Consider the following 72,089-nt stretch of genomic DNA (forward strand, 5'->3'; position numbering starts at 1 on the left):
TATTTGTTTTTTTGTATCCTTGATACCTCAATACTTCAATTCTGTGTTTTCTCCTGTAAACTGCTCTGTGTCTGAGAAAAGCCAATAAATAAATTGTTTAAAAAAAATATGCAAATGGATTCTGTAATGTTGATCTTGTGGTATCTGAATCAGATCTGATAAATTTTTTGAAAAAAAAAACTCACTCAAAATCAACAAGATCAGTATGATCCTTGATGCAAAAAAGGTTATTAGAAAATCTATGCAATGCTCATCCACGTTAAAAAATTGGCTGGGGGAGGGGTTATCAAACACAATTTTCAAATTTCAAAAGGTCTTACCCCACAACACAGTGATGTTGTGACTGCTTGTTTGTACTTTGCAGCCATACTTGGTCATGTTTTGGCTTGAGATCTCAGCTGTTAGCCTCAGTATCACAGATCCATCTCCAGAGGGCAGCGGTCCAGTGACTGTAACCCGAGCGGCCCCCTCTCCAATCAGATGCACTGCTCTCACTGACTTGTCGGTGCTGGTCACATGACATCTCAGCGACACCTTTGCTGTGTTAGGAATTGGCTTGGCGAGAATGCGCACATCTGGAGAGAAACAAGATAATATCGGCATCTGGAAAATAATAAAATACATTTATGTTCACACTGCAGTGTCCCAATCTCACCTGTGTGTTGGTTTATTGATCTCAATTTTACACCCATGAGCATTAGCGGGCATTGAGTCTTGATGAAGTGGCTAAATGCGTGATTCCTCGCTTCCCTGTTGTTCCAGCTATGTTCTAATGGTGCTGCAGTGGGAGACTGGGACATCCATTTCAGGGAGTGAGGGTCAAAGTTCAAGAAGTCCTTCCCATTCACTGCCCATGCGTCAAAAGCAGAGACTGTCCCATTAGCTAACTGGATGCAGCCTCGCCTTCGTTGGACAACATCTAGAAAACAAAGGCAGCTATTTTGATTTCACTTTCACTTTGGAATAATACATTTGTTTTTAGTACATATTAACACACAATCCTTGTTAGAATTTAATCAATAGGGCACAGAAAACTAATAGAATCATTTTGGTACTCTAACATTACTTCAGTACTAAAATTCACTCATAAATTACATATATTGCTGCTGTTAAACATCTGCTTTTTAGCATCATCACAGGGTGAGAAAGTTTCTCATGAATTAAATAAATACTTTGAAAATGTTAATCTTACTTGAATAGTTGTAAAATCACATTTCTCCAAACTCATATTTAAATAGACGTTTTCGTGTAAAAATGCATTATTACTTACACAGTGTGCTGTTAATAAATGCTGGAATCACATGGAGAAATTCTAAGATATCACCATGTGCAGATTTACAGTTTTTAAACAGGTTTTTTGACTCTAGGCTGTGTTTAGGCTCTTCTTCCTCTGTGACGCTGCTACAGTAAGAGATTGTCACTCTATCAAACACAGTCAGCTGCTCAATCGATGGCTGATCTCCAGGCTCTGTGAGTCCTATAGACAAGAACTCAAGAGAGTGGGAATCTGAAAAGAAGAGTTTTGTACAGTTGTATTGATGGCGATGGCAGATCTCGATACCCATTTTTTCCTCTGATAAAATAGAGTGACAAGGCATTCAATTTTGCTTACCATATTCAGCTAGTGACACTAGAAAACTTCGAATGAAAAGTACAATCCACTGCATGTGCATTCTGTAGCGTCTTGTTCAGAATTTTCAAAAAGAGTGAAAAAGTTATCAATCATTTCAGAGAGAGAGAATAAAAAAAAGCAGTGTTTACTGTATGAGCAATTGGACTTAAGTTTCCTTTTGAAATGGGAGTGGCTGAACGAGCTCACCTGACTGTGATCGAAATGCAGATATGTGTCAAGCAGCCTTTTTATACAGGGTACAACCCAAAGCTACTCACAGAAGGCTGTATGGTACTGAGCCAAATACATGACGTTATGTTGTACGGAGAACTATGTTCCCAGGGTCCTATGTTCCCCAGAAACAAAAATATAAATGCAACACTTTTGTTTTTGCTCCCATTTTTCATGAGTTGAAATAAAAGATCTAAGACTTTTTCTATGCACACAAAAGGCTTATTTCTCTCAAATTTTGTTCACAAATTTGTTTAAATCCATGTTAGTGAGCACTTCTCCTTTGCCAAGATAATCCATCCACCTGACAGGTGTGGCATATCAAGACGCTGATTAAACAGCATGATTATTGCACAGGAGTGCCCAAGTGCAGGTGAACACAGGTAAACAGGTTTACCTGTTGCTGTTTACTGTTGAATCAGCAAACAGGTAAACAGGTTTTTTTACTCTAGGCTATGTTTAGGCTCTTCTTCCTCTGTGACGCTGCTACAATAACAGATTGTCACTCTATAAAGACAGTCAGCTGCTCAAACGATGGCCGATCTCCACACCTGTGCCCACAGGTGTGGCCGATCTCCACACCTGTGCCCAAGGTAATCCATCCACCTGACAGCTGTGGCAAACAGGTTTTTTTACTCTAGTCTGTGTTTAGGCTCTTCTTCCTCTGACGCTGCTACAGTAAGAGATTGTCACTCTATCAAACACAGTAAGCTGCTCAAACGATGGCCGATCTCCAGGCTCTGCGAGTCCCATAGACAAGAACTCAAGAGAGTGGGAATCTGAAAAGAAGAGTTTTGTACAGTTGTATTGATGGCAGATATCGATACCCATTTTTTCCTCTGATAAAATAGAGTGACAAGGCATTCAATTTTGCTTACCAGGTGTGGCATATCAAGATGCTGATTAAACAGCATGATTACTGTTTTATCTTGAAAAAAGACATTTATTAGGCACTGAACTATGGATCTCACATGACTAGGGCTACAGATATGCATTTTTTGAAAACCAGTCAGTATCTGGTGTGAGCACCATTTGCCTCATGCAGTGCGACACATCTCCTTCACATAGAGTTGATCAGGTTGTTGATTGTGGCCTGTGGAGTGTTGGTCCACTCCTCTTCAATGGCTGTGCCAAGTTGCTGGATATCGGCAGGAATTGGAACACGCTGTCGTACACGCCGATCCAGAGCGTCCCAAACATGCTCAATGGGTGACATGTCTGGAGAGTATGCAGGCCATGAAGAACTGGGATGTTTTCAGCTTCCATGAACTGTGTCCAGATCCTTGCAACATGGGGCCGTGCATTATCATGCTGCAACATGATGGCGGTGGATGAATGGAATGACAATGGGCCTCAGGATCTCGTCACGGTTTCTCTGTGCATTCAAATTGCCATCAATAAAATGCACCTGTGTTAGTTGTCCGTAGTTTACGCCTGCCCATACCATAACCCCACCGCCACCATGGGGCACTCTGTTCACAACGTTGACATCAGCAAACTGCTCGCCCACATGACGCCATACATGCTGTCTGCCATCTGCCCGGTACAGTGAAAACCAGGATTCATCTGTGAAGAGAACATTTCTCTAAAGTGCCAGACGCCATCGAAGGTGAGCGTTTGCCCACTCAAGTCGGTCAAGACCCTGGTGAGGCAGGTCTGCAGTCAGGTCAAGACCCCGGTGAGGACGACGAGCACGCAGATGAGCTTCCCTGAGACGCTTTCTGACAGTTTGTGCAGAAATTCTTTGGTTTTGCAAACCAACTGTTGCATCAGCTGTCCGGGTGGCTGGTCTCAGACGATCTCGCAGGTGAAGAAGCCGGATGTGGAGGTCCTGGGCTGGCGTGGTTACACGTGGTCTGCGGTTGTGAGGCCGGATGGATGTACTGCTAAATTCTCGGAAACGACATTGGAGACGGCTTATGGGAATGAAATGAACATTCAATTCACGGGCAACAGCTCTGGTGGACATTCCTGCAGTCAGCATGCCAATTGCATGCTCCCTCAAAACTTGCGACATCTGTGGCATTGTGTTGTGTGATTAAAAACTGCACATTTTAGAGTGGCCTTTTATTGTGACCAGCCCAAGGCACACCTGTGCAATAATCATGCTGTTTAATCAGCATATTGATATGCCACACCTGTCAGGTGGATGGATTATCTTGGCAAAGGAGAAGTGCTCACTAACACGGATTTAAACAAATTTGTCAACAAAATTTGAGAGAAATAAGCCTTTTGTGTGCATAGAAAAAGTCTTAGATCTTTTATTTCAACTCATGAAAAATGGGAGCAAAAACAAAAGTGTTGCATTTATATTTTTGTTCAGTATATATGGTACATAATGTCCCAGGGTCCTATGTTCCCCAGTTCTACATATGTGCTCTCCCAGGGTCCTATGTTCCCAGGGTCCTATGTTCCCAAGGTCCTATGTTCCCCAGATTTATATGGCACATAATGGGAACATGACAAAGGGTCCTATGTTCCCCAGTTCTACATACGTGCTCTCCTAGGGTCCTATGTTCCCAGGGTCCTATGTTTAACCCTAACCCTATAGATACGCTCCCATGTTGTACTATTAAATGCAAAGACAGACAGGAAGACACTGTCAAACAGAGAGAGGTTTAGGTGGAAGGGAAAGAAGATGTACGAGTTGTTTACTCTGTGTTTGCCCATGCATGCTTGCACAGTCTTCAGAAAGGCAACCTCTGTACAGAGTCTGTGCAAGCATTTATCTTGATAGTGTTCGTTCCAGACAAAACTGTAAGCCTACACATGGTGGACTTTTTTTTTTTGCAACTCTTTTTATTGGGGTTTTCAGAGTTAGACATACAATTGAAAATAGGAAAAATAATTTTCAATGCAGATATAGAGAAAACATGAAAAAATAATAATAATGATAAAATAAAAATAAAGAAAAAATGGATATACATGAGAACAGATAAATACATTTTTACAGGTGAGTTAATGTACACATATGAGGAAAAAAAGGAGTATTGCAAAATAGTTTGCAATTTGCACTATAATTTTTTCGCAAATTCAGTTCAAATGTAGACAACACAAAAATGTATTATGACAAGATTAATTAGAAAAAATAAAAAGGAAATAATGGAAGTAAAAGAGGAAAATAAAATAAATAACAATAAAAAAAAAGGTGGCGAAAAATTTAATTGGATGTCGGATAGGTCAATTGTGCTTTTGTGACTTGTATTTAAACTAGGCTACTTTGTGGGAAGGGTAAGCGCATTGTTATTGAAGTGGTCTATAAAGGGTTGCCAGATCTGGTAGAATTTATCTTCACACCCTCTCAATGAGAATTTAATTTTTTCCAAGTGCAGGTGCTGCATAACATCTTTCATAAGGGCGGAGTGGGTTGGACTGCCGTCAGTGGATCAGGATCAACAGGTCTTTCCATGATCTGATAGTGATTGAAAAATGTCTTGCCAATATTTTGTTATTCTTGGGCAGTGCCAGAACATATGGGCTAGTGAAGATATGGTGGACTTTTTTGACAAGTCGAAATTTCAACACAGAGCATCTTTTTCTTTCTGCTAAATGTAAGCCTGTATCGTCTTTACATTGTTTCTGCAGAAAGACTAAGAATATCAAATATAAATCAAATTATGATGGTATGAGAGAGAAAACACAGTATCAAGTAGTTTGGATATTACATTCCTAGCCAGCTAACATTAAGACAGAATGCAGTGGTGCATGATCCACACCCATTGTTGAACCAGCAAATAAACAAAACAAGGACGAGTTGGGTGTGTTGAGTTGTTATCTACCATTACGGAAAATGGTGTGCTTACTTCATGGCATACCAGTAGGCTTACATATCTAAAACACATTGGCCTACATACCTACAATAAAAAAAATAACTGGAAAATAATAATACACAATGGGAAACACAAAACACATTTCAGACATATCTTTTTCTAATTACTGCATTTTGCCTAGACTAAGGCTGTCAAGCTCTAAGATGGCACCTGAGTTGAGTTTTTGGAGATTTCCTTTGTTTTTGCCATGGTGAAGTGTTCATTTATATAGTCCTTTATCACAAGCAGGGCTTAACATGCCATCATATACATGTCATATACCATACTACATAATATATAGGCTATACACATACATACTATACACACACATACTATTATACATCATACTACATGGGAGTTCCATTCAAACATCACATGGTGCTTTACCATAGCCTACACAACTCATTGGCTGTGGCCTTCTATTTTCCTACCAAGATTGTGTGAATACTATGAATACATAACTGCTCCTTTCATATTGTTTGCTCTGGGTATTGTAAAATGTCCATTTGTCACATTTGTTGTTGAATATGTACTGATGCTGAATTTTGCTCATTGGTAATTGACTTGTAGATGGCCTGAGGGATGTAATGAGAGCAAATATGGCATTCAACTTATATGTATATTGCCTTTGTAACTGTGATTTGACGTCAAATCCTTTTTGTGATAATCTGCAAATTCTTGCTTCTCTTGATTTTGGCGATAAACGCGTATGGAGATAAACGGTCACTGCTTTGGTGTTTTGCACTGGCCTAAGATCCTGTAATAAATAATCAATGTAGACTGAGACTTCTTATAGACAATTTCTTCAGCATTCCAAACAAACTGCTGCTGTTGCCTTGTAAACAAAGACGGAGCCCTCATAGGTGCAAAGCTTTCATGAACTGGCTATAGGTTGAATGACTACAGTATCGACCTAGAGAGTGTCAAAACAGACATTTATTTATGTGAAAAGTTTTATCACTTTAATATGGAAGCCCATTTCCGCCAGTGTAATGAAAATGGCCCTGTAAGTCATAATGAGAAACGTTCTCAAAATAATGAGAAATTTTCTCAAAATAACGAGTTAGTATCTTTGCGATACTAAGTCATTATTTTGAGATACTAACTCATTTTGAGATACTCATTATTTTGAGATACAAAGTCATTATTTTGAGAAAGTTTATCATTATTTTGAGAAAGTTTATCATTATTTTGAGAAAGTTTATCATTATTTTGAGAAAGTTTATCATTATTTTGAGATACTAAGTCATTATTTTGAGAAAGTTTCTCATTATAATGATGTACAGGATCTTTTTTTTGTTTTTTTTTTGCATCACACGGCGTTTCCGTTATTTTGTCCCCCCCTGTGTGGCTGCATTGTGTCGGACTGGAGGCAGAGGGGGTGAAAGTTCACAAGCATGGCTCTCACATATCAGGTGACAATGTGGAAAAGTTGGACTGCATATGCGGCTTAAAAAAACCCACACACACACACAAACAACGAAAAGAAATCACCATGACAAGTGAGCGGGTGTCAAAGTTTAGCGGGGAGGACGAGGACGACGACAAAGCCTTGGGATATTACGACGAGGACGAAGACGACCTGGAGGCGTTTTCCGACGGAGGTCTGGGCTGTGAGGACGGAGGTAGGCGAACGTTTCTGATACTGTCCCTGCCTCGGAAAGGTCAGAAGCGGCAGAGACCACGGTGGAACGGTCCGGGTTCACTCCGTGTCTTCTGTCTCCGTTGCTGAAATGTTGCTGCTAACTAACAAGCTAGCTTGTCTTCTGTTTTTGCACTCCTGACGCTGCATTTAATTCCAGCTGCCTATGCGCATTGCTGCCGACTTAGAAAAAAAAAAGGTGCATTAGTTTTCTTTCTCGCTAAGCTGGTAGTGGGCGTTACCATAAATTGGAATTATTGATCACATTGACATCGTGAATGCGCTAATGAGCATAAAAGTTACCACTCAGTTTGCTAGTCAAAAACAAAGCTGAGAGAAATTCGAGCTACACTTTTGTTTACCTTCTGCTTTTGTGCTAGGTAATAAAAAGCTAACACCAAACTATCATATTCACATTATATTCAGGCTACATGGTGCCAACTCCTTTTAAAACTCATTCAACAGCAAACTAAGATTTTGGTTACGTTTCTTATTATCTATCTTGAAAATCATTGCTGCTTGACCCATTTAGTATTCACAACTCAATTTTCGACTTATTTTATTCTGGCCATCTAATCAGTGACTGATGATTTACACCTGGGATGCAATTAACTACCTTTTTTTTTTTTTTAAGTGCAGAGGAATAGCAGTAGTAGAAACATTGCAGCATTCCATGCCGTTCAGTCAGTGTCTGTCTGAGACTCTTTCATGTCAGTTCTGGACTGATGGTGGTGGTGTGCAGCAACATGAGTCTGTAACTCAGTGAACACCAGTAGGCATGGGACGATATGAAAATTTCATGTCACGATTATCCTGGCCAAAATAATTGCGATTCACGATATTATCCCGATAATCATCAAAATATGCTTAAAACTCTTAAAATGGCACTAAAACATTCTGGGATCACTTTACCTTACATTTTGTTAAGAAACAAATATTTTTATTGCATCATAGGAAACATATCTTTTTTTTTTGTGAACATCCTTTTTAGTGAAAAACAAACAAGGACAGATTCAAACTCTTGCCAACACCCAGCAGGTAATCACAATGAGAGAAAAAAAAAAATCCATTCATAATAAGAATTATTATTAACCTACCTATCAACCTGATATCCAAGCATTCACATGGTTCAATTAGTTATGTGATGTAAACGCACAGTAAATGAATAACTTGTTTTGAGGATATTCACGCTCATGTGAGGATAGTCACGATTATCCCGATAATGGAAATTCACCAAGATGAAATTATCTTGAGTGATATCGCGATAAAAGATAAAATCTTATATCCTCCCATCCCTAAACACCAGTGAAATTGGAGCTACTCAAGTGTTTTGACTCTGTCCTTTGGAAATTTCATGTACAGGCTTCCCAGTGGGATTTGTGGAATATCATGGAATTTTGAGAAGCATATTCCAGATGGGGAAAGTCATGGAAATTGATAGATTCTCTGGGAAAGTCAGGGAATTTTTACAAATGGGTCACTTTACAGGAGTGTAGCAGAATGTTTTTTCCAACTTTCGCACATTCATTGCATTGAATGGTTTTCAGCCCAACTGGAGTGGAAGCCAGACTGAAAAACAACATCAACAAACGAGGGAGGAAAATAATATTTAGGTTACGGAAGTGCTCCGACTTAGTTATGGAAAGCCATGGAAGAGTGCTGGAATTTTACATCAGGGGAGCCCTAGTGTACATTCTGTAATGATGATCCCCCCCACTGTAGTCTTTGCCTAGAAGCCTGCTGCTCCCCATCCCACCTAATGAACCAGCTGCCAAAGTGCATTGTTGCGCCTTCCCAAATGCCTAAAGAGGCACATAGACTCATGTTTCATCCCATAAACGTCAGCTCACATTTGGACAGATGTGAGGGTGTTCACACACTATGCTGTCCTTGCCAAAATGTGAATCCAATGAGAGAAATTCTATTCAAATGGAAGACAATCAAATATATTTCAGATGATTGGAGACTATTTTTGGTTCCTTTTTTAAATTGAAGTTGAAGTAGGGGCTATGATTTTTATGCAACACATAACTTCCAACCACCAGCGCTGATCACAGCTTGCAATTGAACTCACTTATCATTCAGTAGCAGAAGTTAAACTGAGCACAGTCATCATTGTGAACTCAATGGTATTCGGCTCTGAAATTCTTTGTGTCCAAACCGGAATATAAAATGAGCATACTGCATTGGTAAACAGTGGGAGTCAGCCAGACTGGGAGATACAATGGGAGGTATTGTTGTTATCAGAGAGTGTGTTGACCACTTATTTACTGTTTGTTGACTACTTATTCATCATTTGATAGCTTAGTAAACTATGTGGCCTCTTTCAGTCTTTTAGAATTTGACTTCACATTCCTCAGTGGGGAGCGATCAAGGTCACAGTGCCAGTGTCAAAGGAAGCATGTGATTGGCCAAGCAGTGTGCCAAGCTGGGACACACACCCACACACACACCCATGTGTCTTGCCATGCTTGTGACGACCTTCCATTGACTGCATTCGCCTGGGAGGATAGGAAACCCCTGTACTGTAATATGCTGTTTAGAGCTGCTTGTTCCATTGCATTTCTCAACACTAAAAGTTTTAAATATTAAGTCCCCTAATCTGACTTTAACACTGAACCCAAGTCTTAACCTCCTAATTCTATTCTTAACCCAAAACCCAAGTCCCAACCCTAAACTAGCCCCTGGAAGAAGTGAGGACCGGCAAAATGACCTTACACTGAAGGTCTGAAATTCAAGCTGGTTCGCACAAGGACGGAAATACTGGAACATGCGCGCGCACACACACACACACACACACACACTAGTCCCAGCATGCCAGTAAGAGTGTGATGATGGATGCCATGTGTTACAAGTCATATAGTTATGTGGCTATTTGTCATCAGACCGTTAGGCAAATATGGAGTTACTGGTCTCTCAGTCTCACTGTCAGGGTTACTGTGATTTCATGCCTTACACTGGGTTTTCATTTATTTATATTTTATATTTAAATTTGATCTCCAATCAAGCATACTTTCAGTTCGTGTTATAAACACTTCACTCACAGGGATTGTTTTGAAGATTAGTTTTGTTATTTAGTGAAATGATTTTCCGGGTTTTCCTTTGTTTTGTGCGTTTTTGCACGGGCTTGATTCCCTGTGAAATCTGGTAGAACTACTACTAGTACTACTGAAAAGAAAGCAGCTCCCAGTGATAAGGCTATAGAACACAATGGTTATCGGCACGACTCATTTGACAACAGTATTCTAAGACAGTGGTTCTCAATGTGCGGTCCGGGGACCACCAGGGGTCCTTGAGGGGGTTCCAGGGGGTCCCCTGCAAACTGATGAATTGTTAAATTAATTGTTAACACAATTAGGGAATGTATAAGAATGACTGTTTTGATCATAGTTTCACTGACATCTCTCCACCTACATTGCAAATAGTCATGGGATTCTGGACAAAATCATATCTAACCATAAAATATTTTCAGATTTGGGTCTGAGAGACAAAATCTCATCAAATGGGGGTCTGTGGCCCTAATGTGGACTAAATTAGGGGTCCTTGATATGGAAACGGTTGAGAATCACTGTTCTAAGAGACAGTATGGAAAGGAAAGACAGTATGACGTCCAGTCTATCCTCTGTCCTACCCTCATGGCTTACATCAGATTGATTTTCCTTACTGTACTATTAATTATTTATTTGATTAAGATTTATGCCAGTCTCAAAAAAACGGTAAGTAAAATGGTGGGTTGATGGAGTTTCGGTGGATTTACCTTCCACTGCATCCTTGCCCTTGATCCATTTTTTATGTTTCCCATAGAGCCTACAGTTCCCATAAAAAGTCTCCAACCCAAGTGGACATACTGTTCAGCTTTGATTTTTAAAAATCACTTTGGAGACACATACAGCCTATATACTGCACTGTACCCATATGGGAGTAGGGCATACATTATGTAACACCTCTCTCCCTTTGTTGCCGTCAAGTGTTGGGCTTCAGCGATTCCCTCAGCGGGGAAGTGAAACCCCGCATCCTGCTGATGGGCCTGCGGCGAAGTGGCAAGTCCTCCATCCAGAAGGTGGTTTTCCACAAGATGTCCCCCAACGAGACCCTGTTCCTGGAGAGCACCAACAAGATCTGCCGCGAGGACGTCTCCAACAGCTCCTTCGTCAGCTTCCAGATCTGGGACTTCCCCGGCCAGATCGACTTCTTCGACCCCACCTTCGACTACGAGATGATCTTCAGAGGCACCGGAGCGCTAATCTTTGTCATCGACTCACAGGTGAGGGCACTAGGGCCGCTGTGTAGAATATGGAATCGTCCCTTAATGAACAGCAAGATGTTGCGTTCTTTAATGAGGCAATATGTGATTTTGTTCCACATTTCCCTACTAGAAATTAAAGTGTGAATGAAACCATTTTCATTACTAGAAGGGCACTCGGAGAGCGCAGACCTCCGCCAAGGTTCGTGCTATTATTGCTTGTTCGTGAGTCGGATCCGGATCCGCTCCAGAATTTAATGGGTTCTTCCTTGGCCCATGCTACACCCTTCCACCAAGTTTCATGAAAATCAGGCCAGTAGTTTTTTCCGTAATCCTGCTAACAGACAAACAGACAAACAAACAAACAAACTAGAAGGGCACTCGGAGAGCGCAGACCTCCGCCAAGGCCAATAGTTCAGTCTCCTATGATATGCAAATTTCGAGTCGGGTCCGGATCCGCTTCAAAATTTAATGGGTTCTTCCTTGGCCCATGCTACACCCTTCCACCAAGTTTCATGAAAATCAGGCCAGTAGTTTTTTCCGTAATCCTGCTAACAGACAAACAGACAAACAAACAAACAAACTAGAAGGGCACTCGGAGAGCGCAGACCTCCGCCAAGGCCAATAGTTCAGTCTCCTATGATATGCAAATTTCGAGTCGGGTCCGGATCCGCTTCAAAATTTAATGGGTTCTTCCTTGGCCCATGCTACACCCTTCCACGAAGTTCCATGAAAATCGGGCCAGTAGTTTTTTCCGTAATCCTGCTAACAGACAAACAAACAAACAAACGGCACTGAAAACATAACCTCCTTGGCGGAGGTAATAAAGCGTGACTGCAGAGCAAATTTGATAGCAAAAACTAGAGCCAGGAAGCCGAATATTGGTGGCTTGGCAGTGTGGGAGAGAATGAAAACAAGGTGAACTACAGGAAACTAAACTAAACAGGAAAGTCTAGCTCTTTATAACCACTGTGTCAAAACCATTGGTAGCTAGCTAGTAACTGTAACTAATATTTCTTGACGTTATATCCATGTTCTCTTTTCTACATCTAGATACTGCACTAATGTTTACAAATCGCATCCCCGGATGATTGTATGGTACATGTCATAACTTAAGTGTGCCATAAGTCAGTCCTGCACGAAATCCTACCCGGGAACACATAGAATAAACAAATTGGTCTCATTTTTCTACAGCCATTATACTGTGCTATCAAAATGAATTTGAGAATGCTATATTGAGGTTAATATTCTACACAAAGGTTTAATTATTACATTTGTATTTTACAAGTTAAGACATCTCTCCCAAATGAGTGTCACGTTTGCCTGGATTTTAAATCCAGTGTATGAAATGAGAGTAAATCCTCCTGATGAATATTTATTCACACTAATTATCATATTCATTGGCGCTCGCAGCGCTTGCATGTGGTGAATGTGATAAAGGAAAACATGATACCAGTAGCATATTATTGCTAGTTTTTCTTTTAAATCAAAATGCAGCCCTCATCATAATTACACAGGCAGCATTTTGACAACATTGCTTGCAGGTATTTATAACGACATGTCATCTTATTTTCATGAAATTGTTGCCTCTGATTAATACCTTTCTGCTCTGTGTACATCCTGTCAGCAATGGTGAGAAAAACAAATGCCAGGCAAGTTGTGATAGATTTTGTTGATTGAATCTTAATTAGAATCTTAAATTGCAGCAGATTGTCAGGTCTTGATAGCTCTAATAGGACACATACAGGTATTGTTGTGTCATAAAACCACACATACCAGGGTGTCTAGCTGATTTGAGTAGAGTATTTGATTTAAAAATAATGCTCAGATTTACTCTACCACTGATGAATTCAACCAAGAAGTGTTTAATGAGTTAGTGTCGATGCACACACTCTCTTCAAATGGACTTGAAAGATAAAATATTGATTTTTAGTAGAAAACCTTGGTTTGCCCCCGCCCCCCAATTTAATCTTTTTCTCATCATTTTGATAAAGACCCTTGCTGTGAATTTCACTCAGAAATTCCCTCACTTCACACCAGGAGGGCACAGTGCTGCATCCCTCTGGACCCCTTAAAGGAATAATTCACCCAAAAATGAAAATTCTGTCATCATCTACTCACCTACCCATCTACTCACTCATGCCAAATGAAACACAGGTGAAATTTGTTAGTCCATATAACACACAGGGAGGTTGCCAGCACAACTTCATAGCAGCCTTCTCCGAAACAACTGAAGTCAATGGGGACCAGTTCTTCAGAGCAGAGGTTCTCAATTGTTTTTCAGGCAAGGACCCCTTACAAGATAGAGAATATACCGGGGACCCCCTCATTCTGATTTGTGATTTTGGGCTATATAAATAAAAATTTACTTGACTTGACATGTATGTCCCTTGGAATAATCTGACGTAGCCTATTTTTTACACTTCTATAGTCTTAGTTATGTGAAAGAACAACACAAGAGAAATGTATTAGAAAGATATTACATATGTATTAAAAATATTTGCACCATCTCAACACAGAATATCCATAAAACAATCAATCAATTAGCTGCAAGTAACACTACACCTAAACAAAATATCAAAGGGAAATCAGGAGAAAAGTGATCATTTGAAGTACATTTCAAAAAAAACTTTTTTTTATATCATGATAATTTAAATGAGTCTGAAAACTTTTCACGGACCCCCTGGCAGAGTGCCCTGGACCCCACTTTGAGAACCACTGCTTTAGAGTTCCAAAACAGCCAAACAATCACACTGTGAATAGAAAGACCTATACACCATTATTTATTGCAAATCAATCAGCTGTAGTTAAGATTTGCACTAAATGATGGTGTAAATATACTGTAGGTCTTTTTGGAACTCTGAAGAACTGGTCCCCACTGACTTCAGTTGTTTTGGAGAAGGCTGCTATGGAGTTGTGCTGGCAGCCTCCCTGTGTGTTATATGGACAAACTTCACCTGTGTTTCAACTGGCATGAGGGTGAGTAGATGATGACAGAATTTTCATTTTTGGGTGAACTATTCCTTTAAATGTCTTGAGTTGTTTAAGAAAAGCTCAGTTTCAGTCACAGTTGTCGATTCACACAAAGTGTTGCACTTTGAGTTGGACTTCAAGCTGTTAACATCCAGACTAGTCGGAGCAAATGTTCTCTGGGGTACTGATGTACTGATGGCACATTGACACCAAGCATTTTTGGAGCACTTTATTCAAACTCTGGAGTGTTCCCCCCGCGGTGAGATCAATGTCATTCAAACTCGAGTGGCACCAAATAACCGCACCAAGATGCCTGCAAATCTCGGCCCTTTTCCAAGCAAACTGTGAAGCAGTTTGTTCGGAGGGAGAACGTAATTGAACCAAGTACAAGAAAGGACCCCAAACTCAAATTTGTCTGGGTATAAGGAGACTGATGTTGACTTCTGATAGCCAGCAGTTACTCTTGCTTGAAAAGCCTCGCATAACAACATGAATTGAGGGCAAACCGTAGTGTACTGACGCTCATATTCAGCTATTTCTTCATGTGTTCTTTACTGGTATGAACACCAGAGAACAGAAATTACAGCAAAGAACGCCAAGAAATCCATCATACTTAGCTGAGGTTACTGGGACTAGGACACCACCTCCCACCCACCCACCCACCCACTCCAGCCATGAAAATCTCTAACCTGGTGGAATGACAGGTTACCAAAACTCTGTCCAGTAAATGAGCTACTTTTGAGTCCATGTGAACTTTTCTGGTTCAGACCAAAGAAATCGAACTGTAGATGCGATTGCACCCCAAGTACTGGGATTCTTTTCTCATCCCCCTCTGATGCTAGGATGACTATGTAGAGGCTTTGAGTCGACTGCATCTCACAGTGACCAGAGCCTACAAGGTCAATCCCGACATTAACTTCGAGGTGTTCATCCATAAAGTGGACGGCCTGTCGGACGACCACAAGATCGAGAAGCAGCGGGACATTCACAAACGTGCCAACGATGACCTAGCGGATGCAAGCTTGGAGCGAATACATCTGAGGTGGGTGTTATGTGAGGGTTTTGGTGTTTGGTTTGGTTTCAAGGGGATTTTTTATTGATTAAAGAGATGGTTCAAACCAGAAGGGTTATCAAACGTTTTCATGCCACAGACCGGCGTTAGGTAAAATTCAGTCCCAGGGACCTATATGGGGCAGTTGTAGAACTGTCTACACTTTATGTGGGGAGATAATGTTGAGAGTGGAATCTATGATTACAGTAGTCGTTATTATACAACATCTCTAACTGGGATAATTTCTAGTTAAATTATAGTGAAATATTCCTTATTTTGACTGGGACCCCCTGGTTCCCTGGTTTCCTTAAACGTTTTACAGAAGAGGCAATATTGGGACAATAATGGAACAATTCAGCTTGAAATGTGAATCTTTTAATTGATGTTTGGAGGATGTTTTAATTGATGATTGATGAATGTTTTAACTGATGATTGTAAATTCTCTTCTTGCCCTCCACAGCTTCTACCTAACGAGTATTTATGACCACTCGATATTTGAGGCTTTCAGTAAAGTGGTCCAGAAGCTGATCCCACAGCTGCCTACACTGGAGAACCTGCTCAACATCTTCATATCCGTGAGTAATCCTGCTGCATTAGGTCAACACGCCACCCACAGAACATCTAGAAGGGAGTTAGGTTTGCCGATTGGCTAGTTGGTAAGCCTGGATCTCCCTATTGGCTGGGTTTCTGAAGCTTAAGAAACTCCTTCATTTGGGGTGTCTTGTCTACAACATCCCAGATTCAAATCCCGCCTAGGATCTTTGTCACATATCATCCCCCTCTTTCTCACCCCATCTTTCCTGTCTGTCTCTATTGTAAACTATCCAGTGAAGCAGAAATGCCATAGAAATGATCTTAAACAAAGTGACTCCATCCTTTAGTGAAATCTCTACAGAAGCTGTACACCAGTGTGCTTCTCCATGTTCCCCAAATCCTAATAATAAATTGGACTCTGTATAATGCATATGTATGTCCTTCTGCAATTTGCATAGCAGTCAGTAGGTGGCAATGATATCTAACAAATAGACTGGAAGTGTTGCATCAATCAGACATTGCTTGGAATATTAATGCTAAACAACCATTGGTATGCATGTTACTAGTCTACCCTGCACATGAATTGTCCTTCAAGGACAAAAACAAATTTGTTAAACTGAATTTTCCCACTGACATGCCTGGATTACCGACTGGGCTTGCAGGCCACATGCTTTGGGCCACTGGACCACCAAGGTCCCCGAAAGCCCTGGGTATCCTTTTAGATAAAATTGCAATATCTCAATTTCAATAGGAATAAGTGCCCAAGGACCCACATTTATATGATCGTACTGAACAGCAATCATTGCAAACTTATGCTGGCACCATCTGTCCAGTAATAGGCCCTAAATTTACAGGTGACATCTTATTCCAGTGTCTACGAAATAGTTGTAATTCAGATTATGTTACTGTCAGTGTTGACTATGTAATGACTATGTTGTCACTGACCCGTGCAAATTGACCTCAGCTCCTGTATGACCTTTGGCAAGTTGAACATGGCTCAGTGTTTGTTGCTTGCCATGCAACCTACCTGAAATGATAATATGTTATTGCAGTGTCTGGATGGCAGCACACTCTGCTTTGATGGTCATAATGTCTTTGCTGATAGGCCACTCGTCAACTACTATTAAAATAAACCTTGCCTAATAGAATTTATTATGTAATGTTGCTAACAATTTGTTAATGATGCTTTTAGTTGCCCTTACCCTCCCAACGACATTGTGTCATCTTGACATGATCCCACATGCTGTTGATATTGTCACTGGTGCCTTGTAGTGCAGTTTGATATATCGGTTTGCTGATATATGGGGCCTAGTTTTAGTTTTAGTGTTTAGTTTTCAAGTTTTTTCCACCCTGACAAGTAGGGCTGGGCAATATGGACAAAATGTACATCATGATAATCATAAGAAATTATTTCAATATCAGTATATAACGATATCTGTTAACATGCAAAATCACGTTAAATAATCAAATTGATTTTCATCACATTGAACTGCACAGTAATTTGTATGATAACAATATGATAAAACTCAAATTTCAAATAATATTCCCAAATTTGTCTCTAATCTCATTTTGTGAGAGATTTTAATTAGTATTTACTTTGTTGTTGTGACTTTGTGAGTTGTTTATCATGATAACTGGATATCATTGTTTCACAGATTCTGTTGAAAGGCAATGATTGATAAAATTGAATTATTGCCAGGCCCTACTGACAAGAATACAATTCTGGGAGAAACATTTACTAGTTGTAATTTTTGGAAGTAATTTGTCATGTAAATGGCCACATGATATTGAATATATTTGTGATATATTGAATATATCAAAAATGTTGGCTTCAATCCAAAAAAAATATCCGTATCAGCCATTAAAACCCCATATCAGACGAAACCTACTTTGTAGTCTGCGGCAACCCGAGAAAGAGGTGAGAGGTCGGTTTCACCGTGAAATAAGACAAGCAGTTTGACAATGAACAAAAATGATTTATTAATAAGTCTCTGGGGCAGGGGGAGGGAGAAAGTATAACCGAAATTCTTCCCAGGTCCAGGGTGTTCGTCAATCAAGGTAGATAGTGAGCATCTGTCAGGTCATTCCTTCACTTTTTGACGAAGTGATTTAACGTATAGAGGTGTATTGAGTGCTCACTGTCACTCCAAAGCACATGTCACTGCAGCATATGGACTGGAAAATAGACTCACTGGGTGCGCCCCAAAGAGACCTCACTGTGACCACGCCCAAAATATGCTTCTGAGGCAGTTTACGCTACTGTATTGACTCCTCTACTACGCATTGTGTGTATGTGTTAGTGCTGCATACATCTGACTCTTTTCTGCTAGTGCTTTATACCCACTATTAAATCAAAACGATAGATCTATCTATTGTTCTATCTCTATCATTCTATCTGTCTGTGTGTCTCTTAGTATCTTTATTATCCCTGAAAGTCAAATTGGTTTGTGCCATGTTTGAGATGTTTCCAGATGCATTTTGCCTCTTAAACAACTTATGTAAAAGATGTCAGCTTCCAGGTATTCATACAGGCCTAGCCCAGGTCTTTCATCCAAACGCTTCAGCTGCCAATTTCAGTGATTAATGTACCATAAACCAGAGAGGAGGAACTGAATAGTGGAATCACCTGGTGTACTGTTTGGTTGGATTTTTGGGATGAACATCACTAGACTCTTGGGCCTCCGTAACACATGACTGAAAACCACTGGCCTAGCCTATATAAGCAAGATGTTCCTGTAATTTGTTGTCTAAATCAATGGGAACAATTCCTCTGAAACCTGTCAGTGTTTCTTTGATTAAAAAGACTTCCATTCTACCATTTCTGAGGTCAGAAAGCAAAGACGGTTTCAGTTTCAGTTAAGAAAATAACTGCTAACTGTGACTTAATATACAGTGATTCACTTCCACCATCCAATTAAATATTCATCTCGCATTCTGAGTTTGGGCGTTGAGTGTTAGTTTTAGCCTTCATGTTTTAGGTTTTTAACTCCAGAATTAAAATGAAGTGTTTCTCTGTGTGGTGTTTTGACAAGCCGTGGAATGAGTGATTTGTTCTTGTTAATTGAATAACATGCTCACAAAGAAAACAGGAATATTCATAAGAATTCATAAGAAATCTACTTGCATTGGCAGTATTTTTAGACTATACTAATTATTCACACATTACCCTCTCTTAAGATGTCATTGTTTTTTAATTGTTGACAGGTAGTACATTATTTTATATTTTTCTCTGTCTAATAGTGTTTAATTGAAGTCAAGTTAAGTTTGTTTATTTATGTAACCCTTTATCACAAGCATGTCTCAGAGGACTTTACAGAGACTGTGTCTAGCTAGATCTAACTAAACACAATCAATGGTGAACAAAATTATATAGGACAAGCATAGTGAAAAACCCAAGGTAGGCAAGAGCAGATTATTGAAAGTTTTTTTTCCCTTCAGATGTTATTACCATTAAACTAATCTACTAATCTATTAACCTGGTAATTCGACTATCTTGGTTAGTTGAATAATGTGGTTAAGCTCATACTCTGATTATGAGAAACCAGGTTAAGATGTCTGGTTTACTCCCATATTAAACCTGTTACTGTGGTATGGAAATATCTTACTGCTTTCACTTTTGGTTTTCACCGTCTGTCCAAACTCATATTTGCAAAGCATTAATGATACATTTTGATGGATACATAAAAAAATATAATTGCCTTTTAACGTCAGGTTATTTGTCAGGAGCATCAAGAAGATGACAGATTACTATTGGAATCGTCATTTCTTCCCCCTGTATTAGCAATAAGCTGCTATTGCTCAGTCAAAGAGCGAAGGGGAATATTCTGTTAACTGGTTTATTCATGGCAACAGGGAGACTCAATCACAGGGTATGAAAGGTACATGTAAAACTATTAACCTGAATAAGACCTTAAAGGAAAAATCCACCCTTGGATACTCTCATTATATTTAATCAATCTGTGATGTTCGGTGCATTGCAGGAGTTATTTTGTGATGAAGTTAGCGATTTCTTTCTCAAGAAAGAAATCAACTCCCAGTGACTGGCTGTGAACTTGTTGCATTCAGCTGTGAGTTTTTACATGACCAGAGTAAAGGTAGCTTGATATTGAATATTGGATATTCAGTGGATACTTGTTTTTCCACCTTCAATTACTTAGAAAGCAAACGAGATTTTCCAGTTGAGAAAAAGTGAGAGTTGTGCCCCTACGCAACATGTCTTGTGGCTACTTTGTATTCTGGTCTACTGGGGCTACTGTTGGTGGAGAAATTGGCATCTCTTCCTCTAGTATGATGGATTTCTCCCTGTAGGATTGTTGAACTTCGGTGCAAAATGGCGGCTCTAGAAAGAAGCCCTTGGTCTTTGATTCTGAGCTATTGACATCAAAACCGTGGATGTTTTAGTTGTTTTCTGATATCAAACTCCATTTTAGCTTTAAATGGGCCCAGTAATGCAAGCTACAATGCCAAAAGCTGTTTTTTAAACGGTGTTCAAGTGTTTTAGGGTGGATTCTTCTTTTAACCGGACTATGGACAATAGTCGGCGCACTCCCTGCATGTAAACATAGCCATTGAAAGCTCTTCAAACCCACCAGGACTCAGGTGGGGTTCATATCAAAGGCCTCCACTTAGTTTCCCTCTTTCTTGCCTCTGTCCCTGTTGTCAGAACTCGGGTATCGAGAAGGCCTTCCTATTCGATGTGGTCAGTAAGATCTACATCGCCACAGACAGCAGTCCAGTGGACATGCAGACGTACGAGCTGTGTTGCGACATGATTGACGTGGTCATTGACATCTCCTGCATCTATGGGTAAGATGACGGACACTCACGGCAAATCGCAGTGACACTAGCTATGCTTCCATCCAACTGCCAAACGAATTTTACACAGTGCTATGCAATTGTCAAGATATGCCAGTTCCACATGTCAGATTTTCACCAAAAGTTGCTAATTTCTTCCATGCCTCATTACCAACTTGTTTCACATCAGCACTATATCTGTTCAGTGGCCTTCTAACTACCTTTTTGAAAAATTAGCAGGGTGGTTATGTCTAAACTGGAAATTAGCTCTCCAGTGCCCCCATGTTGTTTGATTGGGCCAATAATGGAGGGTTTGCCTCTTCTTCTGTCTGCTGATTGGCCACAAAGTCCGATGGTGTTAGGTGAATCCGTTCGGAAGTTATATGCCTTTTTATGAGAAGCCACGCCCACTGTCACACCCCCTTTGCCCAATCGGCATGAAAAGTCAATCAGTTGTTCCTTGCCCCATGACCAACATTTCCATAAAGTGTCATGGTGTTTGCGTGAATCCCTTCAGAAGTTACATGGCTTTTTATGAGAAGCCACGAAATTCCAATGTGGGGGAGTTTTTGTTCCGAAACAGAGTGTGGGCCGGAAAGTGAGTTTTGAAAGCTCACAGCACCTAGCCAGCTAATCATTGAGTCATTGGTTTTGATCAACAACCCAATCAACCCCCACAGATATATTATGGTCATTTTGTGCTATGGCTCAATACCCCTTTAATGTTGTTTTGAGTTGTATTTAGTAGCAGAGCTAGCAGTTTTCAATCATAAAATATGACCTGCCCATCCCATTCATGGTAAATCAGACTGGGTAAGGTCAAAATATTGGAATAATGTATGTGAATTCTGTTTTCGGGCTGTTGAAGGGTGGATTTTCAATTTGAGAAAACATTGCATTACAATTGCAATAGCCTCTGTCGTAGTAGGAGATGGTTGACAGGGCCGAAAGCCTTGGTGTAGCAGTTGTACAATGTCATTTATCACAGGGGATGTATGAGAGATTATGCTGAGGACAGACCTGATAAGATGAAACGTTACTCATCTCTGTGGGGAATTTGTGCAATTTCAGCAGCAAAATAATATGATACAGAACATAAATAAGAAAGAAATAAGAATAGAGCAAAATATGGTTACATAAACACACACAACCAATGACTTGAACACTAGAATGTGTTAAGTAGAATGAATGTATGAAAGAATGCACAAAAAGGTATGGATTACAGTATTAATAGGAATATAGGCTATACAGTATGAGAAAATAGAATATGAAGAAAAACATGTGAACTCAGCATATATACAGGATGTGCAAAAATGTGCTCATATTCACTTTAACAAGAAGGCAATGCGTATGTACAGAAAGTGTTAAAGGATAAGGCTGGTGTTTTTTAATGCATTGCTTACCGTCAACAAATCCTATGAAAATAACTAAATCAACAATGCGTTTGCTCTACTCCCGTTACTTTCTGACTTCCCACATACCGTTTTTAGCCGTCAACCCGGAAGTCATTGGCTCCAATTGTAAGCTAAAAACCTTTAAATACAGCTCACAAAGACATAGTTTAAATTTTAAAAATCGCTAACTGTTCCCACGAAAAGTCAGACTGTTGTAGTTATTACCAAATCAAATTCAAATGGGAACAAATTCTTCATTACGCCGGGGACTATTTTCGGTGCTACGGAACTACTTTCCTGAGATTGCGAACATGTTTACAGCCGGCTTATTAAGTTGTTTGAGGAAAACGTCGGCCGGCCCGGTGCATCATGATGATGAAATATTCTGCAGAGTAGCAGCATGGCTCTGTGACGTGTTTTTAATAGTTTCTTTTAATACAATGGAGTTCTATGGCTGCTGGGACATGGCTTCATTGGGCACCGGCTACATGGACAAGACTTGTTGGCAAAAAAAAAAATCATTGCTGATTTTGTTATTTTCATAGGATTTGTTGACGGTAAGAAATGCATTAAACACACCAGCCTTATCCTTTAAGGTGTGTAAATGTGTGTTGGAAAAAATACTATTCACCTTATCAAATATATACAATTTACAGATGTAGATAACCTGTACAGACTGTGATTTTTACAAATGTGCATTACTAGCTGTTCACATTATCAAAAATAGAACTGATTGAACTCATGGTCATGACTCGGAATTGATCACAGCCTTACGATGAGGCAGCAGTTATTCAGGTTTCTGAAGTCACTACCCTTCACAAGGTGAAGTATGCTGGCTGGCTTTATGTCTCAGGAACATAACCAGAGTAAAGTGGCATATGGGATATAATGGGAGTTTGAGCCGAAAGTAAAGCCCAAGGTAAACTCCCTCTAGTGCTGATCCTCCATCTTCGTTGACCTGCACTATATTCTCAGTTCAATTATCACTCCAGCTGGGAATGTAATTAGGCCCTAATCTAGATCTCTATATTTCTCTATAGGATAGGAGTCGACCAAAGCCTGAAAAAAAAAGAATGCGTGAATGCCGGTTTGACCTCTATTAACCCTGAAGGGAAGGGGAGTAATCGATGTTGCTTTTTTCTCCATCTTTGGTGCTAAACGAGTTGAACGGTTCAAACTTTAGTCCCGCCCACAAATGGCACTGATTGGCTTGATCGTTTCTCAGAGCGAGAACAAGCCGTTGACCAGAGCAACACCAGACTCTCTGAATCGCTCAACAAAGTCTAAAGAGTATGTATGTATGTATCCAGAAAGTAACTCGCTCACATATTCGCTCACTCATTCGTGGTTAGCCTGTCTGCCCCTAGTGGCCGTTAGGAGGCATGGCACACAGGATACTGAGAAGCTGTTTAATTTTATCTCCATCGTTGGTGCTAAGCGGTCATTGCTGTGGTGTTTTCATTTTGCTGTGGCATCTATTTTCCACCCAGGGATCAAAAGAGTCAAAAATTGACGCTCAGCAATCCTAAATTCTTGGAATATAGCACTGACTCCCTTTCTCCTTTACCCTGGCCTTCCTCCAGTGTCGCTTTTACTCGCTTGCCGAGCTCATCTCTCTGCAACCCTGTCTGCAGAGGAGAGCAGCATTGGATGAATTAGCCTTGATCAAGCAACAAAAATCTTGCTTTCACCTATCACCTGTCATTTCATTTTTTTTTTTTCCAACATCAAACGCAGCAACAGGGTAACAATGTAGAGAGCTGTGCACAGGGCACACCAGTCGCATTGGTTGGCTTTTATTAGATTTGGCAAGTTGAGAGAGAGAGATCTGTTTTCTAGCTGATGCAATAAAAGAAACTGTCCACAAAAATGTGACGACTGACACAATCAAACTTTCCTTGTCCTATCCTTGTCCTTTTCCACCCCTTACATTTAGTAAATAATGAAAATCTCTAACCCAACTGAATAGTTCACCCAAAAATGAAAATTCTGTCATCATCTACTCACCCTCATGCCAAATGAAACACAGGTGAAATTTGTTAGTCCATATAACACACAGGGAGGTTGCCAGCACAACTTGGTAGCAGCCTTCTCCAAAACAACTGAAGTCAATGGGGACCAGTTCTTTAGAGTTCCAAAACAAAAACAGCCAAACCATCACACTGTGAATAGAAAGACCTATACACCATTATTTGTTGCAAATCAATCAGCTGTAGTTAAGATTTGCACTAAATGATGGTGTAAATATACTGTAGGTCTTTTTGGAACTCTGAAGAACTGGTCCCCACTGACTTCAGTTGTTTTGGAGAAGGCTGCTATGGAGTTGTGCTGCAGCCTCCCTGTGTGTTATATGGACAAACTTCACCTGTGTTTCAACTGGCATGAGGGTGAGGAGATGATGACAGAATTTTCATTTTTGGGTGAACTATTCCTTTAACACTAGCAGCCAATCGAAGAGTGGCAGTGTCTTCAGGCAGCTGGGTGCTGCCTGAAGACCAGGAGGAGGCCAGAATGAAATGACTGGTGACAAACTAGAAAGAGCTAATGAGCTAATAACAGTGTTTGGGAGCAGTCTCGCTACATGTAATTAAACTCGTTCAACAACATTTTGCAGTAGCTTGGTGGTAGCTCAACTAAATTTGAATTTTGAAGTTTTTAGTACTTTATTTTTTTGTCATTTTGAGGCATAATTAGAGTAATAATCTTTGACATTTTCATATAAATAAATGTCCATTTTGCTACACTCTAAACAGCCGGAAAATCCCCTGCCGCACAGGAAGTGATGCGTATTACATTTCCAGTTTGTTTGGAATAAATAGAAGAACTGGGTACTTAGCGTGAGCAGTGATAGTTGAACAGACAAGGAAAAGAGCGCCACGTCCAGAAACTCAAACTTCAACAGAAAATCCAAGGAAAAGGATGACTGGCTTGTAAAAGAATAAAACATATGGGTAAATGTCATAGCGCATTTACAAGCAAATTCAAGAATGCTAATGTAGTCTTCAAATGCCAAATGAAAAACACACTCAGTATATTTTTTTCTTATCTTAGGAAGATTAAGATTGATAATCAAAACATACTGGCAATATTACACAAACCCACAGGTTGTTCTTATTTCTTTTCTCTTCTTCTTGGCCATTTAAAATAGGCTATACTACATCTTAATGAAGACCAAGGATGCATTTGAATCAAGTTGAGAGAGAGAGAGCTATAGACTGTCTAAACCTACTGATATTTTTGCTGGTGCAAATAAAAACTGTATAGGCTAGCACAGATATCAAATTGTGTGTACATTATGAGATAAGAGTGACACAGTGTGGGTTTTATGCTTGTTCGAAATTGTTAGGAGGATTTTGACTTACTTCAGGGTCTTAATTCATGGTGATATAGTTTGCAATAGATCACCGGAGTGGAGTTTGCCACGGATCTGCCCATTGTAGTGGGCCTTTTTAATTAAGTTAGATTGTGTCACCGATTCATTAAACTGTGTCTGTATGATCAAGTGTATTGTTAACAGGGTTCGCACAAAGTCCTTAAAGTGCTTAAAGTCCTTGAATTTAACTTTAAGTACTGGAATACCTAGACACCTGGACAATCTATCTATTATTTGTGATAGTGCTTAAAAAGACCTTTAAATAAATAAATAAAATGTTTGCAATGTTTGACAGAATGCAAGTCAAAACATAGAAAACAAGACAGACATATTCTGGAGTACTTAAAAGCATGTGATGCTCTGATTTAAAGCATTGATGGTTGTTGAAGAGCAGTAAGGTTTAGGGAAATGTTTCTTGCTTTTTGTGTGGAGTCCTTATGAACATAAGAATAGTGCTGGAAAAACTCATTGAAAGTCCTTCAATTTGATTTAATATTGTCCGTAGGAATCCTGTGTTAATGAAGTTACAAGGAGACTGAGAATAAATGGGACATGTTTGTTGTCCTTTGCTGCAAAGAATGTGGTTCTGACAGACAAGGAAAGGTACTGTAGCATGCCCAGAAAGGTGATGGTCAAACTCCTTGACTGATGTTTCTTGAATTTATTCAAACCCATTTCACACCGTAAGAACTGAGTAAAGAAACAGTGAAATATCCCTTTACAATCATACCATTGTCAGAGAAAACAACAAAACTATCCTTAAAATAGCTTGGTTTTAGTTACTGACTCAGTTCTTAAGCATTACATGTGTGCATGTTCAATTACAAAATACCATAAATCAACATGTAAAAAGGAAAACAAAGTGTACAGTGCATGTTAACGAGGCATAAATAGCCGCAAATTTTGGCTAAGGCTATATATCATTTAAGCTAGCGGACAGCATGGTTATTCAGTTCCAATGAGAAATAACAAACCATGAAATAAAACACTGATGACAATAAGAATCATATTCATACCTTGTTCACTCTCCAGCTGAGGTGCTAAATCAGTACAGTATGGACATCTTTGTAGACACTCTTTACAGGCAAACAAAACTTCCCCTTATAATATGAAGTACGGAGTATTGACGTTTGCCGGCTATGTCGGCTAACTTAAAACTAGCAAGCTTCCAACATGCTCTTCCCGTAGGTTACACACAGCGAAATTATTCATGGCACTGATGAACATCAAGAATATCAAACTTGTCAACATACAAAAGGCAGGTTTACTACCCTACATTTAGCGTTAATATTTCTCCCCGCATGCCAAACTTCTCCCCCTTTTTGCGACTTGCGCACAGAACCTTAAGACTTCCTCTGAAATTTCAAAATAAAAGCTCCTCTGTGTTTTACATGTAAACAATGAAAACCATACCATTGCAAGAAACCAATAAAGGGTCATTTACAGGTACGCTACTATCAAGCTATTCCGTAAACATAATATTTATAAATCCATAAACCACATCTGCCGTAAATGAAATGAAATTAAAATTCCTAGAAACTTTGTTTGGGCTCTGTGTTTTGAGAATAATAAAATAAATCAATGACATAAACATTGTTTGAGTTTACCATTGCTGAATGGCGACAGAGAGGCTTGCGTGTCTTAAGAGTTTTGGTAGTTTGGAGAGTTTCCGATAGTGGTGATGCTAGTTTCTGATCTTGCAGGGGGGGGGGGGACCCTTAAACCAGCGCTATGCTAGTGCTCACAGTACTGGACATGCTGTTTGATTGACAGGTGATCTCTCAGAAGTGCAGTGCAGAAACACCACAGCAATGAGCGCTGAGCACCAAAGATGGAGAAACAATGTTTAATAAATGAGGACCTCATGGATTACCATTTTATGTAACTACTGCAGGTACTAACTATTTCCGCTATAAAAAAAAAAGAATGGAATCGTATTTTCTCATCCACTTATGTAAATAATTATGGCTTTCTTCATTCAACCTCTTTCGACCCACCCGCCCAGCTCCCCCCTTTTTCTTTCATTCATGCATAAAGCTCACTGCCTATTTAATCAAGAGTACAGTATTACGTCACTGCAGATGTGCATATTTTTTAATATGAACTGCTTTTGCTCAGTAACTCTGGTTAACAAAACTAGATTTATCTTGTGGGTAGCTTTGCTGTAGTTCAGCTTCTTCCAATGTGAAGTAAGTGGCAGCTTATAAAACTAAACTTTCAAAGTAGCAGGTCTATCTGATTCTTTTGTCTAGCAACAAACTGTATGACCACTGTATGTGACCACTGACTGCAGGACAGGAGGATAGCATTTTGTTTTTGGTATATTTACGTACAGTTAAAGATCCTATAGACAACTTTTTTGCTTTAACTTATCCTTATGAAGTAAATGTTGATGGCACAGTGTAATGGCTACAGAATAATGACACCATCAGCGTTTAGATTGGTTCCCTATAAGTCTCTAACCTGACGCGCCAGATGGTTTGTTACACAGAACCATCTGGGAAGTCGTCATTGGAAACTGTTTGGAAAAGAGCAGGCACTTTCAAAAAATACTTGGCAGGTGATTGGATGAACCATCTGTCTATCACCGTCTATCACGGGCTAACTTCAACCAATCAGATCAACAAACCGTATAAACAAACTCTTGCCGAAGCCGGTCGGGAGAAGAGCGAAAACTTCAGTGCCGTTCTTTGCTCTTCTTTCAATGAAGAAATACTCTCCAGTTCAGAAATAACTGATGTTATAGCAGCATCTAGGCTAGCCTCTTTAGGAGCCGTTGTGTTGGGAACGAACAGTCGCTTCTCGTCACACCTAAGCCCCGCCCCCAGCTGCCCTCACAGGACGCTGATTGGTCCGCACCACTGTGGTTCGGCCACAAACGCAGAACTTGAAGCCTGGCAAGATGGATTCTCGCGTGATCGTGATCTCGCGAATCCAGCTGCCTCGCAAGGTAAATAAGCCTCGCTTTCACTATGCAGTTCTGTCTGCCACCGGGTACGATCTCCCGGGAGAATGAAGGCTCAATTTACGGCACAAAGGAAGTGGGTCATCCATTGCTCAACCAAAAGAGGAATAGGATAGGTTTTCCCCGGTAGCTAGTGTTAGCGTTAGCCATGTTGCTAACGCTACCGCTAGCAGGCAGAAAACGAACCAGGAGCTACAAGGAAGCCAGGACTAAACATCTATGTTTGTTTCTGGATGATTTGTTCTGTTGCACGGAGCTTGGCTCTAATGGAAAGCAATCTGGTTGTCTTTGAGACAGCGGCGCAAACAACAATACCACTTGGAAACACTAGGGGGGGACAGCGGGGGAAAGTTGAAAAGTTGTCTGTATCCACTTTAAAGCTAAAGCTATGTGCAACTTTTTGATTTGAGGTGGGAAGTGTATTGTTAGTCCTGCCTTCCCCCCCTGAGTTGGTCAAGTCCATGCCCCAACACTTGTCATTCATGTTGCTGAGCTGTCTACCTTGAAACCGCATGTAGCCTGAGGCTGAGGTAACCTGCACCTGTAAAGCCTCCACAGGTGTCGAACACAGTCAGTCTGCAATAGAAAAAGCAACTCTGATGTTCACCATGTTTTTGAACATTTGGCTTTGCTGTTCTTTCTTTTTTTGCTGCTTTCCTCCATTGTTGTTGTTGCTATGACTTCCCTGCTATGTAGCCGCTAGCCTCACGTTGACAACCACAATCTAGCTCACCACTGATCACACCCACAGTAATTGGTATACACCCCAAAACATCCCCAACATCATTAAAAAGCTACATTCAGGCAAACAGGGGATTTAGGCATGAACACCCAGGCAGACATAGCCTGATAATGTAGAGAAAATCCTATTTATTTATTATTATTTTCATGTGAAAAGTTGCATTTTTCAGCCTTAACACAATACTACTTTTATGAGATGAATTTTATGAATAAGAATTCCCAACACTGCTTTTATAGGGAAAGTAAACGTTTTGGGGGTATGCACAACAGATGTAGTCATGTAGGCCTACATGCTGGGACGCCTCATTCATAATCACCTCATTCATAATTATAAGCTCTTCTGAAAACAATCCACCTCAAAAAGAGATGTCTGATTGTCTCCTCCAGTCCCACTCAGAATGAGGATCAGGTATGCAGCAGGGAAATCAAAGCAGGGATGCACAGCTATATCTGTTTCAATTGGCTAAAATAAATTGTTTCTCCTGTTTTGCCTTGTAAAACCATGATTTACTTGCTAGCAGTGATTTGTTCCTAGCTCACCTGCCAAGGGCTGGTAAACTACATTAGAATACATTACCTGCCAAGAATACCTTTACCAGCCAAAATAATTCATATTTTTCACCCAACCTGTTTTCAATGCCATTTTGTGTATGTAATCAGATATTGTGAACAGCATTCAATAAAGAGACAATAAAAGATTTAAAGCTTTCATTAAAACACTCTCTCTCTCTCTCTCTCTCTCTCTCTCTCTCTCTCTCTCTCTCTCTCTCTCTCTCTCTCTCTCTCTCTCTCTCTCTCTCTCTCTCTCTCTCTCTCTCTCTCTCTCTCTCTCTCTCTCTCTCTCTCTCTCTCTCTCAATTCAATTCAATTTGCTGTATTGCCATGAAATTTTACAAACAATGTTGCCAAAGCACGAGTTGTGTGTGTGCTGGGTTAGCACTCCATCATATAATGACTATCAATAGTCATAACAGTTCAACAATAAAAAACACATTCAATAAAAGAAGAATCAAAAACACAACATATTGGTCAATGTGTGTGTGTGTGCGCACGTGTATGTGTGTTGGTCACTCACTGTTCCTCAGGTTGTGGCAGGTTAACACATATTGTGCAGTCAGATCTGCTGTGTTTCCTTCTCCCAGGACAATTCCCAGTCTGGACTTGTCATCCAGCTCTTTGAAGTTGGGAATTTGGGAGCTGAGTTTGTTAAAGAACATTTCTCTGGCTGGTTTGAATTTTTCACATTTTAGGAGGAAGTGCATCTCCGTCTCGACCTCACCTGTCCAACAGTGACCACATGTTCTGTTTTCTTTTGGTTGCCATGATTTCTTATGTCTTACTGTTTCTATTGCCAGTTGGTGGTCACTGAGCCTGTACCTGGTGAGGATCTGTCTCTGCTTCCTATCTCTGACAGTAGAGAGATATTCTGCTAATTTATATTCTCTGTTTAGGGCCAGATAACATTCTAATTTGCTTTGACTTTTGCTTTCTTTTTTCCAATGTTCCAAATAGGTTTCTTTGCATTGTTTAATAATTTGGTTTACGCAAATTGGTGTTGGTAAAGCAGTGTTGGTGTGAGCCTGGTCCAGGTGTCCTGTGTGAGCCTGGTCCAGGTGTCCTGTGTGAGCCTGGTCCAGGTGTCCTGTTCTAAAGAACAGGTCCCCATTGACTTCAGTTGTTTTGGAGAAGGCTGCTACCAAGTTGTGCTGACAACCTCCCTGTGTGTTATATGGACTAACAAATTTCACCTTTTTTTATCCGATAAACGCCTTAAAATATCAATTACATAGAACTGATGCAAATATTCTCTTCATTTTGCCATTGTAGCACAAAGTAGCTCTGCTCCATTGGTTTCAAAAAGCCACCAAAGAAGCTACTTGTTTCTTTTATTTTATTTTTTTATTTCTGACATAAAAGGACTTTTGAAGTAAAAGGACTGTTGAACTCAGAAGTAAGAGCTGATGAGGAGCACATGAAGGCAGTATGACTCTTCAACCGCATCACTGTAGGGTAACCAGAACTTTGTGAGCGCGAGAGATAATGAGGTACATTTTGGACTTTTGGACCCACAGTGCAGTTGTTTGGCTTCAGAACACTTGGATCGTGCTGCACAAGCTGTTTGGAGTCATTTTATGGTCATTTTTTACCCTTTTTGGAACTCTAAAGAACCAGGTCCCAGCCACTTCAGATGTTTTGGAGAAGGCTGACATAGAGGTGCGCTACCTAACTCGCTGTGTGTTATGTGGACATACAAACTTCACTGGTGTTTCAACTGACATGAGGTGAGAACTAGAGCTGCAACGATTAATCGATTAATCGATTAGTTGTCAACTGTTAAATTAATCGCCAACTATTTTGATAATCAATTAATCGGTTTGAGTAATTTTTTAATTTTTTAAAATAAGTCCAAATTCTCTGATTCCAGCTTCTTAAATGTGAATATTTTCTGGTTTCTTTCCTCCTCTATGACAGTAAACTGAATATCTTTGGGTTGTGGACAAAACAAGACATTTGAGGACGTCATCTTGGGCTTTGGGAAACACTGATCCACATTTTATAGACCAAACAACTAATCGATTAATCGAGAAAATAATCGACAGATTAATCGACAATGAAAATAATCGTTAGTTGCAGCCCTAGTGAGAACATAATGAGCGAATTTTAATTTTAGGGTGAACTATTCCTTTAAGTTTTAACTAAAGTTAGGCTAGTTAATCATCCAGTCCGCAAACAAAAAGAAGTTTAGAGGCTGCCACTTTGTGTAGAGCAGCATGACAGGTAGCCAATCAGGGGTCTGTTGGATACGGAGCGATTGTTTTGCTTTGATTTGATTGGCAGAGACCAAAGGCTGTATATAACCAGTCAAAACGTTAGGAGTTTTGGATGCTGATTGCAAGGCTTGCTTGAAAAATGTCAAATTTTTTTGCTGACATTGTTGGTCTGGAGCCTCTCATGTAACTCGAACACAACCGTCCACATTGCTTTGGGAGATGGTGAAATCGTACGGTCACGACGCCTCCCTCTGGGCCAGATGGTCCCGGTTTGACCCAGGCTTGTTGTCGTGATAGTAGAGGAGTGTGTTTGCGTGTGTGTGTGTGTGTGTGTCCGTCCGCCTGCTTCACCCTGGGCGTCACAGCTGGGGGTTCCAACTGAACTAGGCCACACTTGGCCTGAGGAGAGTGAATATTTAACCCGGGACAGCTGTGTTGGGAAATGTGTGGCCAAGGGCACCAACCGGACTCCTGCTAATCTCACGTTTTGGCCACGGATAAAGGCGGACGCCATATGTGTGTGGATAATGTTCTCATGTAAACCTTTGTAAGCACAGACCGGGCTCATGTCACTCAGTCTACCGTAATGGTTTGCTTTAGAGAAGACATCCCTCTGAATAATGTGTGCACAGACACGTGTGCATGCACTTGTTTGCTTACACACCTGTGAATGCACCTGTATTGTGTGTGTGTGTGTGTGTGTGTGTGTGTGTGTGTGTGTGCGCATGAAGTGTCCGCCGTCAACAAGAGTGGAAGCGAATGTAGTACCAGTTGGCCCTGCTCACCCAAATCAGCAGATTATTTTACAGAAGGCTGGCATCATTATCATGACAAAACAGCTGGGATATTATTGTTAATTAGAGGCTTTAGTAAATGGAGTCTTTTTTTCACCTCATTTAGTTAATGAGCTGTTCTGGTGTGAGCGACTTGGCATGCAAATCACTTGGCAAGCTCAAATGGCACAAAAATATCCCTTGGCCACAAAACTGAAAAATCTTTCCTCAGTGCAATGTAATTATTTCTTGTTCTTTTTGACAAAAATAATGAATTCTCAACCCACTGACCACACACGAGCCCTGCATGTTTCTTTCATTTTCCCTGATTCCAATCTGTGAAGCGCAGGAACTCTTCTCGGCTTGCATAGGCCTGTGTCATTGCGTCAGGGCCAATGGCCGTGAAAGCATGGATTAAATATGAGAGAGAGCTTTTATTCATTTTGATAATTATCATTTAATCCAGCATCTGTTGCATAGAAATGCCTTTATTATCATATTTCTACTGTATGATGCATTTGCAGCTAGCAATGTCTCAGGTGCATAAATAATAAATGTCCTCAGCAAGTTGATATCAATAGTAGTTCACACTGTCACACTCAGCCCGGTGTCAGCCTCCTCAGTTTAGGGATTGTATTCAGCATTTTACAGCAGTTTCACCCATAACGCGGCAGTTGGGTCCCTCGTTACCGTGGCAACCGCTCACTGCGCGTTGTGCGTGATCCCCAGAGGCTCAGCAGAGATCGCTATTATTTTGCAACTATCTATAAAAGTCACAACTTCCCTCACAATTTCATGAAACTGTACATTTCTGTGACCCCAGATCAATATCATACATATCTATGTCATCCAAACTATCATTTTTGTGTACTAGAAACAGACTGACTACAAGCTAGCTAACAAGCGGTTATCTTGGTGAACTTAAGTCTTGCCAACAAGAACGCTTGTAAAAACGCATTATGTAATAACACCCGCATTTTGTAATAATCTGCCGCATTTTGTAATACACAGCCTGAACGCAATATGTAATAAATTTCCCCACATTTTGTAATAAATATTACATGTTGCGGGAGTTGCACTTTTTTATGATGAAAATGTAATAATACAGTGCATTATATATAATAACCAACCAAAATGGATGTCTTCATCTGTACACATGTTATATTTTTAACAATTAAGCTAAATTAAACTTCCCAAATATTAAATTAGACCGGCGTTATAGTTGACTCTGATCTTAGTCTAAATAGCCACATAAAAGCAGTAACAAGATCAGCTTTTTATCATCTTACAAATCCAGCCAAACTCAGGGACTTCATGTCTAAAGCCGACCTGGAAAAACTCATTCACGCTTTTATTTCTAGCAGACTACTGCAATGGTCTTTTGACAGAGTTCCCCAAAAAGACCATCAAATTTATTACATATTGCGTTCAGGCTGTGTATTACAAAATGCAGCAGATTATTACAAAATGCGGCAGATTATTACAAAATGCGGGTGTTATTACATTATGAAGTGAAAATTTATTACATTTTGTCGAGTTATTACATAATGCGGTGTTATTACATTATGCGTTTTTACAACTACAGCTAGCCAGCCTGAAGCCTCGTACACATAATTTTCTTTCACTGTATTAATTTATTTGAAAACTAGAAGTAGAGCACAGACCTCTGCCATGTCTGACAACACCCTGCAAGGAAGTTATGCACCTTTTGGTGATAAGCCACGCCCCCTTTTGGCCAATCAACATGAAAAGTTAATCAGTTCTTCCTTGGCCCATAACCAACCTTCATACCAAGTTTTGCGTAAATCCGTACCCAACTTTTTGAGATATCGGACCGCACCTGTGTTTTTGCATGTTTTAGCCTATTTTAGCCCATACAACTGAAGTATATCACTACTGACTGTATCCAAAACATACCATACTTTTTCAGATGTTTGAATGTGTTTTTCCTTCCAGGCAGCCATTTGTTTCCATTCATTTCAGTACGGCACGAGAATCAACTTGCAGAGACTTGAAACTTGTTTGAGATACTGTATCCATCACGTTTTTGTCAAAGTTTCTTTATCATTGTGTGGTAATTTAGTTTAATGTCCTCATTGATTTGAAAAGTCTACCCGTCTAATGGTGCGTTCACATGCTGGTGAGAAGCTCTGACATATGGCACTTCACAACAGACAGAAATTAGTCCCTGAAGAGAAGATTGTGTTACGAACTAAATTCAAGCGCCCATGACTTCTAAACCCAGGCACGAATGTTAGCTGAAGCAATAGAGAATTTTAAGGGAGGTTTATCACACTTACAACTACTTCCTGAAATTATACTCCATTTTTCCTAAACTAGAAGCTTTGGCCAAACCTCAGGTTGTAAAGACAAAATGAAACACTCAACAAAAACCTGATATGTTCCATCTAAATTAAAACCTTTACTTCAGATGGCTCACAGAAACCAGCAAATACATTAATACTGAATACACAATACACACTGGGGAGACAAATTTAAAGCACTCCTTTAAAAATGAATGAATGAATTGTTAATGAATCACTTACCATATGTGTTTTCATAACAACCAACCTCTAGACATTTTGCACTTTGCAGCAGCATGCTGCTGTGATCTACATAAATGATGTAAGGGTGCAAGTGTGGAAACGAGATCCAATATCAAAATTCAAAATATTATTTTCTGAACTTCAAATGAATTTGCCATTTTGCCAGAAACAAGTAAAAATGCAGTAAAAATCTAAGTGAAATTAATTAATTAATTAACACAAAGGGCTTATTTCTCTCAAATTTTGTCCACAAATTTGTTTAAATCCGTGTTAGTGAGCACTTCTCCTTTGCCAAGATAATCCATCCACCTGACAGGTGTGGCATATCAAGATGCTGATTAAACAGCATGATTATTGCACAGGTGTGCCTTGGGCTGGTCACAATAAAAGGCCACTCTAAAATGTGCAGTGGCAAAGGAGAAGTGCTCACTAACACGGATTTAAACAAATTAATCAACAAAATTTGAGAGAAATAAGCCTTTTGCGTGCATAGAAAAAGTCTTAGATCTTTTATTTCAACTCATGAAAAATTGGAGCAAAACCAAAAGTGTTGCTGTTTATATTTTTGTTCAGTATACATGAAAACGTGAGTTTACCTGTGCTTTATGGTGAGATTTGTGCACAAAAAGGCTCAACACATGAATAATGCCTCGAAATTGTGGAAAGAGACTTTTTTTTGTAGCTAATATAATGGTTTAGGATGTTTTTTTCATACACCAAGCAGGTGTCCCTTGCAATCTATTTTCAGTTTGACTGGCACATGTATTTCAAAATCCCAACTGAAGGTAGATCTTAGTAGAAAACTCCTGAACAGTTCGGTTGATATAATTTCCTCTTTGCTTTGTTTTTCTCCGTAACAGAAAACGGCTTCACACTTGCAAATTACACCGCATAACAAGGGTGACCCAGTTTCAGAAGTTTTGAAAACCTGTTTTGTGGGAGTTTTACTCGTCCTCAGTTGAAGGTTGTCACTTTCATTTATTGTTTCATAATGGGGGCATTGTGAAGCCCTTTGAGACTGTAACAGGGATTAAGGGCTATACAAATAGACTTGACAATTTATTGGAGGCGTTTTGGGATTCTGCTTGTAGCATGAATTGATGCTACATTGAGCCTGCGTATATACATATATATACAGTATATACGTATATGTGTATATATAGAATGGAAAGTCCCATGTCGATCAGAAAGAGAGAGAAGCCAAGTATTTGAACCAGGGAGAGAAAACCTGTAGAATATTCATCAGATGGAAATTTTCCTTTTTGTTTGTTATTTATGTGAAAACGGCATAAATTAGAACTGAAAACCAAGCAAAAACAACTCACACTCTGTCCACTCCACCTATTTCTCTGCTGAATTTAGACTCGGACATTCAGCTCGGTCTGTCCTCCTCCTTTTCTCTCTTCTATTAAATTCCCACTCATGGCCTGTAATTTACTCTCATATTCAGACTCTTCAGACATATTTCTGCCTTAAACCGTCTCCTGTCACTGACTCCTATGCCCTTTCTCTTCTCTCTCTCCCCTTTCCACATTGCTCTCTTTTGGTCCTTCTTCATCTTTGTCTACTTTTACTTCTACTACTTCCTATAATTCCTGTTAGCACACGGCTTTGGTGAATACTCAAGTCTTACTGACCCATGAAGGCATTCTGAGGTCTGTTATTTCTGAATGAGACTGCTGTTTCACATTTAATCATATCACTCTGCAGTCAAGAATTCTGGCAGTTTTTGTTGATTTCAAATGAGGTTAACTAGTTCCATCTTGTGGCAAAATTACATTATTCCTTGGTTAACCGAGGTTAGGAGCATTGCATATTTTTCCAGTGTTACTTTTCATTCTTTTTCTACTGTTCTACTGATCAAAAGTAACCAATTTTACCAAATTCGTTCACGTTTCTGTGGTTGCAGTCCTGCTACAGTGTAGTGCATTGATACTAGTTGCAGTTTATGGTTACAGTGCAGTTGAACTTTTTTTGGTGGGAGCTTGTAAATTACTGTAGCTTGTAATAAAATAATTTTAATTTGTAGCCGTGTAAAACACAATATAATGTACTGCTAACCTCTGCTTTGCGTCATGGTCTTAATTCACCCTGTCAGGGATTATTTTTCCAGTAATGATCAGCTTGCTCTACATTGTCCCTTGCTTATTATAATTCATCTGTTCTTCTTCCTCTTCCTCAAGTCTGACTGAAGGTGAAGCTGGCTCGCCCTATGACAATGAGTCTATGGCCATCATCCATCTGAACAACACTACAGTCATGTACCTGAAGGAGGTCACCAAGTTCCTGGCAATGGTCTGCTTCCTACGCGAGGAAGGCTTCGAGAGGAAAGGTCAGTCCGCTTAATTAAAGGGACACTCTGGCGCAAAATAATATTTAGCTCATTGAACAGATTATATGACTGTGAATATGTCTTGGAGGCTGGCAATGCAATCTCTCCACTCTTAGAAATAGAAGGGCTAACTAGAACCATATAGAGTTCTTTGACTTGTCCTCATAGGAGGACCCTTTTTAGCTGTAGGTGGAACCCTAGACTTGGAACCGTCTCAGAGGGATTCCTGTACTAAATGGTTCTACTTAGAACTCACAGTAAGTGGTTACATCTGGAACCCTCTAAGAAGGGTTCAGCAAAGAATTCTGCCTATATATCCTCTTATGTTTTTTACAGGTTCCTCTGCAAGCCTTTATATGGGGTTCTATCAAGATCCCTTTCATCATTTATTATTTTTACATAATCTATGAAGTAATAATACAATCAAAACCACTTTTATTGAGACACCTGTTTCATTATGAACTCCGAGCAATGACAAAGAATGTGAAGAGATTCACTGAAGAGGATCCAATTCGATCAGAGTGGCTCTGTAGATCTTTTGGAAACTTCTGACACTCCTCATTATTTCATATATAAGCACAGGAGGAGCTAAAGCAGCAAGCTAACTGTCCAGACAAACTCAAAACTTCAGATTCTTCTCATCTGCAGAGGGATTTCATATAGTCTCCTGCAATGGCAAGAGGGAGAGAAAAAGATAGTGGCTGCACTTTGAGGTCTCCTTAGCACACCAGGTGAAGTTGTCAAAGCTCCTACTATGTATATACATAGTAAATAGTAAAAGAATGTGCACATTATGCTGCACAGTAATGACAGAATAGACCAAAAAATCCTGACGTAGCTCATTTCTACCAAAAATAAAACAAGAGAAGAATAGTACTTTAATAAGTAAATAGTTGTCCTTTCAATGCACTCAAGCTTTAAGCATGATGTTAGATTGAGCTCACCTTATTTCATTGATTTCCTTCTTTTGGAGATCTAGTATCTGGCTGTATACTCAACATGATAGGTTAGCTTGATATGTGTTAGCAGCACATGGTAGTGCACTGTGTTGTAAAACTAGAATCCAATCCAAAATGTGACTTTCTTTATGGATAAAACTTGAAAACGTAATGCTACTAACTCATTTAATATAAGTGTGACAAATAACAGTGATTGCCAGATATCAGACAGAATTGTCAACTCGTTCCACTCCATTTCCATCTTCAGTCTGACATTGCCTCCACTCTAACCGATTTCCGTGGGGGAGGGGGATTCGATTTTCCTTAACCAATCACTGGAGACCAACGTATCCGCCTGAATCTAACATCATTTTAAGTCAACACTGATGCGTAGCCATGACAACACCAGAGACGGTTCAGAAAGTATAGAGCATCTTTGACAACACGGAGCCAAGTAAAAACAAAGTATTTCAGATTTCAAAGTAATTGGTACTTTTAATGGATTTAGAACAGCCTGGATAGCAGCGTCTATCTTGTCTACAGCGGTTGCCATTGTTGTTATTACTCCTCCTTGGTTCCGGCGCACAGCTTGACAACAGCTTGACAACAGCGTTAGTCCCGCCCGTGGAGCTGATTGGCTAATCGTTAGTCCTCCCCGGCGCTCATTGGACCGATCATTTTTCAACCGAGAAACTGCTGTTTCATGTCACGATGCCAGACCAGAATCAGTCAACTCAGTGGAGTGGGCGGATTTAAAAGGTCTGGACCCAGGCAAATAAAGTGAGTGATTTTCTATTTCAGGAACCTTTTTGGCTGGACCGCAACAGCGGGGCCAGCCCTACAAACGCGAATGTCTGTCACTGACTGACTGACTGACTGACTGAGTGACTGAGTGATCAAGTTACACCACGGGCCACGGTTCCGGCCAGTGCCGCTAGCTGGGCGCCGATTTGTTCCCGATGATCCGGCCGAGATTTCGGCCGGGGTCCCGACGACGATGCGCCCCCGGTGTCCAGCGAACAGCGTTTTCGGCACCGACGGGTAACAGAGCGCCTGGCGCTTGGATCGGCAGGATCAATGCGGGCCGTGGGTGGAGAGGACAGCGGTGGAGAGAGAGACGGGACGCGCTGGAACGATCAGTATGGATGTATGGACTATTATTCTGTATTAGCAGTCTACAGCCAGGGGTTAAAGTGGGCCGGAACGATCCGGAACGGCGTCCCGGGACCTTCGATTAATAAGTAAATAAATCTGATTGGCAGTTTCATACATAATAATGACAAGCGAGTTCACAGGGCTGCCAACTCTCACACATTGACCGAGAGACTCACGCAATTGACATTTTTCACACGCTCTCACGCCACAAGTCTATTTTCTCACGCAGTGAAAAACAAATTCATAACTGATAACGTCACGACGTGAAAAAAGGAAGCAGCAGAGAGTTATTCAGACCATCTGAATAGCGAGAAATATACACAAATTATTATATTATATTATTATATATATTATATTATTATTATATTGTAATTTATTCCCATGCTTGCAGCTCTTCAGCGTCTCTCCCTCTCCTCTCGCGCCGTGCGCACCAGGCAGGAGTGAGAGTGAGTTGCTATGGTTACGGGGACGCTCTGTGTCTGTCGCTCTGAAACTTTCTCATGATTCCCAATAATAGGTTTTTTAGGTTAGTATGCCTATGCAAGATCATGAATGTAAGCACCTCAATGCTGAAATCTAGTAATATATATATATATATATATATATAATATGTTGCTGTTTCTTGACTTAATCCAAGAGGTTAGGTGGTGTAGAAATGCAGGAAATTTGTTTTAATTACTATTTTTTTCTGACCCCTCCACCAATTATGTATCTACCCCCCGTACAAATGCAGGAAATTTGTTTTAAATTACTATTTTTTTCTGAACCCCCCCCCCCTCCGAAACAGGGTTCCCCCACCTGCCAAATCCCACTTTAATCCCTGTCAACAGCGGAGTTAGTTACACCATTGGTCGGCCGTGGCACGTGGCACACTCATACACGGTCCAGCCATATACTAGGTTTTGACCTAGTCTTGTTTTTTTTTGGTTTATGTGCTGCCCATAGTCCTTGCTGAATCCTTGCTAACATTCCCAAAACAACCGCTACATGACCTTAAGTTGGCAAGAGCACACCATTAAGTATCAGGGTTCAGTAGCTGCTGAAGGTCAGTATTTGTAATGCTATAAATGTTGTTTTGTATAAAAACCCATTATATTTTCCATTAAGTGGTAGAAATTCACATGAAATAAGTGTCAGAAGGTACATATTTCCTTCAATAACTAACTGCTTTCTTGGATTACCGAATAATGCCAGACAGATTGAATTTTTTCAGAACTATTTCATCCAACAGGGATCTTAATATAACTATTTGTCGAAGAAAGAACCCTTGAGGCACTTTTTCCAACAGGGGGTTTTTCAAGGGTTCTTCAAGGCAAGGCAAGGCAAGGCACCTTTATTTGTATAACACATTTCATACACTGAGGCAATTCAAAGTGCTTTACAGAGTGATACAAAAATACAGTAAAAGTAAAAAAAAATTACAATTAAAAAGTGCAAAAGTACAGAGAAGAGATCCATAAGATAAAAGACGTAAAAAGTGAACTAGTGCAGTTCAAATCAAGTGAAATAGAAAAGTGAAAAATAAAATAAAAATAAAAAAGATACAAGTAAATAAATATAACAGTGCAGATGAGTGTTGCCCTAGATTTCTTAAAAAGCCCTAGCGAACAGAAACTTCAGGGGCAAATGGTTCTCGGTAGATCCTTACCCCTCTGCAAAGAACTCTTTTGAGTGTGTTGAATTATCTGAATTGCGGTGTCCAGATTTTTAAGTGGTCGACGTCGAAATGATGATGGAAAAACTGGCGGATGGAAAAACTACAACAGGCGGGGAATTAGAATTTCCCACGCCCTGCCCTAAGGGGAAGCAGTCTCAGCGGGGGGGATGTTGAGCACTACCAACTGGCAGCTGGAACAGAGAGATTCAAACTCTACAGCTAGCTAACTTTAGCCAATACTCTAAGGACGGCTTCCAGTGTGACAGAGGATGATACACCGGACGTTCGGTGAGCCGTTTTTTTGAATCGGACATAGAGGGATAAAGGTTTGAGCCTGAGTACACCGCAGAGGAGCTGAGGGGAAGACAGGAGGAGAAGAAGAAGAGCCTTCACCATTGCTGCAGGGCCTACCCCAGCAAACAGCGACTGATGTGTTTGCTCTACAATGCTAACAGACATAAGACGGCGTCTGTTGTAAGTCTGTCGGCATCTGTCGGGCCAGTTTCTGCCGGCATCAACGGCAGATGAAGAAAAAGATGAAGAAAAGGATCAAGAGGGAGAGTCTGTCTCATATCACATCAAAGTTTTGAACCCCATATGAACAAAGTTGAGACATTTTTCAGGATCCCCAGGCTAAACTGGCATAGACGACCATAACAACCACTACCGAGTGAGTACAAATAAATATTTTCACACTAGGATACAAAAAACCCTTTTGTTGTTGTCGCTAATGTTAAATGATAGTACCAGTGCAATTACATTTTTTCCTTTCGCCATTAATGCCTCTCCAAACAGGACATGTTTTGCTACATAATATCTGACTATATGATCGTTAATGAGGAATTTTCTTGGTCATGTTTATGCTGTTTCTAATGGTACTACTATCATTCCTGAGCTGTATCAAATGTTTTACTGACTATTTAGATATAGTGTGGGTACTTGTTGTCATTGTTGTTATTGTTGTTATTGGTAGTTTTATTGTTGTTCTTTCATTGTTGTAGTTTGCTTTTTTTTTGTTATTTTCTGTTTCTTTTTGCCTTGGATTTTAAATACATTATTGTTTTGCATTATGATGTAATGTTTACTTGTGTGGACCCCAGGAAGAGTAGTTGCTACCTCGGTGGTGGCTAATGGGGATCCAAATAAATAAATAAATGCCTATGAAAAGTCTAAACCCACCGATGTATTTGCCACAATCAGAAATAACTACAATCTGTTCTACTGCAGGTTCATCCCTACCAAACGTCGATTAAAAACAGCTTGCAGTGACATGCTGCTGCCTTGACTAACGTGATCCATCATTTTAAAATTACACGATTATTGTATTTTTTCCTAACATGACTTTAATATGCCACAATTATTGCAGTTGCAGGCCTGTTAAAAGTAGCTCCATTCTGCCAGAATTGAATGTGAAAAGATTATTGCTTGCCTCCAGATAGACTCCCCAAGGTGGGGAAGGCGCTTTCACTGGACACAATTTTCAATGTGTAATACCATAATCTATACAGATGGGTCAAAGTGCAGACGGTCTGTCCACTGCCTAGCCGCTGTGTAAGCTGTCAATAACTGTGATGCTTCTAAGAAAAATCTGCCGGCCAGTTTCATTGAGTGAAAGAGTGAAATAAAATCCCATTAAATCAATTTTCCTTCAGTTCATTGCTTTGCATTATTCATCTAGTTGTTGAAGAACATAGTCTTGTGTTGCTTGATGGCTTGGAATGGTCGGTCGCAGACAGTGTTGGGGAAAGTTACTTTTGAAACTAACTAGTTACTTCGTTACTTGCCCTAAATAGTAACTAGTTACATTACTAAGTTAGTCTTTATTAAAAGTAAAGCATTAAGAGTACTTTCACGTTACCCATTAAAATGCGTCTTCTGCTGATGTCATCACTCTTAATGTACAGAAATCATCACTAATCATCACGTTTGGATCACAGCCTTAAGTAGCAACCTACTGTTGTCTAAAGAAAACATCAAGGAGCTTTCAGTTACCTGGTTCCACAGTAAATACTCAGTGGGGGCTTGGACCGACTGCCTTGATGCCTTTCTGCCGTCACTGCATCAAAACCGCAGGTGATTTTGACTTTATCAACACTGTGAAACATTGGCTCTGTGTTCCTCTCTATAAAAAAGCCTAATTTGAGAAAAATTATGCTATCGACACGGAGCTATTGACATTAAAAGGCGCATGAAGCGGTGAATATCAAACTTCAAACTAACTTCACCCCAGTGATCAACGGAGCCTGAACCGATCCGGTCTGGTCTCAATAAACGGCAGACTGCGCTCACAAGCGCTTTCAACTTCATGTTAGATAGTGAAAGCTAAACGTACAGTTAACAATAATGTTCTTATCCTTCTCTTCGATCAGTTCAAAGTAATGTGAATATTTCCAAGTTCTGCAGTTTGTTGTGTTGATTCTGAAAGCGAGTCGTAACCTACAAGCCTCCACCACACCGCAGCCTGCTGCAGTCTGCTTTTAATAACATATGTAGCGTACTATACCTTAAGTTTTTAATTTGCACTAAATAAACATTTAACCAGTTGAAAGAAAAATAAAAGTAGCAAAATGTAACTTTGAGAAAGTAACTAATAACTGATTACATAAATTGAAAAACTAACGCGTTAAGTTACACGTTACCACAAAAAAGTAATCTGATTACTTTTACCCCCAACACTGGTTGCAGGCGTGTTTTTTTGGTTCCTTCTTCTCTATTACATTTACACAGGTATGGCAAAACTCCAGACTCCATACTTGACTCAATACTTGATACAGATGTGTGATCTGGATGGTAATTTTCATCTAAGGTTCAATGCTGACGGAGAAGCTCTCATTCAAAACATCCTTAGACACTGTTGAAGGTCCTGGTCCTGGTCTTGGTCCCCACACTGTCTGTTTGAACAATGTCATAATTGCACATTGTTTACTCCTGATCTTGGTTCCAGCACTGTGTTTGAACAATATAAGGCTGCGTTCACACATAGAGCCCTTTTCTCATTAAAAGTAATGGGAAGCACAAAAGGCCGCTCCGGAAAAGCGCTGCAGCCGGCGTTTTTTTCGTCAGAGCGGAGCGCTTTCAAAAGTTGAGAAACGTTCAACTTTTCAGAAAAGCGCCGGGTGACGTGAACCGCTTTTTCCCAGCCGACCAATCGCGATGACGGAGACGCTGGCCGTTTCCCATAGCAACGACAAATATGGAGAAAGTGAAAGTGCCGGTGGAGACGGCTCGGTTGGTGAAAACTAAGTCTTCGACACAAGCTCTGAAGGACCAGGGTTGAAGATTAATTTGAGATGCAGCTCAGCACTGTCAAGTTTTTCTAGTAATAAATCTGTAATAAACATTGTCTTTTAATAATAAAAGATAACTTAAATTAGCATTTTGACTAGTCATAATGTAATGAGAGATATCTTAAATGCTAATGCTGCAGCAGCTGTAGTAGTAGCAGCAGCAGCAGCAGTGTTGTTGCTTGCCACTACTGACTAAAACCACGCAGCTTAAAGGTACTGCTGCTGCTGTGATGTCATCAGTGCAGCTGAGACAGGCTCTGATTGGTAGAGCCAGCTCCATCCAATGATGTCATAATCAGTTAGAATGGAGAAGTGATGCCGTGTTCTGATTGGTTCCGAGTTCTGTGTGTGTGTGTGTGTGTGTGTGTGTGTGTGTGTTTGTGTGTGTGTGTGTGTGTTCTTGCCAATGTATGAATGAATTTTTTGAATGAATTAATTTTTTTTATTTACTTAGGTGGCCCATCCCACATGGGATTACAAGACACCGATAAAATAAACAAAATGTCAGTTTGCAATATTACAGCTGTGCGCAATACTCAATTCATTACAGTAAGCACATTAAGTGCCCTACAATCTGGTTCTGAATGAATGAATGAATGAGTGAATGAATGAATGAAAGAATGAATGAAATTTTATTTCCATGTCATGCCAAATGAATGGCCCATCCTACATGAGATTACATGACACAGTGTTTTGCAAACCAAAAAAATTGCCATATAGGGCAAGGCTCAGATGGAGAGAGAGCCCTGGGTGACCCAGCTGTTTGGTGGCAGCAGCCAGGGGATAAAAGGGGGCGCTGGAGGTGTTGAGTCTCATACCTTACCTCGGTAAGCTATCCTCCCCTGGGTGCTGGTACAGCTGATGCTTGGACCGCGGCAAGAGGCTCTCTGTGGAACCTCTTTACACGCTCCTCAATGCAGACCAGTAGCTATTGGACGCTTGATGAGCGTGTTTGGAGACTTTCTCTTTAGTTTTATTTTTTTTCCAGTTAATTTCCATAGTTTGGACCAGGTGGCGTGGCGGCTAGTGAACGCGGTTCGTTGAACAGCTGGTGGTTGGTATGAATAGGCGGCGTTGGCGTCCCGCTGAAGCCGAGCCGCCAGCCGCTCCAAAGGTGCGGTCTGGCGGTTAGCGACGGCGGTTGGTTGAAGAGGTGCCGGTTGGTACGATCAGACGCTGTTCACCTCCCGCTGAAGCGAGCCTGCCAGCCAGGAGCCTACAAAAGGTGGCCTGGCGGTCGCGATTGAGGCGCGGCTCGCGTCCCGCTGAAGCCGACCTGCCAGCGGCGGTCTGGCGGTTAGCGATGGCGGTTCGTTAAAGAGCCGGTGGTGGGTACCAAGAGACCCGCTTCACTGAAGAGCTGATGGTTGGTACAAAGAGACGCAAACCCGCCACCCAGTCCAAACTAGCAAAATGAACAAAAATTAAACAAAAATTAACAAAAAAAAGAAAAATTAACAAAAACAAAAACAGGGTTGTAGCCTTGTCAAAGTCCACAGTAAGAGCTTTACCAGGGGCTCCAGGGAATGCCAGCAGGACCTTTAAGCTGCGTGGTTTTAGTCAGTAGTGGCAAGCAACAACACTGCTGCTGCTGCTGCTGCTACTACTACAGCTGCTGCAGCATTAGCATTTAAGATATCTCTCATTACATTATGACCTGTCAAAATGCTCATTTAAGATATCTTTTTTTACATTATGACTAGTCAAAATGCTAATTTAAGATATTGTTTATTACATTATAACTAGTCAAAATGATGATTTAAGATATCTTTTATTACATTATGACTAGTCAAAATGCTAATTTAAGATATCGTTTATTACATTATAACTAGTCAAAATGATAATTTACGATATCTTTTTTTACATTATGACTAGTCAAAATGCTAGAGGTATCAAACACAAGACAGATGTCCAATAGACAGAGAAGGGAATACAGCTCATCTCTAGTGGCTGGGATCGCTGATCCTCCAAAAAAATTCCAAGGCACATTTCTTTGCTGAAAAAGTTAAAAAGCCTTTATTGTATGGGCTACACCAACGCATTTCAACTATACAGTCTGATGAATCAGGGCATATAGAGCCAAGTAGAAGGGCTTGCTTATATAGAGCTACCTAGTGATAACAAAATTGGCACCAGGTGTGGCTCAATCAGCAGCAGAAAAGTGGGTGGATATTCACTGACACTCATCTGTTAAAAAGTATAAATCTGAATCTGAAAAATCCTTAGGAAAAATTCCATCTAAACTGGAGAAAATTCTTTATAATACACTCTAAACTTTCAAAATTTGAATAGACGCCTAACCAAAACGCAATGTTTATTACAGATTTATTACTAGAAAAACTTGACACACAGTGCTGAGCTGCATCTCAAATTAATCTTCAACCCTGGTCCTTCAGAGCTTGTGTCGAAGACTTAGTTCTCACCAACCGATTAATGTACCACAAACAAATAATATATTAATAATAATAGTCATAATTCCTAATGTGTGTGTGTGTGTGTGTGTGTGTGTGTGTGTGTGTGTGGTCAGGTTTTTGAGCTGCTATTTGAAAGAGGCAACAGTAAGGATAAGTGTCATGGAAGTGTGACACTTTATAGCCAATAATTAAAACTTAAATAAAGTGATATAAGTATATTATTACATTATCGGCTCCAGTTATTACATTTTCATGATTTTTTTCATGATTTTTTTTATTAACCCAGCTAATAATGTAATAACCAGCCAATATGTCACATTGTAATAACAAATGTAATAACTTATTACATTATGCGCAAAAAGTTATTACGTTATTGGTTCAGAAAATGTATTACATTATTGGCCAGTTATTACATTATCGACTTTTATTACATTAAGAACGGAAAAATTATTACTAGTTAGATAGTTATTGGCAGTTATTACATTAATGGTAGTTATTACATTATTGGCTGCTACAGGGCCTCTGCATCCGTGCTTGCCATCAAACTTTCTGATGGTGGTGGTGAACCAGTGGGGTCTTTTTGGGTTGAGGGTAGAATTGACAACCATACCTTGGTAACACAACATAGTCTTACCAATACCATAAAACTCTATAATAGAATCACCAATATGTATGTTTGTATTTTAGAATTGCTGTTGTCATTGGCATAGAGGGTCATTCATATGCTGGACTGTAATGGTTTTAATCCATTTTAATGTAATGTAATGGTTTTAATCCGTTTACTGTTTTTAATCAATTTATTGTTTTAATCAATGTACTTTATGTAAAGCACTTTTAGTTGTATTTAGTTGTAGTTCTATGTATTCTGTATGAATAATGCTATATAAATAAATGTAACATCAATCAATCAATCAATCAACATTTATTAATATATAGCACTTATATATTTTTGTGCAAACAAATGCAATGTGTTCAGATTAAAATTAAGAAAATAAAGTCAAATACAGTTAAAATACAATTAAGAATACAATAAAAAAAATAAAGCTACAATACAGATAAAATAATAAAATACAGATAAAAAATTAAGTGTGAGAGACTTGCAATAAAATGAAATAAGATAAGTCAAATAATAGTTCTAAGAAAAAGCAAGGCTAAACAAGTACGTCTTAACCTTGCATTTAATAATGTCTACTATTTGAAAGTTAAAAATTAAAATTAAATTCTAAAATTAACTGGTAACCAGTGTGGGGACTTTAAAACAGGAGTAATGCATGCTCTCCTTCTGGTTCCAGTTAAAACTCTAGCAGTAGCATTACTGAGTGATGCCTGCTAGTGATATGGGAGATTATGTTCTCTGTCACTGGCTTCAGTTTTGTAATCATGTTCTCTTGTGAAGCTTTAGGCTCAGTTACCAGAATTCCAGTCTTTGACCCATTGATCTCAGAAATGCAAAATCCTCCCAAGGAAAGTGCTTGCTACACAATTGCACATTTTCCAGCTTCTCTGTAGCTGTGCCTGAGGCTGTTGCTGTTCACAGTTGCTTTCAGCCATTGTTGTCGAAGTTTATTGTTTCCAGGGAGATGGTGAAAAAATGTTTGACCCTTGCAGTCTGGCACATAACGATTTAACATTTTGTTGCTTGCCTGAATAAAATACAATAAACAAATCAACAGTCTTTATCGTCTGAATGAAATCCGCCCCCCTCTGCCCTTGCTGATTTACAATGGAAAAGAGTGGCACTTCGAGAGAGAGCTGTGATGTTCAAATACTGTTTTAAATGCCCTTCATACTCTTTAAGTTAGCCTCTTTTAGTTTACAGTTTTTTTTAAATCTTAAACTTTCTTATTAGTGTCTGTTTCATTCCTTTAATTCTTTACATATAGCATTTAAAACAAGTGCAAATGGTGAAAATGCTCAGTGTACAATTTAACAAAATCTCCTGAAAAGAGCTATACTATTTTGTAATCTAAATTAGACTATTGGTGACCAATAGAAAATAGAATACAAAGAGCTGTAAAAAGACTTTAGATTGGTTCAGCTGGAGTTGAGGCTAAGCCTGAAATCTTGCCTGACTGGGACCAGGCTAGTCTGGAAGGATACATTCTTAACTTAACTTAACTTAACTTGTCGAACCACATTTCCTGAAAATAAGACAGACTTACTGAAGTAAGCCTATCTTAACCGGTAATCTAACTTTGTGAAACAGCCCACAGGTTCTCAGCTCATTCTACTATTCTACTCTGCTCAGTCAAACTCTATTCTGTTAACACAGGAAAGGTCCTTGGTGGAATGTTCCTTTAAGGCAAGCCCACTAGTGAAAATACCCATTTTGACTGGATTGGATGTTATATTTTACATCTGTAGTTGTATTCAATATACAAAACAATTATCAAAAACAACTATGAGTAGTTGATTTATGAATCGAAGCCTGCGAAGCTAGTTGCAGGCGGACGACTTGAGTCACACTGCAGTCACACGATACACACACTACTCATACAACTCTCGTCAAGCGCCCCCCTCTCAATAAGGCGGTCTATTTAAGCTTTCCGCACCTGCTAACACACTATCTAACTATACTGAACAAAAATATAAACGCAACGCTTTTGTTTTTGCTCCCATTTTTCATGAGTTGAAATAAAAGATCTAAGACTTTTTCTATGCACACAAAGGGCTTATTTCTCTCAAATTTTGTTCACAAATTTGTTTAAATCCGTGTTAGTGAGCACTTCTCCTTTGCCAAGATAATCCATCCACCTGACAGGTGTGGCATATCAAGATGCTGATTAAACAGCATGATTATTGCACAGGTGTGCCTTGGGCTGGTCACAATAAAAGGCCACTCTGAAATGTGCAGGATTATCTTGGCAAAGGAGAAGTGCTCACTAACACAGATTTAAACAAATTTGTGAACAAAATTTGAGAGAAATAAGCCTTTTGTGTGTGTAGAAAAAGTCTTAGATCTTTCATTTCAACTCATGAAAAATGGGAGCAAAACCAAGTGTTGTGTTTATATTTTTGTTCAGTGTAGTGTTGAATAACTTGAATAATTTAAATAGAATTCAATTCTAGAAATTAAAATGAAACTACTTCTCATTTAGTTGGGGACATTTTAGAACCCCATCTACGGCTCATAGAAGTCCCCAGAACCCAGTTTGAGACCCACTGCTGTAGAGGCATGGCTAGGTGGGGAGATGAGGTTGACCTTGTAACCATAAGGTCACAGATTCAGTCCCTTATAACAATCCGTCCATCCCTGCAAAAGTGACTGTCTGTTGAAATGCTTGTGTGCAGTGTGTGTGTATGAAAGAATAATGCAATGATGCATCTCTTGTATTCCTGATTACATATGTTTTACAATGTTATAATATTGCTCCAATATAGATAAAATTAGGTTTGCAGAACTTGCCTTTTTGCTCAACATTCATCATTCTGGGCTGTAATAAATTATATTTGGCTTTCCTATCAACAAGTACATTTAGATGTTTGGCAGGTTTATTATTCCAAATGGCTAATCCTTCTCTGATAAGAATGTTTCATGGAGTATTTGCATAAGTGATGTGACCACTGTCAAACTACAGGCTGCACCTCTGAAAGAAGAGAAGAGAGGATTAGCCGTTTTTTCAAAATTATTTGGCATTTCTGCTTTATAAGAGAGTGACAGGAAAGGTAGAAAGAATGTTGGTGTAGGATAATGACTGTCGCTCTAAATTGTCCTCAGGTATGAATGTGAGTGTCTATCTGTGTTAGTCCTGTGATGGACTGGAAACCTGTCCAGGGTGTCTGCCTGTCGTCCACCCACTGCATGCTGGGATAGACTCCAGCCCCCCATGACTCTGAACAGGATTAAGCGGATGGAGAAAATGAACCAAGGAACATTGCACAGTGATATTTAAAAATATATATTGTACTGTTTTGAGCAATTCGAGGGCAAATGAGGGCAGATTGGACAAAACCAAATTAAAAATCTGGCTTAAAGCTAACCAAACATGCAACAACTCTTTTGCAGACTGTAACTGACATAATCTTTAAAGTACATGCACTTTGCACTGTTTTTTTAATTCTGTACACTTCAGAGTTTTGTGTATTATGTGGTAGCGTTGAGTGTTTGTAATTGTGTGGACTGTATATACGTATGTTTTCAATTGCCAAGGGACTGCAGATGAAAATGAGCTCTAAGCTAAATCTGGTACAAAACATCAAATGGTAACATGTTTAACATTGTACATGGTCATAAATGGTACATGCATAAATAAACTGAAAACAAATCAAAAGCCAGAAATATACCCATTTAACTTGATAACCCAACTTTATTGCAATACTAAGCACTCCAGAAATCCTGAACATGCTTGCTAAAGTTCAGTTACACCAGTGAGTGAAGTGACAGCAGCCTAGCTAGCCTCCCCAAAGAGCTGTGCTCTTCCCTCCAAAAAAATCAAAACTCTCTAAAGGAACACACATCCTGGCTTGTGAGTGCAGACTAACAGCATCTATTTTGCCCAGTTTGACAGTTTTTTGGGCTAAGCAGCAGCTCTGAGTGCTAGTGACCTTGTAAACGTTCCACTCTACCTGCAGGCTTCATTGTTGCCTCAGTGTTTGCTGGCCAGGAGAGGAGAAAAGTGTAAGGGGCTGCCAGCTGCCAGCAACATGAAGCAAAGACTCTTGGATGATGTATACAGGCGAAACAAAATCATGTTTTCTGACAAGTATTTGCCTGCGAGTCAACAGTACAGTGTGTATATATCGGAAGGTTACATATGTAGCCTAACGATGGTTCTCTGAGGGAAGAGACTCTCTCTCTCTCCGCCCAGTTACATATTCCATGTGTACAGTATAAGAGCACCTGTGCCCCACACTATCATTGGTTATAATTTTAACAGGGCAGCCTCGAGCTGGAGAGATAGCCTCTTCACTCAGAGAACCATGGGTACATCTGTAACCTTCCATTCTCTATTGTATCGAGACTATCTCTCCACCTAGTTGCATATTCCATATGTACGGGGATTCTGTAGACACACCGTGACAGGATTGAGCAGTATCAGCCCCACAACATAGGCTGACCAGACTGTTCTTTGAATGAGATGTTGCTGCCACCAGGAATGCTCTAAACAAAAATACACATACTGGTGTGCATTCAAAAGAAACATACACCAGCGTGGATGCCAGTGGGGCCACTGCCCATTGCCCGCCTCGCAAGCCTCGCAAATAATAGGATAACAAAGTGTTTTTTCAAAGCAGTTGACCGGAGTTTTCCCTACCTGTAGCTGCCGGGTCTGTGGTGTCTCACGTTTCACTCTTGAAACGGTTAGCCAATCAGAACAGAGGGTCTTTAATGTTAATGAGCCTTAAAGACACAGCAACAAAAACAACCTGTTCTTTGTGAGGCTCAGAGAGATGCGTACAAAATGGATTGAGAGTGTTTTTGGTACATGACACCACACAAACAGCTTTTAATGGACCTCAAGACAGAAAATAAAACGCTGGAAAGTGTAGAATATGGGACCTTTAATATCCATATTATATCCTTCCCAGCCCCAAACCCCCAACATTACTGTTTACCATTATTGCAGTGTTAACAATTATTTTTGCATGAATGCATTTTTAGTTCAGCAATCTGGCTGAGGAGTCACTTTGAATTCTAATGTATGTCTCTCTCTAGTTCATATATCAGCATTCATGTCACAGTCTGTTTCTTGGTGTCGAACATAAGCCATGATGCACTTTTTCACCTCAACTTCAAGCCAGTCAATTCATTAAGTCGATTGCCGGTAGAGGCATATTTAGACAAAATTGAAACAAACGTCATAACACAGTCTGTTGATACATTAAGGATCGGAAATGAATTCTCACAATTCGATTAAACAAGATTTCTAGTTGATTTCTGGCTGTGTTAATTAACTCACAGCCCACTAATTTAATATGAATATGCGTACACAGTGGCACAAATTGTACAGTCAATACAGATTAGATTTGCCGCACACTGAAACTCATAGACTTATAGACCTAGATGTTTGGCATCCCTGCTTCATCAGATTTGCCCATTAAAGACATTTCTTCCGATGGTACCATCTTTTCTTTCCTGCTAATTTTCTCTCTGTGAAATCATATTTACCTTGGTTTTTGTGATCAAACACTCTCTCTGTACTTTCTTGCCCCAAAACCTGTCAGTGTCTCTGCTGCTGGGACTGAACCTGGATAGTGGCAGCACCTCACTAATATCAAGAAGACAAGGCCACGTTTGAAAGGAGCACATTTCAAAGCAGCTATTTTCCACTGTCACATTGTGGATAATTCAGATAAATGCTCTGCTAAGGATGGTTCGTCACCTTTAATTCTGCATGGAAACTGAAGAGGTTCTGTTCTGCGGTATTCTGTTAGGTACAATGACATCACCAGTCTCAGTCAACAGCTCAATGATGGGGGATGGATGACCCTTGAACGTAATTAGAGATGATTATTGAGCTTAAAGAGTAACTAAATCACACCCAAATCTTTGGTGAAGCCTGACACCTAATGGTGAAAAGAAGGGTACTGAACTGGTTTTTGGTGCCAGATAATGTCACCCTCTATAGAGTACAACAGGTGGCGACATCACCTGGCACCAAAGACCAGCCAATAGCAGATGGCCAATTCAGTTCCCTACTTTACACCATTTGATGTCAGGCTTCACCACAAATTTGGGTTTGGGGTTTTGTTGCTCTTTAAAGGAAAAATCCACTCTAAAACAGTTAAACAATGTACCTAGCATTTCTGGATCCATTTGGTGTTTGGTTGTGTATTTGTCTTATTCCCGTGGATAACTGGCCAAATGTAGAAGACGTTGCACCACATCCAGATATTTCCTGTGCAGCTACAATGGAGTTTGACAGCAGAACATTTTTCAACTACCTAAAACACCAGTGTCAGTCCCTCTGAATCAAAGAGCAAGGGCTTCTTTCTAGACCCACCATTTTAAACTGAAATTCATTCAGGGAGAAATCCATCATAGAAGAGGCTGAGATACCAATTTCTCCACCGACAGTAGCCTCAATAGGCCAGAATGTAATTTGAACAACACAACGTGGTACACCACTGTTTTATCCTCTCTCCACTCTTATTTTTTTTTTGACTGGAAAACGTATTTCGCTGCCGCTCTGTCCACCTACATGTACAGCACAGAGATCCCACTTCTTTGGAGGTTGTTGAAAGGCATTCTGGGAAACGGAGGAACTCACAAAACTAAGTAGAAGTAGATAAGGCAGGTTGAGGGAAAGTGGGTGCGCCAAAAAAATAGATTACAGCACTTCATCACAAAATAACGCCTGGAATGCATTGAACATCGCAGATTGATGATAACTGACAGACGGGGTAATTTTCCTTTAAAGGAATGCACCAAGCTTTTAGTAGATTGTCCCATCGATCAACTTATCTGGTAAGTGATGAGAACATAGACACCAAAATCATTCATGTGTCCCTGGTAGATCCTTGGCTCAGGTGCTCCATGATAACACTTTTGTGCTCACTTAACGTCTTGAGGTCCACCTGAAGTTCAGATACTGTACACAATTGAAACAAATTAGTTAAATGCTGGTGTTATGTAAATACATAAAGAGATTATCTTCATCTCAATCACTCGGTCTGTTAATGCCTGAATTCTCCATATGACAATATATACAGCTACTACGGTTTAATATGTGCTTTTTCAGCATTCCTGACAATTAAATCTCATCATGTAAGCCTATTTCATGACTGTAGAAGCAATTAATGTATGTCTATCTAAAGAAATATTTATTATGCATCTGTATCTCCCTGTCTAATCTAGTGTTGCAGGAGAATTTTGCGTCTACACTTCTCACACTGTCTTTGTGAATCTTGCCTTGCAGCACTTCAAAATAAACTTTACTTTTAATAAATGTGTCCTTTGTCATACAATTGTTTATGCCCTGTCCAATTTTTATTCACTTTATTTTTTGAGTTGGATCTGTTATTGTATTGCTGTAAATTGTGTTTTGACTGTCATGAGCATTAAATTTGAGCTTGATAATTGAGATAGTATAATTAGCATCTCTTAATCAGGCACCTTCATAAAGTGACATCTACCTGTATTTCCAGGTCACATATATGGAATATCTGTATCATATTGAGTTTCAAATTATTACTGAGTCTACCCAACATTAAAATATAATTCCCTGATATTTTCATTTCCTTTGACACTTTGAAGTCTGTGGAAAATTACCAAAGAATTGGCGTATTTTACAACTTCTTCCCATTTAATTGCAAAAAATATCATGAGGATTGAACAGTGCACACATTTGGTCCAGTACACTCATAATACAATACACAATAATTAGAGATAGTGAGCATGAGATTATGAAACTGATAAATCAAATGGAGGAAAAAAATTACGTAATTTCTTTCAATTTAAGATAACAGAAATTATTTAAAAGATACGTTATCTACATACTCTACCATGCTTTGTAAGCTCAATAATAAGTGCACTCATGGCGAAAACATAATAGATCTAATTAATGATCAGATTATTATGTGTTTATTTGAATTAGATCTCAGCTCCCTAGTTGATCAGCTGCCTTCATCTCTTCTATGGAGAATACAGTAACCTCTAGAGGTCATCGAAGCGCATCATCTCATTAAGCATTACCTGACTGACTGACTGACTGACTGACTGACCTGAATTTGCCCTTGGCGGCGCCGTGGGAAAAACACTATTTTGAATGTATACTCATATACATTAACTCTGCCTTTTCTTTGTGCCTTACAGGACTCATCGACTACAACTTCCACTGTTTCAAGAAAGCCATCCAGGAAGTCTTCGATGTTCGAGTGAAGGTTCAACAGAATCGCAAACTCCTCAGTCAGAGGAGGTGGAGCAAACAGACTATGACTAATGGAGTCCTCAACAACCCACACTGAGAGCTGGTGACATCACATATCAGTCACCCAAAAGTAACTGAACTTTACCCTGACAAGTCAAAGAGATACCATCCTCATTCAAAGAAATACATCAAACTTGTGAGAGATTGTCCCATTCAACTTAGCTGTTAAGTGATGAGAACGTGGACACCAAAATCATCCATGTGTACATCATTGACTCCGGTGCTCCATGCTAATTTTAGCTTTAGCATACACTATGTTGAGTGATAATAGGCTCCATGCTAACACTTTAGCATACACTATGTTGAGTGATAGTAGGCTCCACGCTAACACTTTAGCATACACTATGTTAAGTGATGGCTCCACGCTAACACTTTAGCATAGACTATAAGAAGTGATAGAAGGCTCCATGCTAACACTTTACCATACATTATGTTGAGTGATAGTAGTTAATAGTAGTAATTGTTAGCATAGAGCCAGCTATCACTCAACATAGTGCTAAAGTGTTAGCAGGACCAGAGCCAGTGATCTGCTGGAGACAATGGATTATTTTGGTGGCCATTTTCTCTTCACATAATGGTAAAGCTGACCAATGGGACAAGCTTAAAAAATAATTGGTGTATTCGTTTAAAATCCTCATGTCCTGCTTTTCCCCTGTTATTATTATTATTATTATTGTTAGGGGAAAAGGTGATGGATGGAACTGTTTTTACAGTTGGAGAGCACTCTGGCACTATCATGGTTTTTGGTTTTTCCACTGCACAGGTCCACTGTGCTGTACTCATGCTGGCATCATGCGGTATGCAATGAAATGGGGGTGTGGGCAGTGGACAGGGCTTTGTATGTCCATCCGTCCATCAACATGATATCTCAGGTGATATCTCATACACCACTGGTCTGGTTTTGATGAAACTTTGAGGGATGATGCAATGTTGCACAGTGTTCCAGCATTTAAAAAATCCATTGATTGGCCTGATGGGGAGGCTATAATTTAAGGTCAAAATTTTAAAACTTAACTGCTACATCACTTGTCTGATTTTGATGGAACTTGGAGGGCTGATGCGTGTTTGCACTTTGTTCTGGTGTTTAAAAATATTACACTGCTTGGCCTGATGGGGACGTTATTAAAGGCCAAAATTTCTAACTCTGAAAGACCATAACTGCTTAACTACCAGTCCAATTTTTGGAGGGATGATGCATCTTGTTACTGATGGGCCCAAGGGGTTCCTGCATCATTTGTGGGGAATGACATGTTCACTGTTGCCTAGTTCCAATGTGCTTTCAGTTCAGGTATGCAAGAAGCCTGTTGATAAGGCATCCAAACATTTCAAAGGGAGCTGGGGAGGATGTCTTCATTACGTCTGTGACACGCAATCTATAGCTACAGTATGTTTCCATCAAACTGTAATGTGAATTTTATAGAAGCTTTTGAAATGTTACAAAAAATAAAATGAGAAGTAGGTGTGTTTCTAGCATCTGGGTCGGAGCGATTAAATTGGCTTCCTGAACATCAAAAGCACCCCTCATCCACTAAAATAAATTAAAGAGTCTTCCAATGATTGATTATTATTGATTATTAATGGGCAAGTTGTTATTTTTCTTTCATGTTTGCTAATGTTGGCCATAATTCATGCTTTAATATACAGACGAAACCACCATTAGTAGCAACTAATGGTCAAATAACGTTGCACATGTTAGAAACGACACGTGTGATTTTGTAATGCAGCAACTAATGGTAAAATAACCGTGATGGAGAGTAACAGGTATGACCAATTGTTCCAATGGAAAACCCAAGGGTGCTGATATTGTACCAAACCCCTAGCAAGGTATTTGTGCAATGGCAACACTCCTTATATTTCTCCCTTGCACACAATAGCTGTTACTTGTAGTCACTGCTTCAGTGCATATGACTTGGCAAGTCTACATTTTAAATGGATTAATGTAGTCTAACAGCAAAATGAAATAACTGTGACTTCAGTGGTGATTCGGCTGCATTCAAATTTGCTTTGGGTTTTTTCAGTTTAAGTTTTCAGTCTAAAATGCAGCTATGGCTTGTGGGAGAATGTTGCCGTTAAAGGTTTTTGCCAATCAATTTGTTAATGAGACTGTACTGGCATGTGCTGTGTGACGTGACAGTATTATTGATGGGTCGTTGTGAGTCAGTGCTATATCAGATGAAGGTGCTGATAAACCCAGTCAGCACAAGAAAATTGAAAACAAAAGGCCAAAGAGTGTATTTTATTTATAATTTATCATTCGTTCTACTGTTTTTGTCGAATCCATTTGAATATAAAGTGCTATATTTTGACAGATACAGCTACTTGTGTCATCTTCAGTGACATTTGCACTGTAAAACCAAAGTTTGTTGAACTTTGTGTTTGTATTGGTCAAGACCTTTTCAAATGATAGAGAGATTTTGTTTTCTGAATTGGAAATATAAATCTCAAAATTACCATAAAGGGTGTTCAGTTACACACATGGTGATACAGTCGTCATGCTTTTCAGCCCTGCCAACTATTTAATTATGGTGATGTTTCCCCAACTACTGTATTTTACAAAACCACCATTTAGTTTGACGTTAGCAGCACCAATGCTGCATGCCTCATTGATTTTGAACATTGTCTGGTCTGCTGTCACAACAAAGACATTTCAAACCAACATTTTATTAGCCTACTAATTTCCTAAAATTTGTTTATTTATTTATTTATGTTCATCAGTAAAACTATGTTAACATCGCACTGTCCTGTTCTAGTCATGTTCTCACATTTCCTCATGTTTCAGTAAATTCTGCTTCCACTGATACTACAGCTGCTATTTGCTGGACATTTTTCATTGTCGTTCATACATTTCCACTAAATATGTCTGAGTAATTGTCAGTTAAATATGTTTAATTATTACATTGGTTTGTTGAATACCCAATTCTGATTGGCCAATGAACATATTACATAGTAACAGACTGCTGTTTTCGCATTTAATCATATCACTCCACAGTCAAGAAGTCAAATTAACTGGCGACACCTTGTGCCAAAAACATGCTAGCCTCCTCCTTGGTTACCGCAGACAGTCCTAGCTTGTAATAAAATTATTTAAAATCAATATTTCGTGTCAAATAATATCTGTGGTAAGTAGCTGAGTAATAAGCAGGATGATGTACAGTGAGCTGGCCGTAATCACAAAAGAAGCAAGAATCACCTAGTTGGACATACTTCGCAATAGTGACCAGCTTGACCCTTACATAATACCCATTTGCTCTATTAGGCAAACTTTATTTATATAGCACATTTCATACACAGGGCAAATGCAATGTAGAAAGAAAGATAAAAATTGGTAAGTAAGGACAATAATAAAAAAAAATGAAAGAAGTAAATAATAATTAGGGCTGGGCAAAATCAAATATGATATTTTTGACCAAATACCTCGATATCGATATTGCGACAATATTGTAGGGATGACTATTGGTGATTTCACAAAATATTTACACAATGAGATTTTTGATAAATAATCATCAGTAATGTGGATATAATGACTAAGTGGGTAAAGGCAAATAATAGAACAGCTAGAACAGTCTGGTAAGTTCAGAAAATGACATCACTTTACTGTAATGCAGCCTTTAAAACCAGGAAAAGACACTTATGCCATATCACCATATTACCATATCCAAAATCTAAGACGATATCTAGTCTCATATCACGATATCGATATAATATTGATATATTGCCCAGCCCTAATAATAATACAAACCATAACACCTGTTACTCCTACTATAATTTGTCTTGTCACTACACCCAACTCTAACCCATGGCTACAGACACATGATCAAGTGAAAGGCCACAGAGAAAAGGAATGTCTTGAGCCTTCTTTTAAAGCAGGTGACAGTGGGAGCACATCTCAGAGCATCTGCAGTGATCTAACAACTGGTGTGTGCTCTGCTTTCTCCGCCAAGAACTCCAGCAGCAGCATTCAGAATGAGCTGTATCCACCCAGAGGATTTTTTTTTTTTTTTTTTTTTTTTTGGTTTTGGGAGACCAGAGAAAAGACCATTGCAGTAGTCTAACCTGCTGGTAATGAAAGCGTGTATCAGCTTTTCTGAGTCAGGTTTTGATATAAGACCTGTTATTTTGGCTATATTTTGAAGATGATAAAAAAAGATGATCTTGTAACGCTATTGATCTGGTTGTTAAAATTAAGATAAATCCACAATAACTCTAAGATTCCGAGCTTGGTCTTTACTCTTGAGAGATAAGGAATCAAGGTGAGCCCTAATTTTTTGCCTCTTTTTCCTTAGTACAAAGATAATTACCTTACTTTTGTCCTTACTGAGCAAGAAAGTTTTGGTATTATCACTTCTATCCTATTTTTCTTTGTTCTATTCTGTTACTATTCGCTGCTGCAACAGCCTAATGTCCCTAAAGGGATCATTAAAGGATAAGTTCGGCAATTTTGGACCTATATATAATTTGTCTCTTACATACCTGTAGTACTTGGACCCACAGAGAATATTGACTCCAGAGTCAGCTGTTGGTTGAAACGGCGAGCTCTGCTGCCTCTTGCTAACAATGAGTCCAAATGGGGTATGTCAAAAGCTACTGGTGATTTTTGGGTCAATTTTTTTGTTTGATGGTGTATTTTTCGTATTCCTGTGGATAACTGGTCAAATATAGTGCAGCTACAATGCAGTTTAATAGAAAATGTTTCAGCGATCTAAAACCTCAGCGCTAAACGTCAGGTTTTGGTGTCAGTCCCTCAGAACCAAAGAGCGAGGGCTTCTTCTTTCTAGAGCCGCCATTTTGCACCAAGAGACGTTCAACAATCATACAGGGAGAAATCCATCGTAGAAGAGGAGAGAGACCAATTTCTCCACCCACAGTAGCCTCAATAGACCAGAATGCAATGCATCCACAAGACATGTTATGTTCTGAGTAAGGGGTGCGACTCATTCTACATCTACATGGATGCAACAACTCCAGGCAAGTTATTTGGGGATTGCTGAAAGGCATCGTGGGAAATGTAAATCACTAACTGAAGCAGAAGCAGACGGGGCATGCTGAGGGAAAGTGGATACAACAAAAAGGTAAATGACAACCAGTGGTGGAAGAAGTACTCTGATCCTTTACTTAAGTAAAAGTACCAATAAAGCAATGTAAAAATACTCCATTAAAAGTCCTGCATGAAAAATCCTACTTAAGTAAAAGTACATAAGTATTAGCAGCAAAATGTAGTTAAAGTATTAAAGTAAAAGTAGTGGTTTGGTCCCTCTGACTGATATTTTATTATATATGACATCATTAGATTATTAATACTGAAGCATCAGTGTGTAAGCAGCATGTTACTGTTGTAGCTGCTGGAGGTGGAGCTAGTTTGAACTACTTTATATCCAGTTCTAGTTTAGTCCAGTGGTTCCCAACCTAGGGGTCGGGCCCCTCCAAACGGTCACCAGATAAATCTGAGGGGTCGTGAGATGATTAATGGGAGAGGAAAGAAGAAAAAACAAAGTTTTGATACATAAATCTGTTTTCAGTTTTTGGACTTTTTCTCTAATCTTTGATTTTTGCTGAAATATTGGATCATTTGAACATTTATTGAAATGAAACCATGTGAGGTTTAGAGGGAAAAATCACTATTTGGTGGAGCTGTTAACAACTCATAGACATCTGAAATGTGACCCGACTACACACTGCTTTTTGGAAGACGTCAAAAGCCAAAAAGGTTGGAAGCCACTGGTTTCATCTTTAACAATGTGTTGTATTTTAAAAGCTTGTTATATTATCCATTGTGTCAAATCTCCATCTGAAAAGTAACTAAAGCTGTCAAATAAAGGTAGTGGAGTAGAAAGTACAATATTTCCCTCTGAAATGTAGTGGAGTGGAAGTATAAAGTAGCATCAAATGGAAATACTCAAGCAAAGTACAAGTATCTCAAAATTGTACTTAAGTACAGTACTTGAGTAAATGTACTTAGTTACTTTCCACCACTGATGACAACACTTCATTACAAAATAACAGATGCATTAAACATCACAGATTGATGATATTTAGCAATGTAAGACTATCTTATGTTGGAATTTTCCTGAGAAAAAGGCTACAATCTTACATCCATTTGTGTGAAAGGTAGAGTCTTGTGATGGGAGCAGTTCCAAAAAAAAAAAAAAAAATCTTCAGCCTGTTTGTACGAGCACAATCTGCCGAAGCTCTGTGTCTTTTGGACCTGAAACCTTAAGGCCATTAGAGGCGACTGGCCACAGCACAAAGAGTGTTTTTCTGACATGACAGCTTCAACTGGAAGGAATACTTTTTTTTTTTCCACTGAAAGCCCTCTGTCGCACTGAGCCGAGGCTGTTGAAACAAGGGATGAAATGGGGAGGGTGATAAAAGACGGGGGGAGTACGGACTTTGGAAATCAGCACGGAAAAAATAAAACAGCCCGGACCATTTACAGTGACAAGCGTATGACAGCAGGCTATTAGCTTGTTGAGCAGCAGAATGGAAGAAGGGTTTTTATCTGAGAGGGAGTCAGAGAGGTGATTCGGTCACTCATTTTTGACAGACAGGGGTCAGTGTGAAATGTTTTGTACCGGTATGTACTGGCTTCAGATGTTCAAAACATTTGCATGAACTTGGCAGGAGTCAAAGGAGGGCATTGTTGTTTTTTTTCAACCTCTATTTAACCAGGGAACCTTTTCATAACAACCCTTTTAACCTTTATTTATCCAGGGAAGGCTGAAGGTTTGCTCTTTTCAAGCTTCACCTTCATACAGTTCCACGCATTCAGTCTTCTGCTGTTAGTCAAGTCAAAGTTTATTATCGCCCGATATCACAAAAAATGTCTCAAAGGGCTGTACATAAAATAAAACAATAATGAGCAACATTAGCAAAATATATAAAAATGTACAAAGTGAGATAAACTACATATAAAATATTATATTTACAAAATATTTGAAATATTTAAAAGTATAAAAAGTGAGGTAAAATACAACAATACACAATATGCACATAACACTCCTGCACATTCATACCTGGATACAGATGAAAACACAAAAATGTGTAACATACAGTATATATACGTAACCATGCACACATAAAACTGAAAATAAGCGGAGACTTTGGAATAGTCAGGAGACCGGCATTTTGTGATCGTAAAGCCCTAACAGGTATGTGAGGAGGTACTACAGGTGATACGTAAGATGGTGCAAGTCCATGTAATATTTTATAAGTTAAAAGTAGAATCTTGAAGTCAGATATAGCATTTACAGGGAGCCAATGTAATGAAATAAGAACAGGGGTAATATGACAGGGGCGTGTTTAGGGGGTGGCCAGGGGTGGCACTGGCCAGCCCTGAAATCTGACTGGCCACCCCAGGTGCCACCCCAAAATCCTGAGTTATGACTGGCTGATGGCCATGTTAGAGGCGGGACCATCAAGCCAGTTTATTTCTTTTTCCAAAACTACGCTCCACACCAAGGGGAGCAAAGAGAAGACCAAAATAGGGATCAATGTGAAAAAAGCACTATGTCTGACCAAACAGAATGCAGCACGCACCTGAATAAAGACCAAGAAGTAATGTTAGTAGCATACATTTTTTTTATATGCATACAGTTGACAGTGATGCCTGATAATTCTGTTTGTTTTCAACCTGGGCCTTGTATGGAAGAGGATTAGGACCACATATGAAAAATGTATTTCAATTCTGAGATTAATCTCAGATTTCTGAAAATAAAGTCAGAATTCTGAGAATAAAGTCGGAATTCTGACCTGGGACCTGCCTACATCCTTCCTAAAAGCCGCGCTCAGTGCCACCTGTGCCCCACCTCGGCCACCCCAGTCAAAATGGCCTGGACACACCACTGTAATATGATCAAATTTCCTAGTCTTGGTTAATATCCTAGCAGCAGTATTTTGTACAAGTTGTAATTTGCTAATAGTTGATTTAGGTAAGCCAGAGAAAAGGGTGTTACAATGGTCAAGCCTAGATGAGACAAATGCATGAACAAGTGTTTCAGCATCAGCCATGGAAAGAAGCTTTATCCATTGGGCAGCTCCACTGGAGGCAGTTGGGGGTTCAGTGTCTTGCTCAAGGGATCCTCGGCTGTAGTTGTCGAGGGAGTTGAGAGTGTTACTCGTTCACTTTCCCCACACACATTTTCCCAGATGGGAAATCAGGGGATTCTAACCAACAACCTGCTCCTCTAACCTTTAACTGATGCCTCCAAGACTTGAGGCTATAGGACTCAATACAAGCTCACCACATGTTTTGTCTGTGAAGCTGACCAAGAAGTTTAGCTAACAGCTTCAAGTATCAAACCCAAGTGTATCAATTGTACGTTCACGATTTCCAGTGATTCCCAGCATCTAGTGCCATCTACTGACCAGTAGAGGTAATCTGTCTTTACTCTTCTACTGTTTTATGCATGGATTTACAGATTGAAGCAGACTAATTCCCATATGTCCTGCCACTCTGATGACGTGACTGATTATGAATCGCTACCAGCTGTGTATCCTACTATTTAACTGTGTACTGAAGTGTCTGCACAACTGATCTTGAAAAAGACCTGTTGGGTCGAAACATCAATTAAAATATTTGATGGCATCGGCATGAGTGAGCGGTCAGAAGCTCTCCACCTAGTGGTGAGCTTCAAATATTTTCCATAGTTGTCATCCAGCAGAAATTAAACCTGCAATAAGTGATATCAGACCTTATAACCAATCCTGAAGCTAATGTGTGCTATGTGGAGATTTCATTGAGACATAATAATATAAATCAATATCCACACAGCAGCAGCTGTGTTGCTGTTTTCACCTCTTTTCTAAAGCTTGTTGTCAAATTCCGCTCCGGAACAAAGCTCGTCCGGCTCCATTCAATAGCTTTTCATTTTTTTCTCCTCCCTCGCTGGTTGAAAGCGGTGCCCCCCCCCCCTCCCATTCCTGAAAATGTTCACATAATGGCAAAATCGATGAAGTGAGCGAGTGAACTAGTTAAACTAGTAAACTTGCTACCTACCTCTTCACTTGTAATCATGGGACATGTAACCTTCAGCAGGAGAAAAATCTAACAAAGCGAGACTGGTAACCGGTAGGGATGGGCATGAGTACTCGAGTACTCGATTTGGACGTCAATATTAGTTCAACGGTTCAACGTATAGAGTACTCGCATTTTTTTATGTCTCGCATCACCCCATTTGCTAGCAGTGTTAGCACACGCCGTTGTGATGCCACCAGGCCAGAGAAGATTAGCCAGCTCATCACGAAAATGGTGACTGGAGATATGCTACGGTTAAGCTTTGTGGAAGGAGAAGGCTTCCGGGAGCTGATGGCGTTCGTTGAGCCGGAGTACAAGCTACCATCACGGAAATTAACTGTTTAGCGTTAGCCAAACTTTGGTTCCGCTTGTGTGTTTCCAGTCGGACACGGACCCCTACCCGCATTTTCGCTTGGGTGTTAATTTCGGACCATATTCTTACGTTAGTTTTTTTTTTTTTTGCGAGTACTTGAATATTGAAATTACTTAAAATGCCCATCCCTAGTAACCGGCGAGACTTCTCCATAGGTACGTTTTAGCTCTTAGCCTTTATGCACGGTGCTGTGCAATGTTTGTAATGCGTATACGTGTTTTTGGGATCGAGAGACAGGGAGGGAGACGGGGAGAAGTGGCTTTGCTGTGAGTTTATTTACATATCTGCTGCCGTTTCTGTCACCCTCTAGTGGACATTTTGCTTATTGTAGCTTTAAGACAGATTCCAGTGATGTGCTCTTGATATTGTATTAAAAAACGTTTAGGACTATGAGAAAAAAATCCAAAGCCCCAAACAGTTGTGTGACTGCCCAAAGCACTTAACACTGGTGCTGGAAACAAATGGACCTGTGGCTGCTCTGGATTGTGTCATCATTATTACAACACCACTGGATTAACATACAAAAGACAGGGCTGTCCAATTGGGATAAATGAAGTCACCATGGCACAAACACACACACACACACACACACACACACACACACAGGACACCCTATAACACACACTTTTAAGACCCTCAAATGAATGTTTGCTACTATATGGCAACTGTTTGTGTGTGTGTGTGTCTGTATTTATTTGTGTCTGTGTGTGTGTATACATATATGCATGTGCATTCGTTTGTGTGCGTGTGTGTGTGTGTGTGTGTGTACATGTGCAGGCATGCTTCCTTGCCAGGTCAAATGTGGATTGCGTAACAGCTGCTGGTGGCTGGGCTGTGTGTTATCGTCTGCACTACAATGTGTTACATAAGACAATTTGATGTTTAGAGTTATAATCCGGCCTCCGCTCTGCCTGAACGCTCTCCATCTGGGATTTCCAGCTTTGCCCCGTCCTGAGCTCTCCACTCGCCTTGACTCAGTGCTGCCGTTTCACACACAGAATGTGACTAGACCTCAAATAAAGACTAGGTCACACTACAAGACCGTTAGAGTCTTGCCCGACGAGTTGAGACTACACGACTGGGCTGCTTGCTGTCCCGCTGGTAAATACAGTTACAAAATAGGTCTTCTATTGTTTCTTGCTCCATGGTGCAGAAGCTACAGTTTACATTTACATTACAAATGTATTTTGAAGTGACATCATTACAAGGTTAACATTAATGAAGAATTTTGTGTGCGACTTCCTTCACTTAATTTTAGGGCTGAACAATTAATCAAAATTTTATCGAAATCGCAATATGGCCTACTGCAATTTTCAAATCGCAATATTTGTTAAAGGTGAAATGTGTCAAAATAGCATTTTAAAGTAAATATTGTGGTGCTGCAGAGATGTCCTGGCCTACACATCATATTCTACAGACTTAAGAAAACATCTTTGTTTGGTACAGATCCCCGCAGAAATCACACCATAATCATTTTAATACGTTTTTCAATGAAAATGAGAATAAGGATGTAAAAATGATCATTCCCTCTAATATCGCAAATCATATCGCAATTGCAATATCAGTCAAAATAATCGCAATTAGATCATTTTTCAAAATCGTTCAGCCCTACTTAATTTGTAATTGTATACTTCCGTGGACTGATCCAGCCGTGTTGCCGTTTTTTTTACCATTTTATATGAAGTTTTTTGCTCCATTACATGGACCCGACCAGACTGGACAGACCAAATCAAACACATAGGAAAAAAAAATCTTGTCGGGTTCCAACTGGTCTGGAGTCATCAGGAGTCTTGAACCCGTTCACACTACAGGATAATCCGACAGACCGTCCAGGACAGACTCCAAAAATGTGTGAAACGAGCGCAAACTCTGAAACGCGGATTACATTTTGCGGACACGAATAATGTAAAGATTATGTTCCTCCACCACGAACTGGATTATGTGACAGTAGTTTGAATTGGACACGCCACTTTCACCTGTTCGTCATGTGAAAAGGTTAGCTAACGGTTAAGTTCAGGCAAGTAAAACAACTTTTGTTTTACTTGCGGTTTTGTTCGTAAATAAGAAAAACTTAAAAAAAAAAATAAAAAAAAATTAAGACTTCACTCCCAGTAGAAAACGTCTTTGTTGTGTGAGTTGGGAATTGAACCCGGGTCATCAGAGTTGAAGGTGAATGTATCCGCCCCGCCACCCCCCATCCCCCCAACCTCCATACCCTTACTTTCCCTTTTCTTTGCTATTTCAATGTCAAACCACTGCCTCATTCTCACTGTGTCTCCTCCACCTAATCCTTTCATGGCGGAGAAACCGAGTTCTCTCACTTTTTCGAGCACACTTCGTACGCGTTTCAAGACAAATAACTTGCTTCGTCCGGTCGGGATCGGAATCGGTGTTAAAAATCCTCTAGTGTTACCTGGCCTTTAATTGACAAACCCCCCCCCCCCCCCCCCCCCGCCCCCCGACGGGTAAAAACAAGACAAACAAAAAATAAATCCTAAACATATCGCAGGCTTCTCCTCGGAGACGCGTCTCCCGATCTGGGGAGATGAAGGGGATGTCAGGATGAATACACCGACACCTTTTGAAGAATACTTCTGACAACCACCCAGGCAGGCTGCTGCACAGGAGGAAGCAGTGTGTGTGTGTGTGTGTGTGTGTGAGAGAGAGAGAGAGAGAAAGAGAGAGAGAGGGTGAGAACAGAGTGTGAATGCACCAGGTTGTGTTGGGGGCTGTCAGAGAAGATGAGGGTGTTTTTGAGGCCTGACTGTCACACACACACACACACACACACACACACACACACACGCTGTCTGTAGTCTTGCATGCTGAGTGGGACTCAGCATGGCACTTTTCATTGTTGAAAGCATATTCAGCTTTCCTTTACCTGTGCCACAGGCAACATCACTGAACATAACCAAGGTGCGTTAGATTAGATTACATTAGATTAGATGAGATGAAACTTTCATGATCCCAGTCGTTTACAGCAGCAAGGAGTAAGAAGAAACAGCAAAGAAGAATAGGATATGGATAAGAATAGAGCAAATGAAGGTTATATAAACACATTCAATCGACAATTCCAACACTCCAGACATATTAAGCGGAAATGTATAAATGAAAATGTGAGAAATGGAAGAAAAATGTACAATAGCAGCAGCAGCCGAACTTACTGAAACTGACAGACAATGTGAGAGATCTGTGTATGGAAAGAGATTAGTGCCAGCAGAGGTTGCATTTGAATTGCATGAGTGTAGTAGTGGTAGTAGGAGTACGCTCTCTGACACATTTTCCTATTGTAAGTGCCTGGATGAGTGTCTGAAAGAGCTCAGTCTGAAGGGAGGAAAACGGAATTGAAATTTGTACACAACTTTTTTTTTTTTGACAGTAAAATAACAACAAATAGGATATATTCTCCGTTATCAGTCTGTGTCTGTCTGTGACGCTGTGTGCCGAAATCCTCCACTGGCTTTTCAATGATGTTGGGGAAGTTTTGGGTTGTATACCGTTTGTTGCCTTAAATTCAATAATAATCACATTCAGTTTCAAGCCATTTAATCTAATTTTTTAATTATTTTATCTAAGGTTTGGGCGATATGGTTGAAATCAATATCATGATAATTATAAGGATTTTTCTCGATATCAATATATATCACGATATGGTTCATATATGCAAAATCACGTTAAATAATCAAATTAATGTTCATCTCATTTAACTGAATGGTAATGTTAGGTGTGATGTCAAACAAAACAGAAATATTCAAATAATATTCACTACCATACCTCATTTTATGAGAGTTTTTAAGTAAAATTTGCTTGTCATCATCAATTCAGACAGCAGAAATGTGTGTCACGATATTAAAATATCTTCATATCATCACGATATGATTCCACTGAAAGCCCTACTTTTATCCAACAAAGTCATTTTTTTTAATTCAGCGGTTTAATATGAGCTTGGCATATTCAAACGTACAAAATTCAAATATAATCTCTGCTGGCATTAATCTTTTTTCCATATGTGTGCACAATGAAATGGTGGAGAATCATGAAAAGTGTAAAAAAAAAAAAAAATATCTACACCACACAACATTGAGAGGAATATCACAGCATGATAAAAACACAATGTGTGAAAGATTACAGCATATATATATATATATATATATATATATATATATACAGCTGTGGAAAATAATCGTGTCTGAAATCCTCGAACCGCGACGGGTCGGGCTCGCTCGTGCGAGGGGCCGAACAACGCCGCTCCGGCACGGGGGCCGTCCCGGATTAGGACGGGAACGACCCAGAAGAGACTCAGAAGGATTTGGGCACATCTGGACTAAAGCCTGAAACCTCCTAAGACGTCTCGGATCCTGCAAGCTGTTCACATCCTTGCCCACTGCTGTTGTCTCTGTCAGAGATCTAGTGGAGTGTAAACCCGCCTCAACTCAATCCGCCCACTCCACTGTGTACCAGCTTTTTTTTTTTTTTTTTTTTAGCCTGACAGAGACTTTATGCTGGAAATTCATAGTATACATTGTATCATAAATTGTATCAAACTATTGTGAGTTATATGAGGACAGATTCGATGAAATTTTAATTGAGCCCCCTGTGCAGAGCCGGCCCCAGGCATAAACGGTTTATGTGCTCCATCATGGGGCCTCATAATAATAAGTGTATACATCTACTGTTGCAGTGAAATCATACAGAAAGGCAAGGTCTTCAGTTATCAATAAATTCAATATGGAATGGCATAGAAAGCAGGCTATAATATTGTTGCTGAATGATACTTATGAAACTGAATTACATTTAGGTTACCCAGGTTTGAGCTCTATACACACACATCCGTGCACACAGGCTTACAATTTTTTTTCTTGATAGATTACACTTGGATTTTTTTTTTTCAGACTATAACAATTTTTTGAATGCCTAATAAAAAGCCTATTCCTGGGTTGCATTACTGAGATCACCTGGTTAGACCCTCAGTTCTACCTTTTACCCAGCTCATTGCTTTGGTATGAAACGGGCTGTACAGTTTCATTCCATATGTGATGACTGCTGTTAGCAAGGAAATTTGTTTATCCGCTCAGCTGCAAGTGTGTAATTCTTTTGTGTTATAGGGCCACAAATTTCTTCTTTAGGGCCACCAAAACCCTAGGGCCAGCCCTGGCCCCCGTGGGAAAATGAGGTCATTGCAGCAGCAAAAGTAATAGGATACAGCAGGAAAAAAAAAAAAGACAATAGAAGTGGGATCCTGTGGGGAAGCCTATGGGGCAAATGATTTGACAGTCAAAATATATGAGTCATTATTATGCAAAAGTTCTACATCTCAAAAATAGAACATTTTAGCTGAAAGTTCCCGCAACTGCAGGTGAAACGGTGCCTGACATATTGCCATTTGAGAAATTGCCAATTTGCTCTGACCAGCATGTTAATTAACCTCGTCCTCACCTGTGTGTCAGTGTAGTGGACAGTGGGGCAGAGACGTGTCAGAGTGGCAGAGGAAACCCTCGTCCTCCTCATGCACTCCTACTGCTGCAATTATAACGCTGGCCATGATGAACCCGAATCATATCAAATGGAAAAGTTGCCGCGATATCAGACGGAACTGTCAACTCGTTCCACTCCGTTTCCATCTTCAGTCTGACATTGCCTCCGCTCTAACCGATTTCCGTGGGGGAGGGGGATTCGATTTTCCCCTAATCAATCACTAGAGAGCAACGTATCCGCCTGAATCTAACATCATTTTAAGTCGACACTGATGCGTCGCCATGACAACACCAGAGACGGTTCAGAGAGTATAGAACATGATGTCGGGCGATATTGAGAAGAAATGCCGTCTATGTAAAATAAATTTGTTAATCAAGCTTATTACTCCTCCTCGCACAGCTTGACAACAGCTTGACAGCAGTGTTAGTCCCGCCCATGGCTCTGATTGGCTAATCGTTAGTCCCCCCCCCCGGCGCTCATTGGACCGATCGTTTTTCAACCGAGAAACCGCTGTTTCATGTCACGATGCCAGACCAGAATCAGTCAACTCAGTGGAGTGGGCGGAGTCAAAGGTCTGGACCCAGGCAAATGGAAAATGGCTTTTGTAACCAAAATCAGGGCAGTAATTAACAATTGCAAAAGCCAGCGAGTCATATTGATTAAACTTTTTCACGTGTTTCCAATGATAATTAATACCCTGGGACACAATGTAACTTCATTGATTTTTTTAATAATTTACATTTATTTTCATTGGTTAACATTAATTTCGACAATATACCATCTGACTAGAGCAGGGTCCTATGTTCCCCACATTTACATGGCACATAATGGGAACATGACAAAGGGTCCTATGTTCCCAGGGTCCTATGTTCCCCAGGTCTACATATGTGCTCTCCCAGGGTCCTATGTTCCCAGGGTCCTATGTTCCCTATGTGCTCTCCCAGGGTCCTATGTTCCCAGGGTCCTATGTTCCCCAGGTCTACATATGTGCTCTCCCAGGGTCCTATGTTCCCAGGGTCCTATGTTCCCCAGTTCTACATATGTGCTCTCCCAGGGTCCTATGTTCCCAGGGTCCTATGTTCCCAAGGTCCTATGTCCTATGGGGAACATAGGACCCTGGGAA

General features: G+C 39.9%; 2 protein-coding genes across 2 annotated transcripts in view; one reads left to right on the forward strand and one right to left on the reverse strand.

Moving 5' to 3' along the window:
• LOC139638791 (major histocompatibility complex class I-related gene protein-like) overlaps window positions 1-1,809 on the reverse strand; it is a 5,784-nt gene extending 3,975 nt beyond the window's left edge. The window contains exons 1-4 of the mRNA XM_071512820.1: window positions 1,613-1,809; window positions 1,271-1,507; window positions 656-919; window positions 321-575 (exon numbers count right to left, since the gene is read on the reverse strand). Of these exons, the coding sequence (XP_071368921.1) occupies window positions 321-575; window positions 656-919; window positions 1,271-1,507; window positions 1,613-1,673 (817 nt within the window). The 5' untranslated portion in view covers window positions 1,674-1,809. The remainder of the gene's footprint in view (window positions 1-320; window positions 576-655; window positions 920-1,270; window positions 1,508-1,612) is intronic.
• A 5,338-nt stretch (window positions 1,810-7,147) lies between these two features.
• rragd (ras-related GTP binding D) lies at window positions 7,148-57,892 on the forward strand. The gene is made up of 7 exons (XM_071512819.1): window positions 7,148-7,277; window positions 11,263-11,558; window positions 15,353-15,552; window positions 16,022-16,136; window positions 20,759-20,901; window positions 37,636-37,784; window positions 55,991-57,892. The coding sequence occupies exons 1-7, from the start codon at window positions 7,148-7,150 to the stop codon at window positions 56,140-56,142; spliced, it is 1,185 nt and encodes a 394-aa protein (XP_071368920.1). The 3' UTR covers window positions 56,143-57,892.
• The last annotated feature ends 14,197 nt before the right edge of the window (window positions 57,893-72,089 follow it).

The sequence above is a fragment of the Centroberyx affinis genome, unplaced genomic scaffold, assembly GCF_046629955.1.
Source record: "Centroberyx affinis isolate AG114_WGS23_722 - 3 ecotype Tasmania unplaced genomic scaffold, CSIRO-AGI_Caff_v1 ptg006555l_1, whole genome shotgun sequence".
NCBI lineage: Eukaryota > Metazoa > Chordata > Actinopteri > Beryciformes > Berycidae > Centroberyx > Centroberyx affinis.

Coding starts and splice junctions, on each gene's coding strand:
- rragd (XM_071512819.1), top strand. CDS start 7,148: ATGACAAGTGAGCGGGTGTCAAAGTTTAGCGGGGAGGACGAGGACGAC. Junction 7,278..11,262: donor TCTGGGCTGTGAGGACGGAG/GTAGGCGAACGT, acceptor GTTGCCGTCAAG/TGTTGGGCTTCAGCGATTCC. Junction 37,785..55,990: donor GGAAGGCTTCGAGAGGAAAG/GTCAGTCCGCTT, acceptor TGTGCCTTACAG/GACTCATCGACTACAACTTC.